General features: G+C 32.8%; 1 protein-coding gene and 7 pseudogenes across 7 annotated transcripts in view; all 8 read right to left on the minus strand.

Moving 5' to 3' along the window:
• Positions 1-1,842: 1,842 nt before the first annotated feature.
• On the minus strand, positions 1,843-3,762 carry LOC144567593 (scarecrow-like protein 9 pseudogene; annotated as a pseudogene).
• Positions 3,763-9,842: 6,080 nt separating this feature from the next.
• On the minus strand, positions 9,843-13,058 carry LOC144561516 (scarecrow-like protein 9 pseudogene; annotated as a pseudogene). The gene is made up of 2 exons (XR_013513875.1): positions 12,940-13,058; positions 9,843-11,794 (listed from the first exon to the last, which is right to left on the minus strand). The product of XR_013513875.1 is annotated as a scarecrow-like protein 9 pseudogene (transcript).
• Positions 13,059-16,567: 3,509 nt separating this feature from the next.
• LOC144561503 (scarecrow-like protein 34 pseudogene) lies at positions 16,568-20,123 on the minus strand (annotated as a pseudogene). 2 transcript variants are annotated; one of them, XR_013513871.1, is made up of 2 exons: positions 20,003-20,103; positions 16,568-18,591 (listed from the first exon to the last, which is right to left on the minus strand). The product of XR_013513871.1 is annotated as a scarecrow-like protein 34 pseudogene, transcript variant X2 (transcript). The 2 variants fall into 2 exon arrangements; XR_013513870.1 differs by having other exon boundaries at positions 16,569-18,602; positions 20,003-20,123.
• Positions 20,124-22,730: 2,607 nt separating this feature from the next.
• LOC144561533 (scarecrow-like protein 9) lies at positions 22,731-42,396 on the minus strand. The gene is made up of 3 exons (XM_078310505.1): positions 42,329-42,396; positions 32,543-33,259; positions 22,731-24,112 (listed from the first exon to the last, which is right to left on the minus strand). The coding sequence occupies exons 2-3, from the start codon at positions 33,240-33,242 to the stop codon at positions 22,908-22,910; spliced, it is 1,905 nt and encodes a 634-aa protein (XP_078166631.1). The 5' UTR covers positions 33,243-33,259; positions 42,329-42,396; the 3' UTR covers positions 22,731-22,907.
• On the minus strand, positions 39,275-41,170 carry LOC144567672 (scarecrow-like protein 9 pseudogene; annotated as a pseudogene).
• Positions 42,397-45,923: 3,527 nt separating the features above from the next.
• Positions 45,924-49,254, minus strand: LOC144561475 (scarecrow-like protein 9 pseudogene; annotated as a pseudogene). Its single transcript, XR_013513861.1, has 2 exons — positions 49,152-49,254; positions 45,924-48,008 (listed from the first exon to the last, which is right to left on the minus strand). The product of XR_013513861.1 is annotated as a scarecrow-like protein 9 pseudogene (transcript).
• A 14,110-nt stretch (positions 49,255-63,364) lies between these two features.
• LOC144561542 (scarecrow-like protein 9 pseudogene) overlaps positions 63,365-72,089 on the minus strand; it is a 9,606-nt pseudogene continuing 881 nt past the window's right edge. The window contains exon 2 of the transcript XR_013513882.1: positions 63,365-65,001. The product of XR_013513882.1 is annotated as a scarecrow-like protein 9 pseudogene (transcript). The remainder of the gene's footprint in view (positions 65,002-72,089) is intronic.
• Positions 71,268-72,089, minus strand: part of LOC144561524 (scarecrow-like protein 9 pseudogene) — a 3,700-nt pseudogene continuing 2,878 nt past the window's right edge. Inside the window, exon 2 of the transcript XR_013513879.1 lies at positions 71,268-72,089. This exon is cut by the window's right edge and continues 1,222 nt beyond it. The product of XR_013513879.1 is annotated as a scarecrow-like protein 9 pseudogene (transcript).

The following is a 72,089-nucleotide window of genomic DNA, read 5'->3' on the forward strand; positions in this document are numbered from 1 at the left end:
AAAAAAATTCAAAATTTTAATAAAAAAATGTAAAATTTGATCTTCAAGCTCAAAAATGATAGTACTACAGCATTTCATGATTTGTGTTGCACATCACTCTTAACTGTGAACTATTTATAAAAAAAAAATTACTAGTTGCCATAGAACAATCCTCTGCCTTTGCTGGTAAATTTGTAAATGACAGTTTTTTTTTGTCTTAAAAATTTAGCTAATAACCCTTGTAATTCAATTTAAGAAAATCCTTTTAAATTTTTCATTCAAAAAATATTTTCTAGTACTCTTTTTTTTTATTAAAGTTACATTAAATTTACTGCTGCAAAGGCCTGATGATGATGGGGACTTGATATCCTTTCTAAGAGTATGGCATTTGTATATGATTGGTGGTCTGTATGAAGCCAAAACTGCTCTGTCAATATCTTTACACCATTGTATATGATTTGTTTTCGAGGGGTATACATGAAATATTCTCTCTCTCTCTCTCTCTATTGTGGTGTGAATGTATCTTTACTAGTGAAAGCCATTTACATTTATATCTGGGCTCTAGAGCACAGCAGGTTGAAGCATGATTAATATACTGAGGTTATACTTCAGAGAGGGTAGAATCCCCATCATTAAAGGGAAGAAACGAGAACGAAGGGGAAGATGAGAGGAACGCGGGATGCCCACACGTTTATCTAGTCCAGAAGAAGATAATTGAAGAGGGAAAGGAGGGAAGGTGCTACTGTAGGGAGAGTAACGCGCTATACAAACTTATCAAATTTGTACCTTCCAAATAGGAGGGTAGATTTCACAAGGGGAACCGTGCGCTGCCTCCTTCCTTTTTCTTCCTTACCGTTACTCTCCGCATGAATTTTGTGGAGTACAACCTGAGGGTCCTAATTAACAACACTATGTTTCTAATTTCTTATCCTTCTTGTGCTTTTTTGTGATGGTTTCTATTGTTTTGGATCTTCTTTATATCTTGAATTGTTTTAATGAAGAGTCTTAAAAGTTTAGATATTATTATTTATTTATTGTTTAGGAAAGGGCCGAAAGGCCCTTAGTCATAACGTTTAGATAATTATCCAGCATTGTGAGTGTGTTTTTTCTTTTTTCAAATTGAAATCATTGGAGTTCTCCTAAAAATGGTTTCGCAATGTTTTGTAGGAATGTTTTGGCATTTACATCTGTTTTTAAACAAAAAATCCATTTTTTTTCTGTTTACTTTTCAGAGGGCTATAGGGTAACAATAAAATAAATTATGAGGGCTATAGAAAAAAAATAATAGTTGATACTGCAGCTGCCAACTAAGATCTGTATGAATATTAAAGCAGACACACATAAATATTAAAACAACATGTACAGATCTTAAAGTGGATTAGACAAAAATAGACACCATCAAGCTCAAATTTTTTTGGTCCATTACACGTGAGACGCATCTGGTTTCCAATATTTATATTTAGTGTAGAACTTGAGTGTTCTTAAGCTCACCAAGGTGTTTGGTGAGCTTAACTCCAAAATCTATTAAATTAGCTTCAAACAATAAATCCAAACCATTGAAACCGATTAGTCTTGAACATTGCGTTGTTTACCATTCATTTAATCTGTTTATTTTGTTTTGTGCGCATAACCTGTTTGATGCAATTTCTCTGTGACCAGACAAAGTTACTGAATAAAATATGGATACCTATTAGAAGGGATAACCAACACAGAAACTTTGCAACAATTCATGTACACTTATACAAGCTCCATTTTACAAATTATTAGTAAAAAAACAAAGAAAATGCTTAAAATGACACATTGAAACCATTCCCAAAATATAGCTTATTTTATCATGCATGCCTTTACTATTTATTATTGCAATCAACACTCATTCTCATTCGGTTTCCATGTGGACAACCCAAATAAGATGGTTCCTTTCCATCCCAATAGAAGCCATTTGTTAGTTTCTTCAACCAGATAATCCTTGTGGTAAAGCTCTTTCACCATTCGCTCTATCTTTTTCTTGATCAGTGAATCCACGGGCAATTGCACAAAACCGGCACGAAGATTCCTGACCTGCCACTGCCTATACGTCTCAGGCCTCTCCACTCTCTCCAAACCCTCACAAGCTATTGCATTAATTGCTTTTGGAATGAGAACAGTCCTCTCAATATGGAGCCTCGCCTCGCTCTCTCGAGGCATAGTTGACTCAAAAATATCAAATGATGATGAGAACTTGGATAAAACTCCCTTAAATCGGGTGGTGTAGAATGGCGTACTGTACGGGCCATTATGAATTGCATGAATAAAGACACGTGGTTTGATCTCCCTTATCAAGTTTAGAACTTTATCACGAGGGCAGATCATGGCATCAGCAATTGTCTCATCAGCAAGTTTTCTAAGTTTAAGTAAGCAATTTACTACTAAAATCTCATCTTTTTCAATCTTAAGATCTTCCATGCTAATGTTCTCCCATTTGGATGCTATACCTTGATACTTGAGATGGATATTAAATCTCTTAGCATATTCTGACAACCGCCTTCCTGTCTCTTCAACAAGTTTGTTTGGACGGAAACCCTTTTCGGGAACTTCTATGCCAGTTATACGGATTTTAGGTGGTGTACTACCTAACCTCGAGAGACGTTCAAAGAAAGATGGCCACAAGAATCCCATGTGGATTCCAAAGTCAATTATATGAACCTTTGTGGCATTTTTTGAGATGTTAAGGATTGTTTGGATAGAGAAGTAGTATAATGCTTTCATAAACGGGCAAATTGCATGATAAAACCGGAATGCTTTCAAAAATTCGGTCACCGTTGCTTGCCTCGACAGTAGTTTATGGTAGATATCACTTCCCGTACCAACCAAGCGTGCCTCGAGTGCATCCACCAAATAATATGCCAAACGTTGGTCGCCATTTCCCATAGGGTACGAGTGTTTCCTTATTTGCTTGATGAGTTCAGATGCCCTGTTGTAATCGTCAGCAGAAACTGCTTCGCAACAACTAATTAGGAGAGAATGAAGATTTACCAAACAATCTCCAGTTTCCTTCTTTCCTAACTCATTCGGTGATTCATTTTTCACATCTTGTTTCATACCTTCACGTACTGAGATAACCTCTTTCGCATATTTGCTACCACGGGAAAGGAGAAATTGATCCAAGTCATTTCTTGCCTGCTCATCTGCGGAAACTGCTCGTTGCTTGAGAGGTCGTCCCTCTGATAGATCTGGTTCTCTATCATTACTTGAACATGTTTTAGTATAGGTCTCGTAACATATTTCTTTGTTCTCACTAACATCATTTTTCTTGGGGTTTTCATGAAACTCAATTCTATTTGGCTCTAACCCCACAAACAAATTTTCAATGGCTGGAAGAAATTTCATTGCTTCTTGAGCACCCTTTTCGACTTGTGTGGTGGCCGGAAGGTTCTCCATTGATAAAGCAGATATAGAGTCATGAGCACTGCCACTAACCAAGAGGGATTCAGATATAGTGTATGATGGCACATCATCTCTTTCAAGGAGATCATAGAAGGATTTCTCAGTTTCTCTAAGAGCTGCCTCTTCTTCATAAATGCTTATCTCATCATCTATATTTTCTTCTAATAGAATTTGGCCTATATAGTTGATTACTGCATTGGACGTGAGATCACACACTTCTTGGCTATTTGTACCATTGCTTATCAAAGAATTAGGTGTAGCATTCTGGTTCTGGTTGTGGTTCTGCTCACATTCAATAACAGCTTGTGGGGCATTGGGTGTATCAAGGTCATTTTTTTGCCAAACATCTTTGGAATCCATTTGAATTTGCCAAGTAACTGCGATTAGCACCAAGTAAAATATATATAAGGGGGTCTAATTTGTAACAAACCAGTTAGTTGCTGCACTGGTACAGTTTAGTGTCTTTTTGTCATTAAAGCTGACTACATTGTGGTAACTAGTAGGCTTTAACCCGGTAAGACTGGTAGTGGTATGTAAGGCTTTTGAGTGGACAAATGAGAGATACTTTACAAAGGACCTCATTAGCTTTCATTACCGTTTTGGTTGATGCATGAGTATGTACTTGTTTAAACTTGTTTCTACAAATGGATGTAGGCATGTAGCCAGTACCTCTCTCAAAAAGAAATGTTAGATATGCTTTGTTGTCCTAATCATGGAAGGAAAAATCAGAATCGGAATCGGAATCGGTCACTTTATTGTGGAATTGAAATCGGATATCAGTATCGCCTACATCAGATTGGAAACTCGGATTTTTTTTGTCGAAACGTTTGTCTTGTTTGAAATAATATAAATAAAATTGTAAAAATATAATTAGGTCAAAAGTAATACTAACTCCACTTGTTAACCCCTAATTAAAAAAAGAAAAATCGAAAAAGAAGAAAGAAGAAAAAGGAAACAGGTAAAGGGAAAAAATGGAAAAGATCAAAATGGAGGTTCCCATTAACACAAGAAATGGAGAGGGAAAAAAGATGGGAATAAAAATTCTATTCGGAAGCTCTCCAGTATCTCATTTAATCAGACAAAAGGAGCCGCCGCCAAAGAGCCCGTCATTTCCGACCGAATGGTCCCATGGTTCAAAAGTATCTGTGCGCCATTTTCATTTTCTGTTAATAATCTTTCATTTTCCTCAGGAAAAAATTTTCAAAATCAGAAAAATAATTGGAGAATTTCCAAAATCAGAAAAATAATTGGAGTTTCGGAGAGTTAAGATCGAAGAATCGGTTTGAAACCAGAAAAACCGGTCTAAATCATAAAACTCAGTCTGAAATCGGTGCAAAATCGGCCGATTCAACGCTGTTCAACCCGGTTTTACCCCTAAAACTCACTCTCCACGTAAATCGGTTCGAAATTGGCTCTGTCTGGTCGGGTTCCGGTCCAAATCGACCGAGTTTGTCTTCTATATGGTCCTAATTAATATGTTCATGGAATAAATTTCTTGATAAATTTTATCTTGAAAGTAATAAGGTTCATGGATAAAGGGTCTTTCAAATATACCAGGAAATTCATTACAAGAACAAAAGTGTAGAGATGAGCTAGATGAGATCCATATAAAAAGCCTGTACCTATCTGTGGTCTCTCTGCAGCTCTGCTTTATATCTGTTGTGAATACAGAGAATATTTCTCTTCTTCTTTATCTCTCTGCTGCTTGTGGTGGAAATGAAGTGTAGAAAAATCAACTCGGATGGAAGGACCTTAACAAAGATTGTCATAGTCAACCTTTATTACTTTGACAATTCGGAGAAAAATTAACCTATAGATTAAATATACCAAAAAAGTCAAAGATTGTATGCGCTTTGATTCTCTACAATTATATGATCTGAGCGCATGATACCCATCTCTTCTGGTCGATGTTGCATGGATACAGGTACGGATACTGCAATAAAGTAGTTTTAAAAGATATGGATACGATACATCTATTATATATATTATTTTTTATTATTTTAATAATATTATTAATTCAAAACTTATATTATATAAATTAAATATCAAAAAGTTTGAATGGGAGATAGGGGTGTAAACGGATATATATATGTTCTCTTTTACCTCCGCCTCTGGTTTTGATGTATCATTTTAAGCATTTTTTTAGTAATAATTTGTAAAATGGAGCTTGTATAAGTCTATGAATTTTTACAAAGCTTCTGTGTTGGTTATCTCTTCTAATTGATATCCATATTTTATTCAGTAACTTTGTCTGATCAAAGAAGCTTTGCATTAAACAGCTTATGCATGTGCACAAAATAAAATAAAAAAATTTACTGATTAAATGAATGGTAAACAACGCAACATTTTTGTTTACCTGATTCACTGTGCCTATTGCCATCATTACCCAAGAAAAAATCGCCGAACTAATTGGCACCGCCATAATTCCTGATTGGTTATAAGAAAATACAGGAGCATCTAATAAAAAAAAAGAAAAAAGTCAAAACACGCAATTTGGATGCGACCGTTGCTGTGAAGCCTGCGATTGATTTCAACTTGGTCAAAATCGAAGTGGGAGAGAATGAACCTCACGGAATGTTCAAGACTAAAGACAACAAACACAGGCTCAACATCAGGGATTCACTGTTTGAACTTTGAAAATGTGAAGTGTACTCTAGTATCATAAAAAAAAATATAAGTGAAAGTGAATCCCTCCTCATATATCAATGATATTATTTAAACTGATTCCTCATGTATGAATAAGGATACGGGTAAAAAAAATATTTTCAATAATCTCGACAAGTCATGTACCAATAAAAATTATTTTGTATTCATTATTTGTATAATTATTGATAAATATAAAATTATATTATATAATATTTTGTTTGTGCATATAACTATATAATTTTTATTATCATGATTAGATTGATTTATACAATATATTATGTAACTTTTCATTTAGAAATTTATGATAAATTTGATTTATCGAGTTTATTAATTCGTACACAAAAATATTTTTTTAAATATCTAGTATATTTTTTTTAAATTGAGATATATAATTATATTTTTTTTATATTTTATGATATATTATGTATAAGATGTATTGTGTGTGTGTGTATAGCGAGAGAGAGAGAGGTTGGCTAATATCAAAACGTTTGCATCACGGCTTCCGTGCAACCAAGTTGTCTTCGAATTTTTATGATAGTACTACAACATTTTAATAAATTCAAAAAAAATGTAAGATTTGATCTCCAAGCTCGAAAATGATAGTACTACATAGGGTTCTAAATAGCTAGCTATAGCTACGCAATAACTGCACTATAGCTTTTTCGGATCTCAAAAGCTATAACGCTATTAACCGCTTTTCTTTTATAATGATTCTAAATAGCTAGCTATAGTTGTCCTATAACTACGCTATAGCTTTTTCAAATCTTAAAAGCTATAGCGCTATAATTGCTATTTAAAACCTTGGTACTAGAACATTTCATGATTTGTATTCTACATCACTCTTAAATGTGAACTATTTATAAAAAAATTACTACTTGCCATAGAACAATCCTTTGCCTTTGCCGGTAAATTTGTAAATGACAGCTTTTTTGTCTTAAAAATTTAGTTAATAACCCTTGTAATTCAATTTAAGAAAATTATTTTAAATTTTTCATTCAAAAAATATTTTCTAGTACTCATTTTTTTTTTAAAGTTACATTAAATTTACCCTCTGATCGGAAAGCTCCTCTGGAGTGGAAAACGCGAATCAGAAAGAGAATTGACATTTCTTCGGCTGATCGGAACAAAGAAGCAAATGAGAGAAGAGAAGATTTGACGCAATTTGGAGGCGTTGATATCGTCCAACGAAATCGCGTGCGGAGCATAGGTATTTGACGAGAATTGATTTGACGCTGGTGAAAGGTCAACTTAACCCTCATTTTCTTCGCTTTAGTTATGAGTTGAAATATAGGGTGAAAAAGTGCGACAATTGTTTCAATTACCTCCGATCAAGTAAGTTATCTACTACTTTTTACTGTTATTGTCAAAATATAATATCAATTTTTGTTCTATTGTCTTCTCCATCACTCCAAAGGAAACCCTAAATTAGAGTTTTGTGGCATATGAAGTAAATAAGGAGAAAATTGAGGGAACTTATTTATTATTTGTGAATGAATTCTTGTGATGTATTTATCCATTTTGATCATAAAAATTCAATTGAAATTTAACTCTATTGAATTCTCTTCTATTGAAATCATTTGAACTCAATTTAGTTCTGATCAGTATTACTGTTGCAAGGCCTGATGATCCGGACTTGATATCATTTCCAAGAGTGTGGCATTGAATATGATTGGTGCTCTGTATGAAGCGAAAACTGCTCTGTCAATATCTTTACACCATTGTATATGATTTGTTTTTTGAGGAATATACATGAAATTCTGATCGACTTCAAATATCTAATTCAAATCATCGAAATCCATGTATTTCATGAGTGATGCATGTACATATAAAATTTTGAAAGTTTCGAATTTATTTGCTACGTACAAGATCAAGCGGTCAAGGAAATAAATTTTTTATAAGTTAATTTATAAATTATTTTATATATTCAATTTTTATCATTTCTTTGACCGCTTGACCTTGTAGCAAATAAACTCGAAACTTTCAAAAAAAAAAATCACATGCATGCACATGCATCACTCATGAATTACATGGATCCCAACGATTTGGATTTAACGTTTGAACTTGATCCGATATACTTTTAAAGTTGTGCTCACCGAACCCTCTTAGTGAGCACATTACACTCTAGTTTTGCTCTAATTAATATATTTCATAGATTTAAAAGAAAAATATATGATATTATAAATTTGGTAAATTTATAACTAAAATGGTTTATTTTTAGAAACATATATTAATTGATCGTTTCATCAAACTTAAATTACAAAGTCAAAATAAATATATATAATTGAAAAGTTAATAATAAAATTTGAAAGAAAAACAAGGAAGAGTCTGTAACCGCCAATAACAACAAAGGATAAAATTTTATTTTATTTTTTCGAATACTGGCGTATTTGATCGACTAGTATAAAAATATTATTCTATAATTCGAACAGATAGTTTATGTCCTAATCATATTAATATCATAACTTAATTATTTGGAGCTAAATATAATTATATAGAATGCATGTTTTCATTAATTTTCTCCGATACCTCACTAATTTTTTTATTAAAATGATAAAATATTATTATTAGATTTTTTTTCTATTATATTTTATATTAAAAAATAAAGTGACATTTACATAATAGATCATACTAAACTTATTTCTCTCTCTCTAACTCTACATGCAAATTTTCTTATAAGATCAATTTCAAATAAAGACCTGTAAAAATTCTAATAAATTTAATTAAAATTTTAACTAGACACGCTAGATCGCCTCACTATTTGACTTGAATCAATAACTTGAAATCATTAAAAAAAACTAAAATCACCCTAACAATGATCAATTTTTGAAGAGCCAAATTTAAAAAAAATGTAATTATTTTAATCAATTTATCTATTTAAGCTAAGTTAAGAACGTTTTACACCACACAAACAACGTGATCTATGTTTTTTTTTTTTTTTTTTTTTTATATATATGATAATCTAATTACTTCAACAATGAATCAATGATGATCGGGACTTGATATCCTTTCCAAGAGTATGGCATTGAATATGATTGACGCACTGTATGAAGCCAAAACTGCTCTGTCATTATCCTTACATCATTGTATATGATTTGTTTTTGGGAGGTATACATGAAATTCTCTCTCTCTCTCTCTCTTTTGTGGTGTGAATGTATCTTTACTAGTGAAAGTCATTTACATTTATATCTGGGCTCCTAACACGTACTATGTTTCTAATTTCTTATCCTTTTTATTTTATTTTTTGTGATGTTTTCTGTTGTTTTGGATCTTCTTTATATCTTCAATTGTTTTACTGAAGAGTCTTAAAAGTTTAGATAATTATCCAGCATTGTGTGTGTGTTTTTTTTCTCAAATTTAAATCATTGGAGTACTCCTTAAAAATGGTTCTGCGATATTTTGTAGGGATGTTTTACATCTGTTTTTAAACAAAAATTCCATTTTTTTTTCTTTTTACTTTTGCAGAGGGCTATAGAGAAACAATAAAATAAATTATAAGAGCTATAGGGAAAAATTACTAGTTGATAGTGCAGCCACCAGCTAAGATCCGTTGAAACCGTCTTGAACGTTGCGTTGTTTATTTTCTTTTGTGCGCATGCATAAGGTGTTCCATGCAATGCCTCAGTGACCAGACAAAGTTACAGAATAAAATATGGATATCAATTATAAGGGATAACTAACACAGAAACTTTAATTGCAACAATTCATGTAGACTTATACAAGCTTCATTTTACAAATTATTAGTAAAATAACAAAGAAAATGCTTGAAATAACACATCAAAACCATTCCCAAAATATACCTCATTTTATCATGCATGCATTTACTATTTATTATTGCAATCAACACTCACTCTCATTCGGTTTCCATGTGGACAACCCAAATAAGATGGTTCCTTTCCATCCCAATAGAAGCCATTTGTTAGTTTCTTCAACAAGATAATCCTTGTGGTAAAGCTCTCTCACCATTCTCTCTATCTTTTTCTTGATCAGTGAATCCACAGGCAGTTGCACAAAACCGGCCCGAAGATTCCTAACCTGCCACTGCCTATATGTCTCAGGCCTCTCCACTCTCTCTGAACCCTCACAAGCTATTGCATTAATTACTTTTCGAATGAGAATAGTCCTCTCAATATGGAGCCTCGCCTCACTCTCTCGAGGCATAGTTGACTCCAAAATATCAAAAGCTGCTGAGAACTTGGATAAAACATCCTTAAATCGGGTTGTGTAGAACGGCGTAATGTACGAGCCATTATAAATTCCATGAATAAAGACAAGTGGTTTGATCTCCCTTATCAAGTTTAGAACTTTATCACGAGGGCATATCATGGCATCAGAAATTGTCTCATCAGCAAGATATCTAAGTCTAATTAAGCAATTTACTACTAAAATCTCATCTTTTTCAATCTTAAGATCTTCTATTCTAATGTTCTCCCATTTGGATGCTATACCTTGATACTTGAGATGGATATTAAATCTCTTAGCATATTCTGACAACCGCCTTCCTGTCTCTTCAACAAGTTTGTTTGGACGGAAACCCTTTTCGGGAAATTCTATGCCAGTTATACGGATTTTAGGTGTACTTCCTAACCTCGAGAGACGCTCAAAGAAAGATGGCCACAAGAATCCCATGTCGATTCCAAAGTCAATTATATGAACCTTTGTGGCATTTTTTGAGATGTTAAGGATTGTTTGGATAGAGAAGTAATATAATGCTTTCATAAACGGGCAAATTGCATGATAAACGCGGAATGCTTTTAAATATTCGGTTACAGTTCCTTGCCTCGACAGTAGATTATGGTAGATATCACTTCCCGTACCAGCCAAACGTGCCTCGAGTGCATCCACCAAATAATATGCCAAACGTTGGTCGCCATTTCCCATAGGGTATGAGTGTTTCCTTATTTGCTTTATGAGTTCAGATGCCCTGTTATAGTCGTCAGCAGAAACTGCTTCACAACAACTAATTAGGAGAGAATGAAGATTTACCAAGCAATCTCCACTTTTCTTATGCCCCAGTGATTCATTTTTCATATCTTGTTTCATACCTTGACGTACTGATATAACCTCTTTCGCATATTTGCTACCACGGAAAAGGAAAAATTGATCCATGTCATTTCTTGCCTGTTCATCTGCGGAAACTGCTCGTTGCTTGAGAGCTCGCCCCTCTGATAGATCTGGTTCTCTATCTTTACTTGAACCCATTTTAGTATAGGTCTCGTAACATATTGCTAATTTGTTCTCACTAACATCGTTTTTCTTGGGTTTTTCATGAAACTCAATTCTATTTGGCTCTAAACCCACGAACAACTTTTCAATGTTTGGAAGAAACTTCATTGCTTCTTGAGCAACCTTTTGGACTGGTGTGGCGGCCGGAAGGTTCTCCATTGATAAAGCAGATATAGGGTCAGCACTGCCACTAATCAAGAGGGGTTCAGATATAGTGTATGGTGGCACATCATCTCTTTCAAGGAGATCATAGAAGGATTTCTCAGTTTCTCGAAGAGCTGCCTCTTCTTCATAAATGCTTATCTCATCATCTATATTTTCTTCTAATAGAATTTGGCCTATATAGTTGATTACTGCATTGGACGTGAGATCACAGACCGCTTGGCTCTTTGTACCATTGCTTATCAAAGGATTAGGAGTAGCATTCTGGTTCTGGTTCTGGTCGTATTCAAAAACAGCTTGTGGTGCTCTCGGTGTATCAAGGGCATGCCAAACATCTTTCGAATCCATTTGAAGCTGCCAACTGCGATTAGCACCAATTACTTTCTGAATTGTAGAAAACATATATATTTAATGGGGTCTGAATTGGAACAAACCAGTTAGTTGCTGCACTGGTACGATTTAGTGTCTTTTTGTCGTTAAAGCTGTCTACATTGTCGTAACTGGTACTGGCTTTTAACCTGGTAAGACTGGTACTGGTATGTAAGGCTTTTGAGTGGACCAATGTGATATACTTTACAAAGGACCTCATTAGCTCCGTTTTGATTGATGCATGAGTATGTACTTGTTTAAACTTGCTTCTACGAATGGATTCAGCCAGTACCTCTCTCAAAAAAAAATGTTAGATATGCTTTGTTGTCCTAATCATAGAAGGAAAAATCAGAATCGGAATCGGTTACTTGATTTTGGAATCGGAATCAGAAACTCGGATTTTTTTGCTGGATGTTTGTTTTGTTTGAAATAATATAAATAAAATTGTAAAAAAATAATTAGGTCAAAATTAATACTAAAACCACTTGTTAACCCCTGAAAAAAAGAAAAGTAGAAAAAGAATAAAGAAGAAAAACCAAAAGAGAAAAAGAAAACAGGTAAAGGAAAAAAATATTGCAAAATAGAAAAGATCAAAATGGAGGTTCCCATTAACACAAGAAATGGAGAGGGAGAAAGATGGGAATAAAAATTCTATTCGGAAGCTCTCCTCTCTCATTTAATCATTTCCGACTGAAGGGTCCCATGGTTCAAAAATATCTGTGCGCCATGTTCATTTTCTGTTAATTATCTTTCTTTTACCTAAGGAAAGATCTCCAAAATCAGAAAAATAATCGGAGTTCGGAGAGTTCAAAATCGAAGAATCGGTTTGAAACCAGAAAAACCGGTCTAAATCATAAAACTCGGCCGATTCAACACTGTTCAACCCGGTTTTACTCCTAAAACTGGCTCTCCAAGTAAATCAGTCCAAAATCGGCTCGGTCTGATCCGATTCCGGTCTGATTCGGGCGAGTTTGCCTTCTATGGTCATAATTAATATGTTCATGGAATAAATTTTTGACAAATTTTATCTTGAAAGTAATATGGTTCATGGATAAAGGGTCTTTCAAATATACGAGGGAATTCATTACAAGAACAAAAGTGTAGAGATGAGATGAGGTCCATATAAAAAGCCCGTACCTATATATCCGTGGTCTCTTTGCAGCTCTGCTTTATCTCTGTTGTGGATACAGAGAATACTTCTCTTCTTCTTTTACCTGTATACCTCTCTGCTTTCTCTCTGAAAATGGTGGAAATGAAGTGTAGAAAAATCAACTCGGATGGAAGGACCTGACAAATATAGTCATAGTCATCATTTAATTACTTTGACAATTCGGAGAAAAAATAACCTACAGATTAGATATACCAAAAAAATCAAAGATTGTGTGCGCTTTGATTCTCTACAATTATATGATCTGAACGCACAGTACCCATCTCTTCTGGGCTATGTTTTGCATGGATACGGATATAGCTATCGTATTGGATACAATACGGATATGGCGATACACTAAATTTCATAAACCATGAATATAATACGTCTATTATATATATTATTTTTATTATTTTAATAATATCACTAATTCAAAACTTATATTATATAAATTAAATATCAAAAAGTTTGAATGGGAGATAGGGGTGTAAACGGATATATATATATGTTCTCTTTTACCTCCGCCTCTGGTTTTGGTGTGTCATTTTAAGCATTTGCTTTGTTTTCTTTAGTAATAATTTGTAAAATGAAGGTTGTATAAGTCTACATGAATTGTTGCAAAGTTTCTGTGTTGGTTATCCCTTATAATTGATATCCATATATTATTCAGTAACTTTGTCTGGTCACAGAGAAATTGCATGGAACACCTCGCACAAAATAAAATAAACAAATTTACGGAGATTAAATCAATGGTAAACAACGCAACATTTTTGTTTACATGATTCACTGTGCCTCTTGCCATCATTACCCAAGAAAAAATCGCCGAGCTAATTGGCACCGCCATAATTCTTGATTGGTTATAAGAAGAATACAGGAGCATCTAATAAAAAAAGAAAGGAAAAGAAATCTCAAAACACACAATTTGGATGCGATCGTTGCTGCGAATCCTGTGATTGATTTCGACTTGGTCAAAATCGAAGTGGGGGAGAATGAACGTTCAAGACTAAAGACAAAAAACATAAGCTATATATCAACATCAGGAATCAACTGTTTGAACTTTGAAAATGTAAAGTATACTCTAGTCTCATAAACAAAAAAATGTAAGTGAAAGTGAATCTCTCCTCACATATATAGAGAGATTAACTAATATTAAAACGTTTGTATCACGACTTCCGTGCAATCAAGTCGTCTTCGGATTTTTAAAGTCGAAATGATCAATCTAAACCGTTAGATGCGATCTCTATATTAAAATGTGCCTGGATTGAACAAATATGTGAGGTTTTACAATTTTCAAAAATAAATATATAATTACTGACTTGAAGGAACAATATTAGAACTTTTGAAGGATATACATGAAATTCCCCTTGATTATATTTTTTATTTTGGGCTTTGTTTTGGGCCTAACGAAGCTTCTGAGCCTTCTACCCCCTGTTCCAATTGATTTTTGTTCACTCTCATCTAATAACATATTAATTTCATTGAATGGAATCGATAAAAATTGTTTATTGAACAATTGTTACTAAAAAAACAGTAGAAAACATGTCAAGTCATCAAATATTTCACGTTCTGGATATTGATCTAGACATATTTACTTATATTAAACTGATTATTTTATATTAAGAGTTGTAATTAATAATACTCTATCCACAAAGATGGATATCTTCCAATACCTCTAAAACATAGATTTTTTTTTAATTCATAGAAATTATTAAATTCAGACGTACAGAAATAGAAAGAGTGTCTCATTTTCAACAAATATAGAAAGATCTAACTAAGTGAGTATGATCCAAAATATATGGATATGACTCAATGAGCCAGATCCAAATATTATGTTTTTTTTTAGATCATTTATACCAGAGTTGGATTTTTCTCTAATCGGACGGTCCAGATCCAAACTAAAAGAAAATTAAAAAATATATATATGGATTTGAATCATTGAGTCTGATACATAATATTTGGATTGGACTCAATAAATTAGATCTTTCTTTATTTGTTAAAAATGAGACATTCTGTATATTTTTGTACGTCTAATTTTAATAATTTCTACAGATAAAAAAGTTCCTCTAAAACATGTTGAATTATAAATGAATTTAATTATGTCATGAAATTAATTTTGCTTTTTATTACCAATAAATGTTCAATGGTGGCGTATACCTTAATTGAGTGCTTGATATTAATTGTTATATTATGTGATCATCTTTTAAAAACATGAAGAGATTCCCATGCAGCATGATTTATTTTAGAGGAGGAATCCACTTATAATATTTTATAACATTATTTTTTTTTTAAATTCAAACTGTTCAACATGATCTCTATATTAAAATGTGCTTGGAGATCAAATTTTACATTTTTTTTATTTTTTATTAAATATTTTAAAAAAAATTATTTACAGACCATTGAATTTTATACCATCTTAATAAATAGTAACAAAATTCAAAATTTTAATCAAAAATAAAAATTCAAAAAAAATGTAAAATTTGATCTCCAAGCTCGAAAATGATATTACTACAACATTTCATGATTTGTGTTCTACATCACTCTTAACTGTGAACTATTTATAAAAAAATTACTACTTGCCATAGAACAATCCTCTGCCTTTATTGGTAAATTTGTAAATGACAGCTTTTTGTCTTAAAAATTTAGCTAATAACCCTTGTAATTCAATTTAAGAAAATTCTTTTTAATTTTTCATTCAAAAAATATTTTCTAGTAGTCATTTTTTTTTTGAAAGTTACATTAAATTTACCCTCTGATCGGAAAGCTCCTCTGGAGTGGAACGCGAATCAGAAAGAGAATTGATGTCTCTTTAGCTGATCGGAACGAAGAAGCAAACAAGAGAAGAGAAGATTTGTCGCGATTTGGAGGCGTTGATATCGTCCAACAAAATCGCGTGCGGAGCATAGGTATTTGACGAGAATTGATTTGACGCTGTTTAGATAATTATCCGGCATTGTGTATGTGTGTATTCTTTTATTCAAATTTAAATCATTGGAGTTCTCCTTAAAAATGATTTTGCAATATTTTGTAGGGATATTTTGGCATTTACGTATGTTTTTAAACAAAAATTCCATTTGTTTTTCTTTTTACTTTTTCAGAGGGCTATAGGAAAATAATAAAATAAATTATAAGGGCTAAGGGAAAAATTAATAGTTGATGGTGCAGCTGCCAGCTAAGATCCGTATGAATATATTAAATCGGACACACATAAATATTGAAACAACATGTACAGAATTTAAAGCGGATCACATGAAAATAGAAACATCAAGCTCAAATTTTTTAAGTCCAATACACGTCGGACTCATCCCGTTCCCAATATTTATATTTAGAGCAGAACTAGAGTGTTCTTAATAAGCTCACCAAGGTGTTTGATGAGCTTAACTCCAAAAGCTATTAAATTAGCTTCAAATAATAAATTCAAATTGTTGAAACCGATTAGTCTTGAACGTTGCATAGTTTACCATTGATTTAATCCATAAATTTTTTTATTTTATTTTGTGTGCATAAGCTGTTTAATGTAATGCCTCTATGACCAGACAAAGTTACTGAATAAAATATGGATATCAATTAGAAGGGATAACCAACAAACGAAGACAGAAACTTTGTAACAATTCATGTAGAGTTATACAAGCTCCATTTTACAAATTATTAGTTAAAAAAACAAAGAAAATGCTTAAAATGACACATCAAAACTATCCCCAAAATTTAGTATTGCAATCAAATCAACACTAATTCACATTCGTTTTCCATGTGGACAACCCCATTAAGATGGTTCCTTTCCATCCCAATAGAAGCCATTTGTTAGTTTCTTCAATAAGATAATCCTTGTGGTACAGTCCTCTCACCATTCGCTCTATCTTTTTCTTGATCAGTGAATTCACAGGCAATTGCACAAAACCGGCCCGAAGATTCCTAACCTGCCACTGCCTATACGTCTCAGGCATCTCCACTCTCTCTGAACCCTCACAAGCTATTGCATTAATTGCTCTTGGAATGAGAAGAGTCCTCTCAATATGGAGCCTTGCCTCGCTCTCTCGAGGCATAGTTGACTCAAAAATATCAAATAACGATGAGAACTTGGATAAAACTCCCTTAAATCGGGTTGTGTAGAACGGCGTACTGTACGGGCCATTATAAATTCCATGAATAAAGACACGTGGTTTGATCTCCCTTATCAAGTTTAGAACTTTATCACGAGGGCAGATCATGACATCAGTAATTGTCTCATCAGCAAGTTTTCTAAGTTTAAGTAAGCAATTTACTACTAAAATCTCATCTTTTTCAATCTTAAGATCTTCTATTCTAATGTTCTCCCATTTGGATGCTATACCTTGATACTTGAGATGGATATTAAATCTCTTAGCATATTCTGACAACCGCCTTCCTGTCTCTTCAACAAGTTTGTTTGGACGGAAACCCTTTTCGGGAAATTCTATGCCAGTTATACGGATTTTAGGTGGTGTACTTCCTAACCTCGAGAGACGTTCAAAGAAAGATGGCCACAGGAATCCCATGTGGATTCCAAAGTCAATTATATGAACCTTTCTGGCATTTTTTGAGATGTGAAGGATTGTTTGGATAGAGAAGTAATATAATGCTTTCATAAACGGGCAAATTGCATGATAAACGCGGAATGCTTTCAAAAATTCGGTCACAGTTCCTTGCCTCGACAGTAGTTTATGGTAGATATCACTTCCCGTACCAGCCAAGCGTGCCTCGAGTGCATCCACCAAATAATATGCCAAACGTTGGTCGCCATTTCCCATAGGGTACGAGTGTTTCCTTATTTGCTTTATGAGTTCAGATGCCCTGTTATAATCGTCAGCAGAAACTGCTTCGGAACACCTAATTAGGAGAGAACGAAGATTTACCAAGCAATCTCCAGCTTCCTTCTTTCCTAATGCCTTCGTTGATTCATTTTTCACATCTTGTTTCATACCTTCACGTACTGAGATTACCTCTTTTGCATATTTGCTACCATGGAAAAGGAAAAATTGATCCAAATCATTTCTTGCCTGCTCATCTGCGGAAACTGCTCGTTGCTTGAGTGCTCGCCCCTCTGATAGATCTGGTTCTCTATCTTTACTTGAACATGTTTTAGTATAGGTCTCGTAACATATTGCTTTGTTCTCATTCTCACTAACATCGTTTTTCTTGGGTTTTTCATGAAACTCAATTCTATTTGGCTCTAAACCCACAAACAACTTTTCAGTGGTTGGAAGAAACTTCATTGCTTCTTGAGCACCTTTTTGGACTCGTGTGGCGGCCAGAAGGTTCTCCTTTGATAAAGCAGATATAGGATCAGCACTGCCACTAATCAAGAGGGGTTCAGATATAGTGTATGGTGACACATCATCTCTTTCAAGGAGATCATAGAAGGATTTCTCTGTTTCTCGAAGAGCTGCCTCTTCTTCATAAATGCTTATCTCATCATCTATATTTTCTTCTAATAGAATTTGGCCTATATAGTTGATTAATGCATTGGAATTGAGATCACAGACCTCTCGGCTATTTGTACCATTGGTTATCAAAGGATTAGGTCTGGCATTCTGGTTCTGGTTCTGGTCACATTCAAAAACAGCTTGTGGTGCACTCGGTGTATCAAGGGCATTTTTTTGCCAAACATCTTTAGAATCCATTTGAAGCTGCCAAGTAACTGCAATTAACACCAAGTACACCGTTTAATTTCTTATTGCACAAAACATATATATATATATATATATATATATAATCGGCCAGAATCATCTGAATCGGATTAGAAACTCGGATTTTTTTTTCAGACGTTTGTTTTGTTTGAAATAATAGAAATAAAATTGTAAAAAAATAATTAGGTGAAAAGTAATACTAAGGCCACTTGTTAACCCCTAAAAAAAAAAATAAATAAATAAAGAAGAAAAAAAAAAGAGAAAAAGGAAACAGTAAAGGAAAAAAATATTACAAAATAGAAAAGATCTAAATGGAGGTTCCCATTAACACAAGAAATGGAGAGGGAGAAAGATTTATTCGGAAGCTCTCCTGTCTCTCATTTAATCAGACAAATGGAGCCCACGCCAAAGAGCCCGTCATTTCCGACTGAAGGGTCCCATGGTTCAAAAGTAGGGGTGCACAAAAAATTCGAGATTCGTGATTTGATTCGAAAAAGTTTGAAAAAAATTCGATTCAAAAGTAGTTCGGTTCAAAATTAATTCAAACTAGTTCGATTCGAAATTAATTCAATTTCGAATTCGAACCAATGCAAGTTCGATTCGACGACTTCGCGAATTATTTTTGGTTCAATTCGTTTGCAGCCAGTTCTGACAATAGTTTGTATTTAGTAACAAAGGTTTGGGGAGATCTTTGCTTCGTTTGCAGCCCAGATTAAAAGAATTCCATCTGAACCTTGATGGGAACCCCAAAGCATACTCCCTAAGCATTAATAGGCATCTGATTGAGTTTGGTCCTGTTAAGATTAATCTGGACCGTCTACTTTTTTAAATTGTACCTCACGTACCGGAGGGGATACAACTCGCTTTTTCAATTTCGAAGTCGGTTCGGTTCGAAATAATTTCGAATTCGAATTCGAACTAGACCCAATTCGATTCGGTTCGGTTCGTTTGCAGCCCTATTCAAAAGTATCTGTGCGCCATGTTCATTTTCCGTTAATAATCTTTCTTTTTCCTCAGGAAAGAATTTCCAAAATCAGAAAAAGAATTGGAATTTCGGAGAGTTAAGATCGAAGAATCGGTTTGAAACCAGAAAAACCGGTCTAAATCATAAGACTGTCTGAAATCGATACAAACTCAGCTGATTCAACACTGTTCAAGCCGGTTTTACCTCTGAAACTCGCTCTCCATGTAAATCTGTCCAAAATCGGCTCGATCTGGCCGATTCCGGTCCAAATCGGCCGAGTTTGCCTTCGATGGTCCTAATTAATATGTTCATGGAATAAATTTCTTGACAAAATTTATCTTGAAAGTAATAAGATTCATGCATAAAGGCTCTTTCAAATATATCAAGAAATTCATTAGAAGAACAAAAGTGTAGAGATGAGATGAGGTCCATATAAAAAGCCCGTACCTATATATCCGTGGTCTCTTTGCAGCTCTGCTTAATATCTGTTGTGAATACAGAGAAAAGTTCTCTTCTTCTTTTACCTGTATACCTCTCTGCTTTCTCTCTGAAAATGGTGGAAATGAAGTGTAGAAAAATCAACTCGGATGGAAGGACCTTAACAAAGATAGTCATAGTTATCATTTAATTACTTTGACAATTCGGAGAAAAAAAGCCTATAGATTAGATATACCAAAAAAGTCAAAGATTGTATATATGCGCTTTGATTCTCTACAATCTCTTCTGGGCTATGTTTTGGTACCCATCTCTTCTGGGCTATGTTTTGCATGGATACGTGTACAAGTATCGTACCGGATACGATACGGATATGATGATACGGTAATTTTCAAAAATCATGAATATAATACGTCTATTATATATTATATTTTATTATTTTAATAATATTATTAATTCAAAACTTATATTATATAAATGAGAGATCCACTTACAACATTTATAAGTTACAACATCTTATAACAATTCAGTTTTGCAATTTTAAAAGTCCATATAGTCGATCCAAACCGTTCAATATGATATCTATATTAAAATAACATAAGTTTTACTATTTATTAAGTATTTTACAAAACTGTTGTTTTTCAGTGGTCTAGAATTATCTAAAAACAACAATTTTGTAAAATACTTAATAAATAGTAAAACAATTCAAAAAAATGTAAAATTTTATCTCCAAGCATATTTTAATATAGATATCATGTTGAACGGTTTGGATCGACTGTTTAAACCTTTAAAATCACAAAACCAAATTGTTGTAAGATATTGTAACTTATAAATGTTGTAAGTGGATCCCTCCTCTATAGAAATTAAATATCAAAAAAATTGAATGGGAGATGATACAATAACCTAATTATGTATTAAATAACATAGCTACTCTATTTTATAACAACAAAAGTGAGTTGGCTTAGAAGGGATTATGTAATGTCTTTAATTCAAAAGGCATTTCCGACTCCTAATTGAAATATTGATAATATTCTCTTAATTATTTTCTTAAACATCAAACCAAGAAGACGTAATTGAAAAAAAAAAGTCACCTCTTTTTTAATTGATCATCTAAAGTTATGAAACTGAGAAATGAGAAAATTAATATAAGTATTTGAATTTTATTAATTAATAAATATACTTTGTATATAGTTTTTAATATTAAATTTTTAATGAATATATAACTAAACTATCTTTTTATACAAATAAATTCATTCATCGTTTCTTCCATCAACTTCCCTTGTTAATCAAAGAAGGTGAAAATTTTCTTATAACATCAATTTCAAATTAAAACTTGTCAAAATTCTCTTGAATTCTAATTTTTACTACACGCATACTGTATCAACTCAATATATAACAAGGTTCTAAATAGCGTGCTATATAGCATTATAGCACCGCTATTGTGTTTTCGGATTATCAAAGCTATGCCGCTATCAACGCTGTAGCGTGCTATTTCACGCTATAGCAGCGCTATATGAGCATAGCACCGTTTTTTTAAGCTTTTTTTTTAAATGCTCATTGATCTTCCCCTTTAATTTAAGGGGGATTCCATGTATATCCTTTAAAAGCTTTAATATTATGTATTTATTCCTCTAAAATCAATAATTACATACTTATATTTAAAAATTGCAAAAATTCACATATTTGCTCAATTTTCAAGATATATAGAAAGTTCATGTTAAATATGATGGATTGAACAAAAATGTGAGTTCTTAAAATTTTCAGAATAAATATATAATTACTGAATTTGGAGGTATAATATTTGAACTTTTGAAGGATATACATGAAATCCCCCTTGATTTAATTTCTTTTGGGCTTTCTTTTGGGCCTGACGAAGCTTCTTAGCCTTCTACCCTCTGTTCCAATTGATTTTTTGTTCATGGTCACATCTGATAACATATTAATTCCAATCGATTAAAATTGTTTATTGAACTGGTTATTTTATATTAAGAGTTGTAATTAATAATACTCTATCCACAAAGATGGTTGTCTTCCAATACCTCTAAAACATGTCGAATTATAAAGTATTTTCAATAAAATTAATAATGAATTATTCTTGAATTTAATTATGTCATGAAATTATTATTTTTTATTACCAATAAATGTTAAATGGTGATTGGTGGCGTATTCCTTAATTGAGTGCATGATATTAATTGTTATATTATGTGATCATCTTATTTTGGATCTTCTTTATATCTTGAATTGTTTTAATGAAGAGCAAAAAAGTTTCAAACCTAACCGCTTCTTTATTAGGCGGTCTGGTATTGAGAGCTGACCGCCTCATATTTGGGCAGTCTGGTGCTAAGAGTGGACCGTCCAAACATGGAGCGGTTAGGGCATTTTTTTAATTTTTTTTTTGTTTTTGAGGACAGATTTGCTATTTTTTTTAAATGATAATAGACACCATCAAATTCAAATTTTATTAGTCCAATACACATGGGACGCATCCGGTTCCCAATATTTATATCTTGAGTAGAACTAGAGTGTTCTTATGCTCACTAGGGTGTTTGGTGTGTAACTCCAAAATTTATTAAATTAGCTTGAAACAATAAATCCAAACCGTTGAAACCGATTAGTCTTGAACATTGAAACCATTGATTTAATCCGTAAATTTGTTTATTTTATTTTGTGTGCATAAGCTGTTTGATACAATGCCTCTGTGACCAGACAAAGTTACTGAATAAAATATGGATATCAATTATGAGGGATAATCAACACAGAAACTTGGCAACAATTCATGTAGACTTATACAAGCTCCATTTTACAAATTATTAGTAAAAAACAAAAAAACAAAGAAAATACATAAAATGACACATCAAAACCATTCCCAAAATATAGCTCATTTTATCATGCATGCCTTTACTATTTATCATTTCAATCAACGCTCATTCTCATTCGGTTTCCATGTGGACAACCCAATTAAGATGGTTCCTTTCCATCCCAATAGAAGCCATTTGTTAGTTTCTTCAACAAGATAATCCTTGTGGTAAAGCTCTCTCACCATTCGCTCTATCTTTGTCTTGATCAGTGAATCCACAGGCAATTGCACAAAACCGGCCCGAAGATTCCTAACCTGCCACTGCCTATACGTCTCAGGCCTCTCCACTCTCTCTGAACCCTCACAAGCTATTGCATTAATTGCTCTTGGAATGAGAACATACCTCTCAATATGGAGCCTCGCCTCACTCTCTCGAGGCATAGTTGAGTCGAAAATATCAAAAAATGATGAGAACTTCGATAAAACTCCCTTAAATCGGGTTGTGTAGAACGGCGTATTGTACGAGCCATTATAAATTCCATGAATAAAGACACGTGGTTTGATCTCCCTTATCAAGTTTAGAACTTTATCACGAGGGCATATCATGGCATCAGAAATTGTCTCATCAGCAAGTTTTCTAAGTCTAATTAAGCAATTTACTACTAAAATCTCATCTTTTTCGATCTTAAGATCTTCTATTCTAATGTTCTCCCATTTGGATGCTATACCTTGATACTTGAGATGGATATTAAATCTCTTAGCATATTCTGACAACCGCCTTCCTGTCTCTTCAACAAGTTTGTTTGGACGGAAACCCTTTTCGGGAAATTCTATACCAGTTATACGGATTTTAGGTGTACTTCCTAACCTCGAGAGACGTTCAAAGAAAGATGGCCACAAGAATCCCATGTTGATTCCAAAGTCAATTATATGAACCTTTGTGGCATTTTTTGAGATGTTAAGGATTGTTTGGATAGAGAAGTAATATAATGCTTTCATAAACGGGCAAATTGCATGATAAAACCGGAATGCTTTCAAAACTTCGGTCACAGTTCCTTGCCTGGACAGTAGTTTATGGTAGATATCACTTCCCGTACCAGCCAAGCGTGCCTCGAGTGCATCCACCAAATAATATGCCAAACGTTGGTCACCATTTCCCATAGGGTATGAGTGTTTCCTTATTTGCTTGATAAGTTCAGAGGCCCTGTTGTAATCGTCAGCAGAAATTGCTTCACAACAACTAATTAGGAGAGAATGAAGATTTACCAAGCAATCTCCAGTTTCCTTATGCCCCAGTGATTCATTTTTCATATCTTGTTTCATACCTTCACGTGCTGACATAACCTCTTTGGCATATTTGCTACCACGGAAAAGGAAAAATTGATCCAAATCATTTCTTGCCTGTTCATCTGCAGAAACTGCTCGTTGCTTGAGAGCTCGCCCCTCTGATATATCTGGTTCTCTATCTTTACTTGAACCCGTTTTAGTGTTCTCACTAACATCGTTTTTCTTGGGTTTTTCATGAGACTCAATTTTATTTGGCTCTAAACCCACAAACAACTTTTCAATGGTTGGAAGAAACTTCATTGCTTCTTGAGCACCCTTTTCGACTCGTGTGGCCGGAAGCTGGTTCTCCATTGATAAAGCAGATATAGGGTCAGCACTGCCACTAATCAAGAGGGGTTGAGATATAGTGTATGGTGGCACATCATCTCTTTCAATGAGATCATAGAAGGATTTCTCAGTTTCTCGAAGAGCCGTCTCTTCTTCATAAATGCTTATCTCGTCATCTATATTTTCTTCTAATAGAATTTGGCCTATATAGTTGATTATTGCATTGGAATTGAGATCACAGACCTCTTGGCTATTTGTACCATTGGTTATCAAAGCATTAGGTGTGGCATTCTGGTTCTGGTCACATTCAAAAACAGCTTGTGGTGCACTCGGTGTATCAAGGGCATTTTTTTGCCAAACATCTTTAGAATCCATTTGAAGCTGCCAAGTAACTGCAATCAACACCAAGTACACCGTTTAATTTCTTATTGCACAAAATATATATATATTTAAGGGGGACTGAATTGTAACAAACCAGTTAGTTGCTGCAGTACTGGTACGGTTTAGTGTCTTTTTGTTGTCAAAGCTGAGTAGATTGTGGTAACTGGTAACTAGTACCGGCTTTTAACCTGGTAAGAGTGGTACTGGTATGTAAGGCTTTTGAGTGGACAAATGAGAGATACTTTACAAAGGACCTCGTTAGCTTTCATTACCGTTTTGGTTGATGCATGAGTATGTACTTGTTTAAACTTGTTTCTACGAATGGATGTAGCCAGTACCTCTCTCAAAAAAAAAATGTTAGATATGCTTTGTTGTCCTAATCATAGAAGGACAAGTCGGAATCGGATAAATCTGTCAGAATCGGCTAAATCGGATCGGAAACTCACATTGTTTTTGCCGGATGTTTGTTTTGTTTGAAATAATAGAAATAAAATTGTAAAAAAATAATTAGGTCAAAATTAATACTAAGACCACTTGTTAACCCCTGAAAAAAAGAAAAATAGAAAAAGAATAAAGAAGAAAAACCAAAAGAGAAAAAAAAAAAAAAAATGGTAAAGGAAAAAAATATTGCAAAACAGAAAAGATCAAAATGGAGGTTCCCATTAACACAAGAAATGGAGAGGGAGAAAGATGGGAATAAAAATTCTATTTTTTTGGATGAAGCTAAAAATTCAATTCGGAAGCTCCTGTCTCTCATAATCATTTCCGACTGAAGGGTCCCATGGTGCAAAAATATCTGTGCGCCATGTTCATTTTCTGTTAATGATCTTTCATTTTACTCAGAAAAAATCTCCAAATCAGAAAAATAATCAGAGTTTCAGAGAGTTAAGATGGAAGAATTGGTTTGAAACCAGAAGAACCGGTCTAAATCATAAAACTCGGTCTGAAATCGGTGCAAACTCGGCCGATTCAACACTGTTCAACCCGGTTTTACCCCTAAAACTCGCTCTCCACATAAATCGGTTAAAATTCAGCTCGGTCTGGTCCGATTCCTGTTCAAATCAACCGATTTCGGTCTGACTCAGCCGAATTTGCCTTCTGTGGTCCTAATTAGTATGTTCATGGAATAAATTTCTTGACAAAATTTATCTTAGTAATGAATTTCATGGATAGAGAGTCTTTCAAATATACCAGGAAATTCATTACAAGAACAAGAGTGTAGAGATGAGATGAGATCCATATAATTAAAAAGGCCGTACCTATATATCCGTGGTCTCTTTGCAGCTCTGCTTTATCTCTGTTGTGAATACAGAGAATACTTCTCTTCTTCTTTATCTCTCAGCTGCTTGTGGTGGAAATGAAGTGTAGAAAAATCAACTCGGATGGAAGGACCTATAGTCTTTTTTGAAGGACTGGAAGGTCCTATAGTCAGTCAAAAAAGTCAAAGATTGTATGCGCTTTGATTCTCTACAACTATATGATCTGAACGCACGGTAAGTGTAACCATATCTTCTGAGCTATGTTCACGGCCATACGCTAATTTTCAAAAATTATGAATATAATATGTTTATTATATATATGATATTTTTATTATTTTAATAATATTATTAATTCAAAACTTATATTATATAAATTAAATATCAAAAAAATTGAATAGGAGATGATACAATAACCTAAGTATGTATTAAATAACATAGCTACTATTTTATATAACAACAAAAGTGAGTTGGCATAGTTGTCAGGGGTTATATATGTTAACCATTGATATAATAATGTCTTTAATTCAAAAGACATTTCCGACTCCTAATTAAAATATTGATAATATTCTCTTAATTAGTTTCTTAAAACATCAAACCAAGAAAGCGTAATTGAAAAAAAAAATCACCTCTTTTTTAATTGATCATCTAAATTTATGAAACTAAGAAATGAGAAAATTCATATAAGTATTTGAATTTTATTAATTAATAAATATAATTTGTATAGAGTTTTTAATATTAAATTTTTAATGAATTATATAACTAAACTAGCTTTTTATACAAATAAATTCATTCATCGTTTCTTCCATTAACTTTCCTTGTTAATAAAAGAAGGTGAAAATTTTCTTATAACGTCAATTTCAAATTAAAACTTGTAAAAAGTCTCTTGAATTCAAAGTTTTACTACACGTATATTGTATCGCCTCAATATATAACAAGGTTCTAAATAGCATGCTATATAGCATTATAGCACCGCTATTGCGTTTTCATACTATAAAAGCTATGCAGCTATCAACTCTGTAGCGTGCTATTTTACGCTATAGCAACGCTATATGAGCATAACACCATTTTTTTAATTATTTGATTATGACGCGATAAACACTATTTAGATCTTTAATATATAACATAATTCATAACTTGAAATCAATAAAAAAAAAAAACTAAAAATCACTTTAACATATAATCAATTTGTGAAGAGCCAAATTTAAACTTTTCTAGGGAAGAGCATTTAGCCTGTTTACAAATCGAAACACAAAGGTTACATAATTTAATTGCTAGAGAGAATAACACATGTCCGCCAAATGGAGCAGATTTAATAATGCCCTTTTTTTTTAAAAGGGAGAATTTCACGTATACCCCTCAAAAACTTCAAAATTACATATTTTCCTTTCTAAAATTTTAAATTACATATTTTCCTCTCTAAACTTCAAAAACTCACAAATTTATCAATTTTATTGTCTTTTATATTAAAACTCATTCTAAATTTATAAAATATTCATTTTATCCTTTCTTAAAAGCATAAAATGTCCATGGACTCGAATTTTGAATCTGAAGAGTTCATCTACCGTCTGATCCGTGTGTATCGCATTGAGTTATGTCTATATTACTTCAATTTGCGTGCGTATTCGCTTCAAGATTTGTGTTGATCTAGCACGCACATATCTTAAAGCAATTCTAATCCGCGCGCACCACATTAAGATACGTGCGCATAGCTTCAAGATATGTGTTTGTTCGCCTCAAGATTTGTGTTGATCTAGCGTATAAAGCAGTTCGGATGGTAGATGAACCCTTTGTGATTCAAATTTAAATTTGATGGGTGTTTTATGTTTTTAATTAAGGGTAAAAAAAAGAAATTATAAATTTAGAATGAGTTTTAATATAAAAGACAATAAAATAGGTAAATTTGTGAGTTTTTAAAGTTTAGAGGGGAAAATACGTAATTTCAAAATTTAGAGGGAGAAATATGTACTTTCGAAGGTTTCGAGGGGTAAACATGAAATTCCCCCTTTTTGAAATATATTTTGAGGTGGTCTTGGATTTTATTAAATATGTTAAGAAAAATAGATGAATTAGCTAAATGATTATGTGACTTATTTAAATTAAGAGAAATATTTTTGGAAATTATTTAATAATTACAAATATTGGGAGAATTATTCAATGCAAAGTAAATAATTATGAGAAATATCAATGTTTTTTTATGAAAATATGCTCGTTGATCTTCCACTTTAATTTAAGGGGGATTCCATGTATATCCCTTAAAAGTTTTAATATTACGTATTTATTTCTCTAAAATCAATAATTACATACTTATATTTTTATTTTTTTGAAAAGTAGTGGTATTACCACCGATTTCATTGAAATCAATCATACTTGATCTGGTATCCAAAATAGATACCAAAATCAAATACAATAATCATTTACAATAGTTTGTATCAACATCAAAAGACTAAAAATATGCAAGAAATAGCTAACTAAGAAATAACCGCTACAAGTCAAAAACAATAACCATGAAGCAAATATATCAACTACAAAATCACCAAAACATATAAAATATTAATCATTCAATAAGTCATCATCCGTTAACTATTCTCCAGACATTTGATCTGAGAGGCTGCCAGTCCCAGAAGCTTGGATTTGCTCCTCTTCCTCCTCTAATACTATTGGATCTGGGAGGTCCTTAACATCATATGGAAGCATTAGATTTAATTTTAAAAAAAATTTATAGATTTAGATTTACACCAAAATATTGCTAAAGAAATAATCTTAAAATCTATTTTCTTAATAGGCAGGGGTTGAGAATCACTAAATATTACTATATTTTTTTCTAACCAAATTGTCCATAAAGTAGTTCCTCTTAACAATTCAACCAACAATTTATCTTTTAAAGGTATAGATGCATTAAGCATCCAAAGATTCCTCAAAGATTCAAACTCAAAGATAAAATTATTATGAGTTACAATCCAATCCCAAATCATTCTACTATAAGAACAATGAATAAATAAATGTTCCATACTTTCATACTAGTAAAGCACAAGTAAAGTCAAATTGCCATCCTTTCTTGGACAAGTTATCTTTTGTTAAGATTTTATCTCTTTTTACCAACCAGAGAAAGATCTTAATTTTCAAGGGTAGATGTGATTTCCATGTAGTATCATACTCAGAATTGAGCTTTCCATCAAATTCTAACTATTTGTAAAAAGAGTGAACCGTAAAGTAGTCATCTTGTGACCATCTTCAAATTAATCGATCATCCCACTGTTCAAACAAAGAGAAGTGTTCAAATTTTTGTAAAAGGGTCAACCATTATATTATATATATACCTGTTAACTGTTTTTGAAATGTTATATGCAAGCGTGACGATGCAAATGCATCCACCACTGAGAGAAATCTATCACTAACAATAGAAAACAAGTTAGAAAATTGATGTTGCAATCAGTGTTTTAATATTTGGTCTATTCGGCCGAATATTTCCGAATAGAGAATAAGAATCCGAATAAGAACTGAATATTTTCGAATATGAACTGAATATGAACCAAATATTTCTGAATAAAGAATAAGAATCCGAATAAGAACCGAATATGAACCGAATATTTCCGAATAAAGAATAGGAATCTGAATAAGAACCAAATAAGAACCGAATAAATTATAATTTCATTTATTTAAGTTTGAACTTATTGTTTATTTATGCTTATTTGTAGTTTTGTAATTTGTACTGTGAGTTGTTAACTTGTTCTAACTTGTGTTATGTTTTATTTATATTTATTTGTAATATTTATCTATGTTTATCTATGTTTATTAGAGTTAATGTCTATGAATTTTCATTTGAAAATCTAAATATATAAATCCGAATAAAAATCCCAATATTCGGCCGCATACTATATATTCCGTATTCGGTCGCTTTCCGAATACCGAATAAGAACCGAATATTAAAACACTGGTTGCAATGCATATTCATTATATCATCTATCTAACCAGAAGGAAGTGGACTTACCATTGCCAATTTCTTTATTGAGACCAAGATTAATTACTTTATGATTCTTAAGTATTGATTTCCAAAAAGGAGAACAGATAGCAGGAGCTGTCCTATTACCATATTTACTTATAATGATATTACATACTTATATTTAAAAATTGTAAAAATTCACATATTTGTTCAATTTTCAACGATAAATAGAAAGTTAATGTTAAATACGATGGATTGACAAATATGTGAGTTTTTATAATTTTCAAAAATAACTATATAATTACTAAATTTATAGGGATGATATTGGAACTTTTGAAGGATTTACATGAAATCCCCTTGATTTAATTTATTTAGGCTTTGTTTTGGGCCTGACGAAGCTTCTGAGCCTTCTACCCTCTGTTCCAATTGATTTTTATTCATGCTCTCATCTGATAACATATTAATTTCATTGAATGGAATCTATTAAAAATGTTTATTGAACAATTGTTATTAACTAATAATACTCTATCCACAAAGATGGTTGTCTTCCAATACCTCTAAAACATGTCGAATTATAAAGTATTTTCAATAAAATAAAAAATAAATTATTCTTGAATTTAATTATGTCACTGGATTAATTTTGCCTTTTATTACCAATAAATATTCAACGGTGGCGTATACCTTAACTGAGGGGAGTGCACGATATTAATTGTTATATTATGTTATCATCTTTTAAAAACATGAAGAGATTCCCATGCAGCATGATTTATTCTAGAGCAGCAAGATATGTATGAATATTAAAGCGGACACACATAAATATTAAAACAACATGTACGGATCTTAAAACGGATCAGACGAAAATAGACACCATCAAGCTCAAATTTTATTGGTCCAATATATGTGGGACGCATCCAGTTTCCAATATTTATATTTAGAGTAGAACTAGAGTGTTCTTAAGCATATCAAAGTGTTTGGTGAGTTTAACTCTAAAAATCTATTAAATTAATTTCAAACAATAAATCCAAATCGTTGAAACCGATTAGTCTTGAACGTTGCGTTGTTTACCATTGATTTAATCTGTAAATTTGTTTATTTTATTTTGTGTGCATAAGCTATTTGATGTAATGCCTCTGTGACCAGACAAAGTTACTGAATAAAATATGGATATCAATTATGAGGGATAACCAACACAGAAACTTTGCAACAATTCATGTAGACTTATACAAGCTCTATTTTACAAATTATTAGTAAATAAACAAAGAAAATGCTTAAAATAACACATCAAACCCATTCCCAATACATATCTCATTTTATCATGCATGCCTTTACTATTTATTATTTCAATCAACACTCATTCTCATTCGGTTTCCATGTGGACAACCCAATTAAGATGGTTCCTTTCCATCCCAATAGAAGCCATTTGTTAGTTTCTTCAACAAGATAATCCTTGTGGTAAAGCTCTCTCACCATTCTCTCTATCTTTTTCTTGATCAGTGAATCCACAGGCAATTGCACAAAACCGGCTCGAAGACTCCTCACCTGCCACTGCCTATACGTCTCAGGCCTCTCCACTCTCTCTGAACCCTCACAAGCTATTGCATTAGTTGCTCTTGGAATGAGAACAGTCCTCTCAATATGGAGCCTTGCCTCACTCTCTCGAGGCATAGTTGACTCAAACATATCAAATAATGATGAGAACTTGGATAAAACTCCCTTAAATCGGGTTGTGTAGAATGGCGTACCGTACGGGCCATCAAAAATTCCATGAATAAAGACACGTGGTTTGATCTCCCTTATCAAGTTTAGAACTTTATCACGAGGGCAGATCATGGCATCCGAAATTGTCTCATCAGCAAGTTTTCTAAGTCCAACTAAGCAATTTACTACTAAAATCTCATCTTTTTCGATCTTAAGATCTTCTATTCTAATGTTCTCCCATTTGGATGCTATACCTTGATACTTGAGATGGATATTAAATCTCTTAGCAAATTCTAACAACCGCCTTCCTGTCTCTTCAACAAGTTTGTTTGGACGGAAACCCTTTTCGGGAAGTTCTATGCCAGTAATACGGATTTTAGGTGGTTTACTTCCTAACCTCGAGAGACGTTCAAAGAAAGATGGCCACAAGAATCCCATGTGGATTCCAAAGTCAATTATATGAACCTTTGTGGCATTTTTTGAGATGTTAAGGATTGTTTGGATAGAGAAGAAAAATAATGCTTTCAAAAACGGGCAAATTGCATGATAAACGCGGAATGCTTTCAAATATTCGGTCACAGTTCCTTGCCTCGACAGGAGTTTATTGTAGATATCACTTCCCGTACCAGCCAAGCGTGCCTCGAGTGCATCCACCAAATAATATGCCAAACGTTGATCGCCATTTCCCATAGGGTACGAGTGTTTCCTTATTTGCTTGATGAGTTCAGATGCCCTGTTGTAATTGTCAGCAGAAACTGCTTCGCAACAACTAATTAGGAGAGAATGAAGATTTACCAAACAATCTCCAGTTTCCTTCTTTCCTAACTCATTCGGTGATTCATTTTTCACATCTTGTTCCATACCTTCACGTACCGAGATAACCTCTTTCGCATATTTGCTACCACGGAAAAGGAGAAATTGATCCAAGTCATTTCTTGCCTGCTCATCTGCGGAAACTGCTCGTTGCTTGAGAGGTCGTCCCTCTGATAGATCTGGTTCTCTATCATTACTTGAACATGTTTTAGTATAGGTCTCGTAACATATTTCTTTGTTCTCACTAACATCGTTTTTCTTGGGTTTTTCATGAAACTCAATTCTATTTGGCTCTAACCCCACAAACAAATTTTCAATGGCTGGAAGAAACTTCATTGCTTCTTGAGCACCCTTCTGGACTCGTGTGGCCGGAAGGTTCTCCATTGAAGAAGCAGATATAGGGTCATGAGCACTGCCACTAATCAAGAGGGATTCAGATATAGTGTATGATGGCACATCATCTCTTTCAAGGAGATCATAGTAGGATTTCTCAGTTTCTCTAAGAGCTGCCTCTTCTTCATAAATGCTTATCTCATCATCTATATTTTCTTCTAAAAGAATTTGGCCTATATAGTTGATTACTGCATTGGACGTGAGATCACACACCTCTTGGCTATTTGTACCATTGCTTATCAAAGGATTAGGTGTAGCATTCTGGTTCTGGTTGTGGTTCTGCTCACATTCAATAACAGCTTGTGGGGCATTCGGTGTATCAAGGTCATTTTTTTGCCAAACATCTTTGGAATCCATTTGAATTTGCCAAGTAACTGCGATTAGAACCAAGTAAAATATATATAAGGGGGTCTAATTTGTAACAAACCAGTTAGTTGCTGCACTGGTACAGTTTAGTGTCTTTTTGTCGTTAAAGCTGACTACATTGTGGTAACTAGTAGGCTTGAACCCGGTAAGACTGGTAGTGGTATGTAAGGCTTTTGAGTGGACAAATGAGAGATACTATACAAAGGACCTCATTATCTTTCATTACCGTTTTGGTTGATGCATGAGTATGTACTTGTTTAAACTTGTTTCTACAAATGGATGTAGGCATGTAGCCAGTACCTCTCTCAAAAAGAAATGTTAGATATGCTTTGTTGTCCTAATCATGGAAGGAAAAATCGGAATCAGAATCGGAATCGGTCACTTTATTGTGGAATTGAAATCGGATATCAGTATCGACTACATCAGATTGGAAACTCGGATTTTTTTTGTCGAAACGTTTGTTTTGTTTGAAATAATATAAATAAAATTGTAAAAATATAATTAGGTCAAAAGTAATACTAAGTCCACTTGTTAACCCCTAATTAAAAAAAGAAAAAGAAGAAAAAGAAGAAAGAAGAAAAAGGAAACAGGTAAAGGAAAAAACTAGAAAAGATCAAAATGGAGGTTCCCATTAACACAAGAAATGGAGAGGGAAAAAAGATGGGAATAAAAATTCTATTCGGAAGCTCTCCAGTCTCTCATTTAATGGGTCCCATGGTTCAAAAGTATCTGTGCGCCATTTTCATTTTCTGTTAATAATCTTTCATTTTCCCCAGGAAAGAATTTTCAAAATCAGAAAAATAATTGGAGTTTCGGAGAGTTAAGATCGAAGAATCGGTTTGAAACCAGAAAAACCGGTCTAAATCATAAAACTCAGTCTGAAATCGGTGCAAACTCGGCCAATTCAATGCTGTTCAACCCGGTTTTACCTCTAAAACTCACTCTCCACGTAAATCGGTTCAAAATCGGCTCGGTCTGGTCCGGTTCCGGTCCAAATCGACCGATTTCGGTCTGACTCGACCGAGTTTGTCTTCTATGGTCCTAATTAATATGTTCATGGAATAAATTTCTTGACAAATTTTATCGTGAAAGTAATAAGGTTCATGGATAAAGGGTCTTTCAAATATACCAGGAAATTCATTACAAGAACAAAAGTGTAGAGATGAGCTAGATGAGATCCATATAAAAAACCTGTACCTATCTGTGGTCTCTCTGCAGCTCTGCTTTATATCTGTTGTGAATACAGAGAATATTTCTCTTCTTCTTTATCTCTCTGCTGCTTGTGGTGGAAATGAAGTGTAGAAAAATCAACTCGGATGGAAGGACCTTAACAAAGATTGTCATAGTCAACCTTTATTACTTTGACAATTCAGAGAAAAATTAACCTATAGATTAAATATACCAAAAAAGTCAAAGATTGTATGCGCTTTGATTCTCTACAATTATATGATCTGAGCGCATGATACCCATCTCTTCTGGTCGATGTTGCATGGATACAGGTACGGATACTGCAATAAAGTAGTTTTAAAAGATATGGATACGATACATCTATTATATATATTATTTTTTATTATTTTAATAATATTATTAATTCAAAACTTATATTATATAAATTAAATATCAAAAAGTTTGAATGGGAGATAGGGGTGTAAACGGATATATATATGTTCTCTTTTACCTCCGCCTCTGGTTTTGATGTATCATTTTAAGCATTTTTTTAGTAATAATTTGTAAAATGGAGCTTGTATAAGTCTATGAATTTTTACAAAGCTTCTGTGTTGGTTATCTCTTCTAATTGATATCCATATTTTATTCAGTAACTTTGTCTGATCAAAGAAGCTTTGCATTAAACAGCTTATGCATGTGCACAAAATAAAATAAAAAAATTTACTGATTAAATGAATGGTAAACAACGCAACATTTTTGTTTACCTGATTCACTGTGCCTATTGCCATCATTACCCAAGAAAAAATCGCCGAACTAATTGGCACCGCCATAATTCCTGATTGGTTATAAGAAAATACAGGAGCATCTAATAAAAAAAAAGAAAAAAGTCAAAACACGCAATTTGGATGCGACCGTTGCTGTGAAGCCTGCGATTGATTTCAACTTGGTCAAAATCGAAGTGGGAGAGAATGAACCTCACGGAATGTTCAAGACTAAAGACAACAAACACAGGCTCAACATCAGGGATTCACTGTTTGAACTTTGAAAATGTGAAGTGTACTCTAGTATCATAAAAAAAAATATAAGTGAAAGTGAATCCCTCCTCATATATCAATGATATTATTTAAACTGATTCCTCATGTATGAATAAGGATACGGGTAAAAAAAATATTTTCAATAATCTCGACAAGTCATGTACCAATAAAAATTATTTTGTATTCATTATTTGTATAATTATTGATAAATATAAAATTATATTATATAATATTTTGTTTGTGCATATAACTATATAATTTTTATTATCATGATTAGATTGATTTATACAATATATTATGTAACTTTTCATTTAGTAATTTATGATAAATTTGATTTATCGAGTTTATTAATTCGTACACAAAAATATTTTTTTAAATATCTAGTATATTTTTTTTAAATTGAGATATATAATTATATTTTTTTTATATTTTATGATATATTATGTATAAGATGTATTGTGTTGTGTGTGTATAGCGAGAGAGAGAGAGGTTGGCTAATATCAAAACGTTTGCATCACGGCTTCCGTGCAACCAAGTTGTCTTCGAATTTTTATGATAGTACTACAACATTTTAATAAATTCAAAAAAAATGTAAGATTTGATCTCCAAGCTCGAAAATGATAGTACTACATAGGGTTCTAAATAGCTAGCTATAGCTACGCAATAACTGAACTATAGCTTTTTCGGATCTCAAAAGCTATAACGCTATTAACCGCTTTTCTTTTATAATGATTCTAAATAGCTAGCTATAGTTGTCCTATAACTACGCTATAGCTTTTTCAAATCTTAAAAGCTATAGCGCTATAATTGCTATTTAAAACCTTGGTACTAGAACATTTCATGATTTGTATTCTACATCACTCTTAAATGTGAACTATTTATAAAAAAATTACTACTTGCCATAGAACAATCCTTTGCCTTTGCCGGTAAATTTGTAAATGACAGCTTTTTTGTCTTAAAAATTTAGTTAATAACCCTTGTAATTCAATTTAAGAAAATTATTTTAAATTTTTCATTCAAAAAATATTTTCTAGTACTCATTTTTTTTTTAAAGTTACATTAAATTTACCCTCTGATCGGAAAGCTCCTCTGGAGTGGAAAACGCGAATCAGAAAGAGAATTGACATTTCTTCGGCTGATCGGAACAAAGAAGCAAATGAGAGAAGAGAAGATTTGACGCAATTTGGAGGCGTTGATATCGTCCAACGAAATCGCGTGCGGAGCATAGGTATTTGACGAGAATTGATTTGACGCTGGTGAAAGGTCAACTTAACCCTCATTTTCTTCGCTTTAGTTATGAGTTGAAATATAGGGTGAAAAAGTGCGACAATTGTTTCAATTACCTCCGATCAAGTAAGTTATCTACTACTTTTTACTGTTATTGTCAAAATATAATATCAATTTTTGTTCTATTGTCTTCTCCATCACTCCGAAGGAAACCCTAAATTAGAGTTTTGTGGCATATGAAGTAAATAAGGAGAAAATTGAGGGAACTTATTTATTATTTGTGAATGAATTCTTGTGATGTATTTATCCATTTTGATCATAAAAATTCAATTGAAATTTAACTCTATTGAATTCTCTTCTATTGAAATCATTTGAACTCAATTTAGTTCCGATCAGTATTACTGTTGCAAGGCCTGATGATCGGGACTTGATATCATTTCCAAGAGTGTGGCATTGAATATGATTGGTGCTCTGTATGAAGCCAAAACTGCTCTGTCAATATCTTTACACCATTGTATATGATTTGTTTTTTGAGGAATATACATGAAATTCTGATCGACTTCAAATATCTAATTCAAATCATCGAAATCCATGTATTTCATGAGTGATGCATGTACATATAAAATTTTGAAAGTTTCGAATTTATTTGCTACGTACAAGATCAAGCGGTCAAGGAAATAAATTTTTTATAAGTTAATTTATAAATTATTTTATATATTCAATTTTTATCATTTCTTTGACCGCTTGACCTTGTAGCAAATAAACTCGAAACTTTCAAAAAAAAAAATCACATGCATGCACATGCATCACTCATGAATTACATGGATCCCAACGATTTGGATTTAACGTTTGAACTTGATCCGATATACTTTTAAAGTTGTGCTCACCGAACCCTCTTAGTGAGCACATTACACTCTAGTTTTGCTCTAATTAATATATTTCATAGATTTAAAAGAAAAATATATGATATTATAAATTTGGTAAATTTATAACTAAAATGGTTTATTTTTAGAAACATATATTAATTGATCGTTTCATCAAACTTAAATTACAAAGTCAAAATAAATATATATAATTGAAAAGTTAATAATAAAATTTGAAAGAAAAACAAGGAAGAGTCTGTAACCGCCAATAACAACAAAGGATAAAATTTTATTTTATTTTTCGAATACTGGCGTATTTGATCGACTAGTATAAAAATATTATTCTATAATTCGAACAGATAGTTTATGTCCTAATCATATTAATATCATAACTTAATTATTTGGAGCTAAATATAATTATATAGAATGCATGTTTTCATTAATTTTCTCCGATATCTCACTAATTTTTTTATTAAAATGATAAAATATTATTATTAGATTTTTTTTCTATTATATTTTATATTAAAAAATAAAGTGACATTTACATAATAGATCATACTAAACTTATTTCTCTCTCTCTAACTCTACATGCAAATTTTCTTATAAGATCAATTTCAAATAAAGACCTGTAAAAATTCTAATAAATTTAATTAAAATTTTAACTAGACACGCTAGATCGCCTCACTATTTGACTTGAATCAATAACTTGAAATCATTAAAAAAAACTAAAATCACCCTAACAATGATCAATTTTTGAAGAGCCAAATTTAAAAAAAATGTAATTATTTTAATCAATTTATCTATTTAAGCTAAGTTAAGAACGTTTTACACCACACAAACAACGTGATCTAAGTTTTTTTTTTTTTGTTTTATATATATGATAATCTAATTACTTCAGCAATGAATCAATGATGATCGGGACTTGATATCCTTTCCAAGAGTATGGCATTGAATATGATTGACGCACTGTATGAAGCCAAAACTGCTCTGTCATTATCCTTACATCATTGTATCTTTACTAGTGAAAGTCATTTACATTTATATCTGGGCTCTGGAGAACAGCAGGTTGAAGCATGATTAATTTACTGAGGGTCCTAACACGTACTATGTTTCTAATTTCTTATCTTTTTTTTTTTGTGATGTTTTCTGTTGTTTTGGATCTTCTTTATATCTTCAATTGTTTTACTGAAGAGTCTGAAAAGTTTAGATAATTATTCAGCATTGTGTGTGTGTGTTTTTTTCTCAAATTTAAATCATTGGATTACTCCTTAAAAATGGTTCTGTGATATTTTGTAGGGATGTTTTACATCTGTTTTTAAACAAAAATTCCATTTTTCTTTTCTTTTTACTTTTGCAGAGGGCTATAGAGAAACAATAAATTAAATTATAAGAGCTATAGGGAAAAATTACTAGTTGATAGTGCAGCCGCCAGCTAAGATCCGTTGAAACCGTCTTGAACGTTGCGTTGTTTATTTTATTTTGTGCGCATGCATAAGGTGTTCCATGCAATGCCTCAGTGGCCAGACAAAGTTACAGAATAAAATATGGATATCAATTATAAGGGATAACTAACACAGAAACTTTAATTGCAACAATTCATGTAGACTTATACAAGCTTCATTTTACAAATTATTAGTAAAATAACAAAGAAAATGCTTAAAATAACACATCAAAACCATTCCCAAAATATACCTCATTTTATCATGCATGCATTTACTATTTATTATTGCAATCAACACTCACTCTCATTCGGTTTCCATGTGGACAACCCAAATAAGATGGTTCCTTTCCATCCCAATAGAAGCCATTTGTTAGTTTCTTCAACAAGATAATCCTTGTGGTAAAGCTCTCTCACCATTCTCTCTATCTTTTTCTTGATCAGTGAATCCACAGGCAGTTGCACAAAACCGGCCCGAAGATTCCTAACCTGCCACTGCCTATATGTCTCAGGCCTCTCCACTCTCTCTGAACCCTCACAAGCTATTGCATTAATTACTTTTCGAATGAGAATAGTCCTCTCAATATGGAGCCTCGCCTCACTCTCTCGAGGCATAGTTGACTCCAAAATATCAAAAGCTGCTGAGAACTTGGATAAAACATCCTTAAATCGGGTTGTGTAGAACGGCGTAATGTACGAGCCATTATAAATTCCATGAATAAAGACAAGTGGTTTGATCTCCCTTATCAAGTTTAGAACTTTATCACGAGGGCATATCATGGCATCAGAAATTGTCTCATCAGCAAGATATCTAAGTCTAATTAAGCAATTTACTACTAAAATCTCATCTTTTTCAATCTTAAGATCTTCTATTCTAATGTTCTCCCATTTGGATGCTATACCTTGATACTTGAGATGGATATTAAATCTCTTAGCATATTCTGACAACCGCCTTCCTGTCTCTTCAACAAGTTTGTTTGGACGGAAACCCTTTTCGGGAAATTCTATGCCAGTTATACGGATTTTAGGTGTACTTCCTAACCTCGAGAGACGCTCAAAGAAAGATGGCCACAAGAATCCCATGTCGATTCCAAAGTCAATTATATGAACCTTTGTGGCATTTTTTGAGATGTTAAGGATTGTTTGGATAGAGAAGTAATATAATGCTTTCATAAACGGGCAAATTGCATGATAAACGCGGAATGCTTTTAAATATTCGGTTACAGTTCCTTGCCTCGACAGTAGATTATGGTAGATATCACTTCCCGTACCAGCCAAACGTGCCTCGAGTGCATCCACCAAATAATATGCCAAACGTTGGTCACCATTTCCCATAGGGTATGAGTGTTTCCCTATTTGCTTTATGAGTTCAGATGCCCTGTTATAGTCGTCAGCAGAAACTGCTTCACAACAACTAATTAGGAGAGAATGAAGATTTACCAAGCAATCTCCACTTTTCTTATGCCCCAGTGATTCATTTTTCATATCTTGTTTCATACCTTGACGTACTGATATAACCTCTTTCGCATATTTGCTACCACGGAAAAGGAAAAATTGATCCATGTCATTTCTTGCCTGTTCATCTGCGGAAACTGCTCGTTGCTTGAGAGCTCGCCCCTCTGATAGATCTGGTTCTCTATCTTTACTTGAACCCATTTTAGTATAGGTCTCGTAACATATTGCTAATTTGTTCTCACTAACATCGTTTTTCTTGGGTTTTTCATGAAACTCAATTCTATTTGGCTCTAAACCCACGAACAACTTTTCAATGTTTGGAAGAAACTTCATTGCTTCTTGAGCAACCTTTTGGACTGGTGTGGCGGCCGGAAGGTTCTCCATTGATAAAGCAGATATAGGGTCAGCACTGCCACTAATCAAGAGGGGTTCAGATATAGTGTATGGTGGCACATCATCTCTTTCAAGGAGATCATAGAAGGATTTCTCAGTTTCTCGAAGAGCTGCCTCTTCTTCATAAATGCTTATCTCATCATCTATATTTTCTTCTAATAGAATTTGGCCTATATAGTTGATTACTGCATTGGACGTGAGATCATAGACCGCTTGGCTCTTTGTACCATTGCTTATCAAAGGATTAGGAGTAGCATTCTGGTTCTGGTTCTGGTCGTATTCAAAAACAGCTTGTGGTGCTCTCGGTGTATCAAGGGCATGCCAAACATCTTTCGAATCCATTTGAAGCTGCCAACTGCGATTAGCACCAATTACTTTCTGAATTGTAGAAAACATATATATTTAATGGGGTCTGAATTGGAACAAACCAGTTAGTTGCTGCACTGGTACGATTTAGTGTCTTTTTGTCGTTAAAGCTGTCTACATTGTCGTAACTGGTACTGGCTTTTAACCTGGTAAGACTGGTACTGGTATGTAAGGCTTTTGAGTGGACCAATGTGATATACTTTACAAAGGACCTCATTAGCTCCGTTTTGATTGATGCATGAGTATGTACTTGTTTAAACTTGCTTCTACGAATGGATTCAGCCAGTACCTCTCTCAAACAAAAATGTTAGATATGCTTTGTTGTCCTAATCATAGAAGGAAAAATCAGAATCGGAATCGGTTACTTGATTTTGGAATCGGAATCAGAAACTCGGATTTTTTTGCTGGATGTTTGTTTTGTTTGAAATAATATAAATAAAATTGTAAAAAAATAATTAGGTCAAAATTAATACTAAAACCACTTGTTAACCCCTGAAAAAAAGAAAAGTAGAAAAAGAATAAAGAAGAAAAACCAAAAGAGAAAAAGAAAACAGGTAAAGGAAAAAAATATTGCAAAATAGAAAAGATCAAAATGGAGGTTCCCATTAACACAAGAAATGGAGAGGGAGAAAGATGGGAATAAAAATTCTATTCGGAAGCTCTCCTCTCTCATTTAATCATTTCCGACTGAAGGGTCCCATGGTTCAAAAATATCTGTGCGCCATGTTCATTTTCTGTTAATTATCTTTCTTTTACCTAAGGAAAGATCTCCAAAATCAGAAAAATAATCGGAGTTCGGAGAGTTCAAAATCGAAGAATCGGTTTGAAACCAGAAAAACCGGTCTAAATCATAAAACTCGGCCGATTCAACACTGTTCAACCCGGTTTTACTCCTAAAACTGGCTCTCCAAGTAAATCAGTCCAAAATCGGCTCGGTCTGATCCGATTCCGGTCTGATTCGGGCGAGTTTGCCTTCTATGGTCATAATTAATATGTTCATGGAATAAATTTTTGACAAATTTTATCTTGAAAGTAATATGGTTCATGGATAAAGGGTCTTTCAAATATACGAGGGAATTCATTACAAGAACAAAAGTGTAGAGATGAGATGAGGTCCATATAAAAAGCCCGTACCTATATATCCGTGGTCTCTTTGCAGCTCTGCTTTATCTCTGTTGTGGATACAGAGAATACTTCTCTTCTTCTTTTACCTGTATACCTCTCTGCTTTCTCTCTGAAAATGGTGGAAATGAAGTGTAGAAAAATCAACTCGGATGGAAGGACCTGACAAATATAGTCATAGTCATCATTTAATTACTTTGACAATTCGGAGAAAAAATAACCTACAGATTAGATATACCAAAAAAATCAAAGATTGTGTGCGCTTTGATTCTCTACAATTATATGATCTGAACGCACGGTACCCATCTCTTCTGGGCTATGTTTTGCATGGATACAGATATAGCTATCGTATTGGATACAATACGGATATGGCGATACACTAAATTTCATAAACCATGAATATAATACGTCTATTATATATATTATTTTTATTATTTTAATAATATCACTAATTCAAAACTTATATTATATAAATTAAATATCAAAAAGTTTGAATGGGAGATAGGGGTGTAAACGGATATATATATATGTTCTCTTTTACCTCCGCCTCTGGTTTTGGTGTGTCATTTTAAGCATTTGCTTTGTTTTCTTTAGTAATAATTTGTAAAATGAAGGTTGTATAAGTCTACATGAATTGTTGCAAAGTTTATGTGTTGGTTATCCCTTATAATTGATATCCATATATTATTCAGTAACTTTGTCTGGTCACAGAGAAATTGCATGGAACACCTCGCACAAAATAAAATAAACAAATTTACGGAGATTAAATCAATGGTAAACAACGCAACATTTTTGTTTACATGATTCACTGTGCCTCTTGCCATCATTACCCAAGAAAAAATCGCCGAGCTAATTGGCACCGCCATAATTCTTGATTGGTTATAAGAAGAATACAGGAGCATCTAATAAAAAAAGAAAGGAAAAGAAATGTCAAAACACACAATTTGGATGCGACCGTTGCTGCGAATCCTGTGATTGATTTCGACTTGGTCAAAATCGAAGTGGGGGAGAATGAACGTTCAAGACTAAAGACAAAAAACATAAGCTATGTATCAACATCAGGAATCAACTGTTTGAACTTTGAAAATGTAAAGTATACTCTAGTCTCATAAACAAAAAAATGTAAGTGAAAGTGAATCTCTCCTCACATATATAGAGAGATTAACTAATATTAAAACGTTTGTATCACGACTTCCGTGCAATCAAGTCGTCTTCGGATTTTTAAAGTCGAAATGATCGATTTAAACCGTTAGATGCGATCTCTATATTAAAATGTGCCTGGATTGAACAAATATGTGAGGTTTTACAATTTTCAAAAATAAATATATAATTACTGACTTGAAGGAACAATATTAGAACTTTTGGAGGATATACATGAAATTCCCCTTGATTATATTTTTTATTTTGGGCTTTGTTTTGGGCCTAACGAAGCTTCTGAGCCTTCTACCCCCTGTTCCAATTGATTTTTGTTCACTCTCATCTACAAACATATTAATTTCATTGAATGGAATCGATAAAAATTGTTTATTGAACAATTGTTACTAAAAAACAGTAGAAAACATGTCAAGTCATCAAATATTTCACGTTCTGGATATTGATCTAGACATATTTACTTATATTAAACTGATTATTTTATATTAAGAGTTGTAATTAATAATACTCTATCCACAAAGATGGATATCTTCCAATACCTCTAAAACATAGATTTTTTTTAATTCATAGAAATTATTAAATTCAGACGTACAGAAATAGAAAGAGTGTCTCATTTTCAAAAAATATAGAAAGATCTGACTAAGTGAGTATGATCCAAAATATATGGATCTGACTCAATGAGCTAGATCCAAATATTATGTTTTTTTTTTAGATCATCTATACCAGAGATGGATTTTTCTCTAATCGGACGGTCCAGATCCAAACTAAAAGAAAATTAAAAAATATATATATGAATTTGAATCATTGAGTCTGATACATAATATTTGGATTGGACTCAATAAATTAGATCTTTCTTTATTTGTTAGAAATGAGACATTCTGTATATTTTTGTACGTCTAATTTTAATAATTTCTACAGATAAAAAAGTTCCTCTAAAACATGTTGAATTATAAATGAATTTAATTATGTCATGAAATTAATTTTGCTATTTATTACCAATAAATGTTCAATGGTGGCGTATACCTTAATTGAGTGCTTGATATTAATTGTTATATTATGTGATCATCTTTTAAAAACATGAAGAGATTCCCATGCAACATGATTTATTTTAGAGGAGGAATCCACTTATATTATTTTATAGTTATAATATTTTATAACAGGATTTTTTTTTTTAATTCAAATTGTTCAACATGATCTCTATATTAAAATATGCTTGGAGATCAAATTTTACATTTTTTTTATTTTTTATTAAATATTTTTAAAAACATTATTTACAGACCATTGAATTTTATACCATCTTAATAAATAGTAACAAAATTCAAAATTTTAATCAAAAATAAAAATTCAAAAAAAAATGTAAGATTTGATCTCCAAGCTCGAAAATGATATTACTACAACATTTCATGATTTGTGTTCTACATCACTCTTAACTGTGAACTATTTATAAAAAAATTACTACTTGCCATAGAACAATCCTCTGCCTTTACTGGTAAATTTGTAAATGACAGCTTTTTGTCTTAAAAATTTAGCTAATAACCCTTGTAATTCAATTTAAGAAAATTCTTTTTAATTTTTCATTCAAAAAATATTTTCTAGTAGTCATTTTTTTTTTTTGAAAGTTACATTAAATTTACCCTCTGATCGGAAAGCTCCTCTGGAGTGGAAAACGCGAATCAGAAAGAGAATTGATGTCTCTTTAGCTGATCGGAACGAAGAAGCAAACAAGAGAAGAGAAGATTTGTCGCGATTTGGAGGCGTTGATATCGTCCGACAAAATCGCATGCGGACCATAGGTATTTCACGAGAATTGATTTGCCGCTGTTTAGATAATTATCCGGCATTGTGTATGTGTGTATTCTTTTATTCAAATTTAAATCATTGGAGTTCTCCTTAAAAATGATTTTGCAAAATTTTGTAGAGATGTTTTGGCATTTACGTATGTTTTTAAACAAAAATTCCATTTGTTTTTCTTTTTACTTTTGCAGAGGGCTATAGGAAAATAATAAAATAAATTATAAGGGCTAAGGGAAAAATTAATAGTTGATAGTGCAGCTGCCAGCTATGATCTGTATGAATATTAAAGCGGACACACATAAATATTGAAACAACATGTACGAAATTTAAAGCGGATCACATGAAAATAGAAACATCAAGCTCAAATTTTTTAAGTCCAATACACGTTGGACTCATCTGGTTCCCAATATTTATATTTAGAGTAGAACTAGAGTGTTCTTAATAAGCTCAAGGTGTTTGATGAGTTTAACTCTAAAACCTATTAAATTAGCTTCAAACAATAAATTCAAACTGTTGAAACCGATTAGTCTTGAACATTGCATTGTTTACCATTGATTTAATACGTAAATTTGTTTATTTTATTTTGTGTGCATAAGCTGTTTGATGTAATGCCTCTGTGACCAAAGTTACTGAATAAAATATGGATATCAATTAGAAGGGATAACCAACGCACAAAGTCAGAAACTTTGTAACAATTCATGTAGACTTATACAAGCTCCATTTTACAAGTTATTAGTAAAAAAAACAAATAAAACGGTAAAATGACACATCAAAACCATTCCCAAATTTTAGTATTAATTGTAATCAAATCAACACTCATTATCATTCGGTTTCCATGTGGACAACCCAAATAAGATGGTTCCTTTCCATCCCAATAGAAGCCATTTGTTAGTTTCTTCAACAAGATAATCCTTGTGGTAAAGCTCTCTCACCATTCTCTCTATCTTTTTCTTGATCAGTGAATCCACTGGCAATTGCACAAAACCGGCCCGAAGACTCCTAACCTGCCACTGCCTATACGTCTCAGGTCTCTCATCTCTCTCTGAACCCTCACAAGCTATTGCATTAATTGCTCTTGGAATGAAAACTGTCCTCTCAATATGGAGCCTCGCCTCACTCTCTCGAGGCATAGTTGACTCAAAAATATCAAAAAATGATGAGAACTTGGATAAAACCCCCTTAAATCGGGTTGTGTAGAATGGCGTACTGTACGGGCCATTATAAATTCCATGAATAAAGACACGTGGTTTGATCTCCCTTATCAAATTTAGAACTTTATCACGAGGGCAGATCATGGCATCAGCAATTGTCTCATCAGCAAGTTTTCTAAATCTAAGTAAGCAATTTACTACTAAAATCTCATCTTTTTCAATCTTAAGATCTTCTATTCTAATGTTCTCATATTTGGATGCTATACCTTGATACTTGAGATGGATATTATATCTCTTAGCATATTCTGACAACCGGCTTCCTGTCTCTTCAACAAGTTTGTTTGGACGGAAACCTTTGTCGGGAAATTCTATGCCTGTTATACGGATTTTAGGTGGTGTACTTCCTAACTTCGAGAGACGTTCAAAGAAAGATGGCCACAAGAATCCCATGTGGATTCCAAAGTCAATTATATGAACCTTTGTGGCATTTTTTGAGATGTTAAGGATTGTTTGGATAGAGAAGTAATATAATGCTTTCATAAATGGGCAAATTGCATGATAAAAGCGGAATGCTTTCAAAAATTCAGTCACAGTTCCTTGCCTCGACAGTAGTTTATGGTAGATATCACTTCCCGTACCAGCCAAGCGTGCCTCGAGTGCATCCACGAAATAATATGCCAAACGTTGGTCGCCATTTCCCATAGGGTACGAGTGTTTCCTTATTTGCTTGATGAGTTCAGAGGCACTGTTGGAATCGTCAGCAGAAACTGCTTCGCAACAACTAATTAGGAGAGAATGAAGATTTACCAAGCAATCTCCAGTTTCCTTCTTTCCTAACACCTTCGGTAATTCATTTTTGACATCTTGTTTCATACCTTCACGTACTGAGATAACCTCTTTCGCATATTTGCTACCACGGAAAAGGAGAAATTGATCCAAATCATTTCTTGCCTGCTCATCTGCAGAAACTGCTCGTTGCTTGAGAGCTCGCCCCTCTGATAGATCTGGTTCTCTATCATTACTTGGGCCCGTTTTAGTATAGGTCTCGTAACATATTGCTTTGTTCTCATTCTCACTAACATCGTTTTTCTTGGGTTTTTCATGAAACTCAATTCTATTTGGCACTAAACCCACAAACAACTTTTCAATGGCTGGAAGAAACTTCATTGCTTCTTGAGCACCCTTTTCGACTCGTGTGGCCAGAAGGTTCTCCTTCTCCATTGATAAAGCAGATATAGGGTCAGCACTGCCACTAACCAAGAGGGGTTCAGATATAGTGTATGGTGGCACATCATCTCTTTCAAGGAGATCATAGAAGGATTTCTCAGTTTCTGTAAGAGCTGCCTCTTCTTCATAAATGCTTATATCATCATCTATATTTTCTTCTAACAGAATTTGGCCTATATAGTTGATTACTGCATTGGACGTGAGATCACACACCTCTTGGCTATTTGTACCATTGCTTGTCAAAGGATTAGGTGTGGCATTCTGGTTCTGGTTCTGATTCTGCTCACATTCAAAAACAGCTTGTGGTGCACTCGGAGTACCAAGGGCATGCCAAACATCTTGAGAATCCATTTGAAGCTGCCAAGTAACTGCAATTAGCATCAAGATGAATGGTTTAATTTCTTATTGCAAAAAGCATATATATTTAAGGGGGTCTGAATTGTAACAAACCAGTTAGTTGCTGGCTGCACTGGTACGATTTAGTGTCTTTTTGTCATTGAAGCTGATTATATTGTGGTAACTGGTAACTAGTACCGGCTTTTAACCTGGTAAGACTGGTACTGGTATGTAAGGCTTTTGAGTGGACCAATGAGAGATACTGTACAAAGGACCTCATTAGCTTTCATTACCGTTTTGGTTGATGCATGAGTATGTATTTGTTTAAACTTGTTTCTACGAATGGATGTAGCCGGTACCTCTCTCGAAAAAAAAAATGTTAGGTATGCTTTGTTGTCTTAATCATAGAAGAAAATCGGAATAAGAATCGGAATCGATCACTTTATTGTGAAATCGAAATCGGATAAATCAGTCAGAAATGTCTGAATCGGATTGGAAACTCAGATTTTTTTGCGGGATGTTTGTTTTGCTTGAAATAATAGAAATAAAATTGTAAAAAAACAATTAGGTCGAAAGTAATACTAAGACCACTTGTTAACCCCTAAAAAAAGAAAAATAGAAAAAGAATATTGCGAAATAGAAAAGACCAAAATGGAGGTTCCCATTAACACAAGAAATGGAGAGGGAGAAAGATGGGAATACAAATTCTATTCGGAAGCTCTCCTGTCTCTCAATTAATCATTTCCGACTGAAGGGTCCCCTGGTTCAAAAATATCTGTGCGCCATGTTCATTTTCTGTTAATAATCTTTCTTTTTCCTCAGGAAAGAATTTTCAAACTCAGAAAAATAATCCGAGTTTCAGAGAGTTAAGATCGAAGAATCGGTTTGAAACCAGAAAAACCGGTCTAAATCATAAAACTCGGTCTGAAATCGGTGCAAACTCGGTCTGAAATCAGTTTGGTCCGATTCCGATCCAAATAGACAGATTTCAGTCTGACTCGGCCGAATTTGCCTACTATGATTCTAATTAATATGTTCATGGAATAAATTTCTTGACAAATTTTATCTTGAAAGTAATAAGGTTCATGGATAAAGGGTCTTTCAAATATACCAGAATATTCATTACAAGAACAAAAGTGTAGAGATGAGATGAGGTCCATATAGAAAACCCGTACCTATATATCCGTGGTCTCTTTGCAGCTCCGCTTTATCTCTGTTGTGAATACAGAGAATACTTCTCTTCTTCTTTCTCTCTGAAAATGGTGGAAATGAAGTGTATAAAAATCAACTCGGATAGAAGGACCTCTGGCTCTAGTCATACTCATCATTTATTCACTTTGACAATTCGGAGAAAAAGTAACCTATAGATTAGATACACCAAAAAAAAAGTTATAGATTGTGTGCGCTTTGATTCTCTACAACTATATGATCTGAACGCACGATAGGTAACCATAGCACGGCGGTAATTTTCAAAAATCATAAATATAATACGTCTATTATATATATTATTTTTTATGATACATGCTAGCCTCCGAGCTGGCTAGACGTAGTTCTCAAGTTGGACTCGAATTCGTGTGTAAAGTATTCGGACTCTAACCCCTGATACCTTGTTTTTATGGAAAAATGTGAACCCCTTTTTAGGTCCAGCTTTGGGCCTTATACAGATTTGTCATTTGTTGTCGCGTAGTGCACCGATCTAAGGGCCTGACAGTAGTACGAAGACTGTTGCAAAGATCACTCTATATGAGTGATCTCGAGCTGAGCTAAGTCTTCTCGAGATATCTCTATGTCAAAGACCTCTGTAGGCCTTTGGGAATTGGGCTTTGGCAGCCCAACACTTTATGTTTGCTTTCCAAAGTTCTTGACTGGTCTGACGGACCGGTTCAGAGTCCAACTTCATGAGCCCGTGACTTATGGGCCTATCATTTTATTTTTTTTATAATATTATTAATTCAAAACTTGTATTATATAAATTAAATATAAAAAAATTGGATGGGAGATGATAGAATAACCTAAGTATGTATTAAATAACATAGCTACTCTATTTATAACAACAAAAGTGAGTAGGCGTAGTAGCAAGGGGTTATGTTAACCTTGATATAACAATGTCTTTAATTCAAAAGGCATTTCCGACTCCTAATTAAAATATTGGTAATATTCTCTTAATTAGTTTCTTAACACATCAAACCAAGAAAACGTAATTAAAAAAAAAAACGTCACCTCTTTTTTAATTGATCATCTAAATTTATGGAACTGAGAAATGAGAAAATTAATATAATAAGTATTTGAATTTTATTAATTAATAAATATACTTTGTATATAGTTTTTAATATTAGTATATTAATTAATATATCACTAAACTATCTTTTTATACAAATAAATTCATTTATCGTTTCTTCCATAAACTTCCCTTGTTATAATAAAAGAAGGTGAAAATTATATATGTTATAGTCTGTTATGATGAACTTGGTTAACACCAAGAAGGCCACAGCCAATCACCGTCTAATTAAACCTTAAACTAGTTAATTTTAATTGTTCGTTTTTCCCGTACTTAATTTCGTCTCTTTTATTTTCATTCACCAACAACGAAGAAAAGAAAACCGCACTGCTGAAAATTAAATTCCAGTACTACTGAGTCCATATTCTCTGAGGCAACATAGTATTTTTGTTTAGATTCAGACCGTTCAATCAAAATCCGTAAAGATACAGAGCTAGATTTTCGAACTATGAAATTCAAATACACATTGTGAGTCAATCTTGTAAAATTTTCCTAAAAATAATAGGATAAATTTTCTAATACTATCATATTTTACTCTAAATTATATAAAAAATCATACATAAATATTAAAAAATAGAGATCAATTGAGCCCTTTAAGTCCATCTCTGAATATTAACTAGCAATATGAGGTATTTAATTGAAATTAAGAATGAATTATTATCTAAATTAGTTGTATGGCTCAAAATAATTTTTATTTTTACCGATGAATGTTCAATGGTGGCGTATACTTTAATTCAGTGCATTAATTGTTATATTATGTGATCATCTTTCAAAAAATATTTTTCAATGATATGTTTCAGAAGTTTTGAAGTTTAAGCTTCTTACGAAATATTAACAAGCACATATATTTATATATTTTATAATCAAATGATGATGGCAACACTTTCAAGTGCTTATGATAAGAGTTTTTAATAAAAGCAGAGCAGTGTCTATTTGAATTATAAAAAGATCCAATCTAAAATTTTACAAGATTAAAAACAGATCGATCTCATTCTACACGGTATGATCGAAACCGCACTGGATCGGAACTCGTACCTTTTATCTATATCATATTTGAACATTTGTATCTATCTTTGTATGCGCATATATATATATATATAGAGAGAAAGATATATAGCACGGGAGGCCACTATGCTATCCATAGCACCCCAGCCTAACTCTATATATATATATATATCCCCCATACTCCATTGTTTCGTTCCCCATACTCTCATCCTCTTTGATCTCCTGTACCACAGTTTGTACCAGCTCAAGGAGATGAACAATTTGGATATCTCTTTCTTTCTTGAGCCTTTTTATCAATTTTTTTTTTTTAATTACATGATGTTTGAGGCGGTAACCTGCTGATACCAAAGCGAATTTTGAATATGTGGATTACATGATAATATCGGATCCGATTCAAACCTTCATTCAACAAACCCTGTCATGTGTTTCAAGTTGCGTTTGATTACACGCTAGTTAATAACTGAGCAATGCCTATAATTAGTGCTAATTACAGCCTCCACATCTCCCATCCATTCAACTGCCACGCTCACATATCATGGTTCACACAGCTTACCGCCTCAAACATCCAACTTCCACATCCTTCCATCTCTCTCTATATCAACTATTGTGTTCTCTTTTGTGTAGCGAGTAATCAACCTTAATTCAGATGAACCCAACCTCAATGATGAGTGAAATGAATTTGAAGATGAGGTTCTTAAAATTGAAATTGTATGATTCTAAATGATCATCTGTGGAATTTGTCGTGAAACTTGCAAAATTGCAGGGACTACATAAAAAATACAAACCAACAAAAAAATATATACTGATGAGAACTAGTCAGGCACCATTGCCACTGGATAAATACTAACTAGTAATATATATGTGGTCAGTATCACAGTATCAGTTACATATACGTACATGGATGAATGTATGAACTTATGCTGTTGACTGCGCCCTTGACCCAGACATATATTTCCATTTTTCTCCCCTTGATTAGCCCACAAAAATTCAGATTCCAACTCTCTGTGAAGTGCAATAGAACTTATTGTCAACAAAAACTTACTTATTTTGTAACTTTGGAAAGTGGGTCTGAAATTTTGAGCAGAAATCAAGGACACAAATACTTCCAATCTGTCATCTCCTACTCAAACATCTAATCTCCGTCTACACAAAACTTCCAAGCTAGATAGATATATCTTTCTCTTGCGGAGGAGGAGGCGGCGGCGGCAGGTCAATAGAATTGTAGTGCTTAATTATAAGGAGTTCGGTTTTATTAGCGCCGGCGGACTAAGACTCTTAAGAATATTAGGGTTCAGTTTTATTTCACTTATAATTTATTTGATTAGATTTGGTCTATAAATAAAAACTTGACAATGTGTGTTTCACATGCGTTATATAAGTTATTCATGTCAGATGGTTCACAAAGGCCAGCAGCAAGTTTTAAAATATTCCCTAATGCGTGATGTTTGGTTGAAGCTTAAACCGTAGAATATTCTCAATTAAGTCACCAAATGTGAAATGGTTAGACTGGTCTAACTAGTTGTAAGTCCAAAGTTAAGCCTAAATACGGACTAAACTAAACTGGTCTAACTAGTCTGGTATATATTGAGAGCTGACCGCCTCATGTTTGGGCGGTCTGGTGCTAAGAGTGGACCGAGTGGTCAGGGTATTTTTTTAATTTTTTTGTTTTTGACAGCAGATTTGCTTTTTTTTTTTATTAGAGTATTAATAAAAATCACGGGCCAAAAGGCCCTTAGTGGAATAACGTTTAGATATTTATCCTGCATTGTGTGTGTGTGTTTTTTTCAAATTGAAATCATTGGAGTTCTCCTTAAAAATGGTTTTGCAATATTTTTGTAGGAATGTTTTGGCATTTACATCTGTTTTTAAACAAAAATTCCATTTTTTTTTTCTTTTTACTTTTGCAGATGGCTATAGAGAAACAATAAAATAAATTATAAGGGCAATAGGGAAAAATTACTAGTTGATAGTGCAGCTGCCAGCTAAGATCCACATGAATATTAAAACGGACACACATAAATATTGAAACAACATGTGCATCCACGAATCTTAAAGCAAATCAGACTAAAATAGACACCATAAAGCTCAAATCTTTTTAGTCCAATACACATGGGACGCATCCAGTTCCCAATATTTATATTTAGAGTAGAACTGGAGCGTTCTTAAGCGCATCAAAGTGCTTGATGAGCTTAACTTCAAAATCTATTAAATTAGCTTCAAACAATAAATTCAAACAGCTGAAACCGATTAGTCTTGAACTTTGCGTTGTTTACCATTCATTTAATCTGTGTGCATAAGGTGTTTGATGCAATGCCACTGTGACCAGAAAAAGTTACTGAATAAAATATGGAAATCAATTAGAAGGGATAACCAACACAGAAAATTTGTAACAATTCATGTAGACTTATACAAGCTCCATTTTACAAATTATTACTAAAAAAACAAAGAAAATGCTTAAAATGACACATGAAAACCATTCCCAAAATATAGCTCATTTTATCATGCATGCCTTTATTGCAATCAACACTCATTCTCATTCGGTTTCCATGTGGACAACCCAAATAAGATGGTTCCTTTCCATCCCAATAGAAGCCATTTGTTAGTTTCTTCAACAAGATAATCCTTGTGGTAAAGCACTCTCACCATTCGCTCTATCTTTTTCTTGATCAGTGAATCCACAGGCAATTGCACAAAACCGAGAAACAGGTAAAGGAAAAAAGTATTGCAAAATAGGAAAGATCAAAATGGAGGTTCACATTAACAGAAGAAATGGAGAGGGAGAAAGTTGGGAATCTATTCGGAAGCTCTCTTGTCTCCCATTTAATCAGACAAATGGAGCCCACGCCAAAGATCCCGTCATTTCCGACTGAAGGGTCCCATGGTTCAAAAGTACCTGTGCGCCATGTTCATTTTCTGTTAATAATCTTTCTTTTTCCTCAGGAAAGATCTCCAAAATCAGAAAAATAATCGGAGTTTCGGAGAGTTAAGATCGAAGAATCGGTTCTAAATCATAAGACTCGGTCTGTAATCGGTACAAACTAGGCCGATTCAACACTGTTCAACCAGGTTTTACCCGTAAAACTCGCTCTCCACATGAATCAGTTCAAAATCGGCTCGGTCTGGTCCGATTCCTGTCCAAATCGACCAATTTCGGTCCTACTCGGCCGAGTTTGCCTTCTATGGTCAATAAATTTCTTGACAAATTTTATCTTGAAAGCAATAAGGTTCATAGATAAAGGGTCTTTCAAATATACCAGGAAATTCATTACAAGAACAAAAGTGTAGAGATGAGATGAGGTCCATATATATATAAAGCCCGTACTTATATATCCGTGGTCTCTTGGAACCTCTGCTTTATCTCTGTTGTGAATACAGAGAATACTCTTCTTCTTCTTTTATCTGTATACCTCTCTGCTTTCTGAAAATGGTGGAAATGAAGTGTAGAAAAATCAACTCGGATGGAAGGACCTTGACAAAGATAGTCATAGTCACCATTTAGTTACTTTCACAATTCGGAGAAAGAGTAGCCTATAGATTAGATACCGAAATTTTTATAAATATCCAAATCAACTAACAAATTACGGAATCTAACCTGTTTTGCAATGAAATTCGAAAAATACCCAATCCGGTTATCCAATAACCGGATTTAATACAAGTGTCCGGTTACCCACTCCCCGAACTCAAAAAAAAAAGTCCGGTTAATGGTTAACCGGATTTGTGCATTGTTTTTTTTTTTTTTTGAAAACAGAAATTTTTTATTATTTTTTATTTTTTCTATTAAAATATTAGAAATGTTGAATATATTTCTTTAAAAATAGATGAAATACAATATAATTTAATTTATTAGAAAGACTGCAACAAATAACCTGGATCAATATTTTTCAGATCGGATTTTTCGCGGCTGTAAGAAAAATTAATATATTTCTTTATGTGTTATTGGAAAAAAATAAAAATAATTAGATTCTGAGTTATTCATCCCGGTTCAAAAGTCATTTCCAGATAATCCAGAAAATATTGTGACTTTTCTAGTACATTTAATTTATAAAAAGTTGTATCTATTTTGAGAATTCTTTTTGAAAAACAATCATTAAATAAATTAAAGTTTTTGTTTTTTTTCAAAAACAGATATAACTTTTTATAAATTAAATGTACTAGAAGGATCACAATATTTTCTGGATTACATAGAAGTGACTTTTGAACCGGGATCAATAACTCAGAATCTAATTATTTTTATTTTTTTCCAATAACACATAAAGAAATATATTAATTTTTCTTACAGCCGCGAAAAATCCGATCTGAAAAATATTGATCCGGTTTATTTGTTGCAGTCTTTCTAATAAATTAAATTATATTGTATTTCATCTATTTTCAAAGAAATATATTCAACATTTCTAATATTTTAATACAAAAAATAATAAATAATAAAAAATTTCTGTTTTCAAAAAAAAAAAAAAAAAAAAAAAACAATGCACAAATCCGGTTAACCATTAACCGGACTTGTTTTTTTGAGTTCGGGGAGTGGGTAACTGGACACTTGTATTAAATCCGGTTATTGGATAACCGGATTGGGTATTTTTCGAATTTCATTGCAAAACAGGGTAGATTCCGTAATTTGTTAGTTGATTTGGATATTTATAAAAATTTCGGGATTAGATATACCAAAAATTTCAAAGATTGTAGGCGCTTTGATTCTCTACAATTATATGATCTGAACGCACGGTACCATCTCTTCTGAGCTATATTTTGCATGAATACGGGTAAAGATATTGTATTGGATACGGTGGTACGATAATTTTTAAAAATTATGAATACGATACGTGTATTATATATATTATTTTTTATTATTTTAATAATATTATTAATTCAAAACTTATATTATATAAATTAAATATCAAAAAAATTGAATGAGAGATGATACAATAACCTAAGTATGTATTAAATAATATAGCTACTCTATTTTATAACAACAAAAGTGAGTTGGCGTAGTGGTAAGGGATTATGTTAACCATTGATATAATAATGTCTTTAATTCAAAAGGCATTTCCGACTCCTAATTAAAATATTGATAATATTCTCTTAATTAGTTTCTTAAAGCATCAAACCAAGAAAACGTAATTGAAAAAAGAAAAAACATCAGCTCTTTTTTAAGAATAATTATATGAAATCCCTCACTCCCATCCCCCCATTTTTCCCGCACTCTCTCTCTCTTCCTTAACTGCTATATATCCCCTCACTAATTTCGCTAAAAGTTTTCTTTTATCCCCGCATTAAATTAGACTGTCATTAAATACCAATCCCCGCATTAATTATGCCTTCCTCTAATAACAATTCCAGCATTAATTATTCCTTTAAAAACAATCTCCGCATTAATTATACTGTTATCTAATAACAATCCCCGTTAATAAATTATCTGTTAATTGATGTTCAAAAAAGTATTTATCATTATTTCTGAGAAGTATTTACCCTTGTAACATAGAGTATTTATCCATGTAACATAGAGTATTTATCATTATGTCTGAGAGTATTTATCATTGATATTTTACTGTAAGTTGCAATTATATCTGAGAAGTATTTATCTATGTAATACAAAGTATTTATCCATGTAACATAAAATATTTATCATTATGTATGAGAGTATTTTTATCATTGATGTTTTACTGAAAGTTGCAAATATGCCTGAGAAATATTTATCCATGTAACATAAAATATTTATCCATATAATGTAAAGTATTTACTCATGTAACATAAAGTATTTATCATTATGTCTCACAGTATTTATCATTGGGTGAGGGTATTGTTTATTTAATGGTCTCCAGTTGTGCGGGGACGATTAAAAAAAAAAGGAAATTTTGTGCGAGGACAATTAATGGATTGATTTATTCTTTCATAAATAGATATCATTGCATAGGGTTTAATACCTAACAAATTCAAGTTAAATACTAACAGTTTTTTAAACGCTCATTAATGATTGAGCGGTCCCCCCATGTTTAATGGTCCCCAGTTGTGCGAGGACGATTCAAAAAAAAAGGAAATTTTGTGTGGGAACAATTAATGGATTGATTTATTCTTTCATAAATAGAGATCATTGCAGAGAGTTTAATACCTGACAAATTCAAGGTAAATACTTTGATGCTTCAAGTTAAATACCCGCAGTTTTTTAAACGTTCATTAATGATTGAGCGGTCCCCCCATGTTTTTTTTGGCAGTATCTACGGGGATAAATGCGGGGTGGAGGCTGCGAGGATTGTTATCATCATCCCTTTTTTAATTGATCATCTAAATTTATGAAACCGAGAAACTGAAAAAATTAATATAAGTATTTGAATTTTATTAATTAATAAATTTACTTTGTATATAGTTTTTAATATTAAATTTTTAATGAATATATAACTAAACTATCTTTTTATACAAATAAATTCATTCATCGTTTCTTCCATCAACTTCCCTTGTTAATGAAAATTTTCTTATAATGTCAATTTCAAATTAAAACTTGTAAAAATTCTCTTGAATTCAAATTTTTACTACACGCATATTGTATCGCCTCAATATATAACAAGGTTCTAAATAGTGTGCTATATAGCATTATAGCACCGCTATTCGAACTATAAAAGCTATGCAGCTATAAACGCTGTAGAGTGTTATTTCACGCTATAGTAGCGCTATATGAGCATAGCACCGTTTTTTTAATCATTCCGCTATGACGCAATAAACGCTATTTAAACCTTTAATATATAACATCCATCAATAACTTAAAATCATTAAAAAAATAAAAAACTAAAAATTACTTTAACATATAATCAATTTGTGAAGAGCCAAATTTAAACTTTTCTAGGGAAGAGCATTTAGCCTGTTTACGGATCGAAACACCAAAGGTTACATAATTTAATTACTAGAGAAAATAACCTATGTGGGTCCGCCAAATGGAGCAGATTTAATAATTCCCTTTTTTTAAAGGGGGAATTTCACGTATACCCCTCAAAAACTTCAAATTTACGTATTTCCACCTCTAAAATTTAAAATTACATATTCCCCCTCTAAACTTCAAAAACTCACAAATTTATCCATTTCATTGTCTTTTATATTAAAACTCATTCTAAATTTATAAAATACTCATTTTACCCTTTCTTAAAAGCATAAAATGCCTATTGGACTCAAATTTGAATATGAAGAGTTCATCTACTGTCTGATCTATGCATATCTCATTAAGTTCTGTCTATGTTACTTCAATTTACGTGCGTATTCGCTTCAAGATTCGTGTTGATCTAGCACGCACATTTCTTAAAGCAATTTTGATCCGCGCGCAACACATTAAGATACGTGCGCATCGCTTCAAGATATGTGTTTGTTCGCCTCAAGATTTGTGTTGATCTAGCATACACATATCTTAAAGTAGTTCGGATGCTAGAGAAACCCATCGTGATTCGAATTTAAGTCTGATGGGTGTTTTATGCTTTTAATTAATGATAAAATATATATTTTATAAATTTAGAATGAGTTTTAATATAAAAGACAATAAAATGGGTAAATTTGTGAGTTTTTAAAGTTTAGAGGGGAAAATACGTAATTTCAAAATTTAGAGGGACAAATATGTACTTTTGAAGGTTTTGAGGGGTATACATGAAATTCCCCCTTTTTGAAATATAGTTGAGAAGGTCTTGGATTTAATTAAATATGTCAAAAAATAGATGAATTAGCTAAATGATGATGTGTCTTATTTAAATTATGAGAAATATTTTTGGAAATTATTAAATAATGAAAAATATTGTGCGAATTATTCAATGCAAAGTAACTAAATTATGAGAAATATCAATGTTTTTATGAAATATGCTCGTTGATCTTCCCCTTTAATTTAAGGAGGATTTCATGTATATCCCTTAAAAGTTTTAATATTACGTATTTATTTCTCTAAAATCAATAATTACATACTTATATTTAAAAATTATAAAAATTCACATATTTGTTCAATTTTCAAGGATAAATAGAAAGTAAATGTTAAATATGATGGATTGAACAAATCTGTGAGTTTTTACAATTTTCAGAATAAATATATAATTATTGAATTTGAAGGGATAATATTGGAACTTTTGAAGCATATACATGAAGTCCCCCTTGATTTAATTTATTTTGGACTTTCTTTTGGGTCTGACGAAGCTTCTTAGCCTTCTAGCCTCTGTTCCAATTGATTTTTTGTTCATGCTCTCATCTAATAACATATTAATTCCAATTGATTAAAATTGTTTATTGAACTCATTATTTTATATTAAGAGTTGTAATTAATAATACTATATCCACAAAGATGGTTGTCTTCCAATACCTCTAAAACATGTCGAATTATAAAGTATTTTCAATAAAATTAATAATGAATTCTTCTTGAATTTAATTATGTCATGAAATTAAATTTTTTTTATTACCAATAGATGTTGAATGGTGATTGGTGGCGTATTCCTTAATTGAGTGCATGATATTAATTGTTATATTATGTGATCATATTTTAAAAACATGAAGTGATTTCCATCCAGCATGATTTATTTTAGTGGAATCCACTAGGGGTGTCAACGGGTATGGTAAGGGTCCGGTGGAAGCATTTTCATACCCGTACCCATCACAAATTATTCTTATTCGTACCCTACCCTTACCCGTTACAAATTGCCTTACCCGTACCCTACCCTTACCCGTTATAGTTGTCGGATAACGAAACGGTAGCGGGTAAATAACGGTTAATACTTGTATAATAATTATTTTATTATTTATTAAATAAAATACTAAGACACATTTATTTGTCACATATATAATCACACTACTAATATGAAAATTAATTCTAACTATATTGATTTTTATCAAAAACACATTTAAAAAAAAAATATCTCTGTTCTTTAATTAAAAAAATCAGGTATGCAAATAAAAGCAAGATGGTCAATTGTTCAAGTACTTTAACGGTGATTATGTTTAACACAGTTACATAAATGGTCAATTGTTCAAGTTAGAAAATTTAATAAATTTTATTTTCTAAGATTAAGAGTAGTTGCCAGTTGGACTGTTGGAGAGGGATAGTAATTCAATGCTCATTAAGATATATAATATATACAATTTTTTTATATAATTACCCGATCGGTTAACGGGTACGAAATAGGCTCTACCCGTACCTTTACCCGTTTTGATAACGAAAAAAAATCTTTACCCGTACCCGATAAGTTTACGAAAAAAAAATCTTACCTATACCCGTCTTATCAAATACGGTACGGGTCGGGTAAACGGATAAAAGGGTGCCATTGACACCCCTAGAATCCACTTACAACATTTTATAGTTATAATATCTTACAACATGATTTTTTAAAGTCCGAACAGTTGATGCAAACTGTTCAACATAATCTCCATATTAAAATGTGCTTGGATATCAAATTTTCAATTTTTATTTATTTATCTCCATTCCATTATTAAGCACGTTGGGTGTCCAATCCGCCAACGGCTACGATTGAAAGATGAAATTTCGAATTTAATCTCAGCCTCCAAGTACATAATCTTTCTTCTTTTGATTAAATGAATCTGAATAATGTGTAGAAGTCTAAATTTAACTAAAAATATAATACAATTAAAATTAAATAAATTCTGAAATTTAGCGATATAATATGTTTCATTCTTTCATTTATTCCTTATTTCTCCCTCTCCAATTTAGAGATATAATTATGTTTCCTTATTTCTTTCATTTCTTATTTCCCGAGTTTTTTAAAAATACCCAAATTTATTAATATTTTATTATAAATAACCAGATGTTTGGCAAAATTATATTTTTACCCAAACTGTAAGGAAATCTTACGGTTTGAATTAAAAATTCAAACCGTAAGATTTCCTTACGGTTTGGAATTTTTTTTTTTTTTGGTTTTTTTTTAGCCCAACTTTGCACCTCTGGTTAACATATCAAAACACCTTCAAAAATCATGAAAATTTACCGACATGCATTTTTGACTTCATAGAATAAGACTGTGAAGTTTCATACAAAATCTCAAAATAGATCGTGAAATATCGGCTCTCAAAAATTGCCCGAACTGCTGAAAGAGTGCTTCTCTATGTTTTTTCAGGTCATACATTTTTGATGCATTGAATGGTAACTTTGTCAATCGTAGCCTCCAATTACTATTTGAATGTGGATCGTCAAAACAGAATTCGCACGTCTATTAAAGCGGCCCATGCAATTAGATTCGATAGATGTATAATATAGATACTACTATGATATCTTGCACTTGCACTAAGTCAATGCTATTTCTCATTGGACTAAATTATACTAATTAACTATTTATATATAATTTGGATTTATAATCAATTTATTTTAATATATTCAAAAATATTATTGTGTAATTATTCTTTTCATTTGTCTATATTTTTATGAAAATATATTATTTTTTATGAGATTTTTTTTCCTCTTATATTATGCCCCGTTGCAACGCACGGGCGCGATACTAGTTATTTATTAAGTATTTTACAAAACTTTTATTTTCGGACAATTGAATTTTGTACCCATCTTAATAAATAATAAATTAAAATTCAAAATTTTAATCAAAAATAAAAATTCAAAAAAATGTAAAATTTGATCTTCAAGATTGAAAATAATAGTACTACAGCATTTCATGATTTGTGTTCTACATCACTCTTAACTGTGAACAATTTATAAAAAAAATTACAATTTGCCATAGAACAATCCTCTGCCTTTGCTGGTAAATTTGTAAATGGCAGTTTTTTTTTTGTCTTAAATATTTAGCTAATAACCCTTGTAATTCAATTTAAGAAAATCCTTTTAGTTTTTTCATTCAAAAAATATTTTCTAGTACTCATGATCGGGACTTGAATATCCTTTCCAAGAGTATAGCATTTGTATATGCTTGGTGCTCTGTATGAAGCCAAAACTGCTCTGTCAATATCTTTACACCATTGTATGTGATTTGTTTTTTAGGGGTATACATGAAATTCTCTCTCTCTATCTCTCTCTCTCTCTTGTGGTGTGAATGTATCTTTACTAGTGAAAGCCATTTACATTTGTTTTTGAGCTCCAGAGAACAACAGGTTGAAGCATGATTAATTTATTGAGGGTCCTGACAACACTATGTTTCTATTTTCTTATCCTTTTTGTGTTTTTTTGTGATGGTTTATGTTGTTTTGGATCTTCTTTATATCTTGAATTGTTTTACTGAAGAGTGAAAAAAGTTTCAAACCTAATCGCCTCTTCATTGGATGGTCTGGCATTGAGAGTTGACCGCCTCATGTTTGGACGGTTTGGTGCTGAGAATGGACCGTCCAAACATGGAGCGGTTGGGGCATTTTTTAATTTTTTTTTGTTTCTAAGGGCAGATTTGCTATTTTCGTTTTTAAAATGATAATCAGTGTTATAAAATGCGGTTCCTATGCGGTATGCGAAAGGCCACCGCATACCGCATATACAGTATGCGGCCGCATATACAGATTTCTATGTGGATTTATATATGCGGATTTTAAAATAATAATTCATATATATTTGGAATACATAGTAGTACAAACAGGAATAATAATTTATGAGTAATACAAACAACATAATACAAACACAAATTAGAGCTATTAACACAAACAACAAGAGACGGAGGACGGAGGCGGCTCTGGAGAGAGGAGACGGGATGAGTGAGGGACAGAGAGAAATTAGGGACTGCGGATCAATCGGGTTAGGTTTTTGCAGATTGCGGATCCTATGCGGGTTATATGCATTATACAGATTTTATGCGCCCTTTTAGAAAATATGCGGTCAAAATTATGCGGCCGCATATGTGGAACCGCATATTAAACCGCATATTGATTTTTTATGTAGTTCGGGACCTTATACGCATCTACGGCCGCATATGCGCCGCATATAACCTTATTTAATTACACTGATGATAATAGACACCATCAAACTCAAATTTTTTAGTCCAATACACATGGGACGCATCCAGTTCCCAATATTTATATTTAGAGTAGAACTAGAGTGTTCTTAAGCTCATCAAGGTGTATGGTGAACTTAACTCTAAAATCTATGAAATTAGCTTCAAATAATAAATTCAAACCGTTGAAACTGATTAGTCTTGAACGTTGCATTGTTTACCATTGATTTAACCCGTAAATTTGTTTATTTTATTTTGTGTGCATAAGCAGTTTGATGCAATCCCTCTGTGACCAGACAAAGTTACTGAATAAAATATAGATATCAATTAGAAAGGATAACCAACACAGAAACTTTGTAACAATTCATGTGGACTTATACAAGCTCTATTTTACAAATTATTAGTAAAAAAACAAAGAAAATGCTTAAAATAACACATCAAAACCATTCCCAAAATATAGCTCATTTTATCATGCATGTCTTTACTATTTATTATTGCAATCAACACTCATTGTCATTCGGTTTCCATGTGGACAACCCAAATAAGATGGTTCCTTTCCATCCCAATAGAAGCCATTTGTTAGTTTCTTCAACAAGATAATCCTTGTGGTAAAGCTCTCTCACCATTCTCTCTATCTTTTTCTTGATCAGTGAATCCACAGGCAAATGCACAAAACCGGCCCGAAGACTCCTAACCTGCCACTGCCTATACATCTCAGGCCTCTCCACTCTCTCTGAACCCTCACAAGCTATTGCATTAATGGCTTTTGGAATGAGACCAGTCCTCTCAATACGGAGCCTTGCCTCACTCTCTCGAGGCATAGTTGACTCAAAAATATCAAAAAATGATGAGAACTTGGATAAAACTTCCTTAAACCGGGTTGTGTAGAACGGCGTAATGTACGAGCCATTATTAATTCCATGAATAAGGACCCGTGGTTTGATCTCCCTTATCAGGTTTAGAACTTTATCACGAGGGCAGATCATGGCATCAGAAATTGTCTCATCAGCAAGTGTTCTAAGTTTAAGTAAGCAATTTACTACTAAAATCTCATCTTTTTCAATCTTAAGATCTTCTATTCTAATGTTCTCCCATTTGCATGCTATACCTTGATACTTGAGATGGATATTATATCTCTTAGCATATTCTGACAACCGCCTTCCTGTCTCCTCAACAAGTTTGTTTGGACGGAAACCCTTTTCGGGAAATTCTATGCCAGTTATACGGATTTTAGGTGGTGTACTTCCTAACCTCGAGAGACGTTCAAAGAAAGATGGCCACAAGAATCCCATGTCGATTCCAAAGTCAATTATATGAACCTTCGTGGCATTTTTTGAGATGTTAAGGATTGTTTGGATAGAGAAGTAAAATAATGCTTTCAGAAACGGGCAAATTGCATGATAAATGCGGATTGCTTTCAAATATTCGGTCACAGTTCCTTGCCTCGATAGTAGTTTATGGTAGATATCACTTCCCGTACCAGCCAAGCGTGCCTCGAGTGCATCCACCAAATAATATGCCAAACGTTGGTCGCCATTTCCCATAGGGTATGAGTGTTTCCTTATTTCCTTTATGAGTTCAGATGCTCTGTTGTAGTCATCAGCAGAAACTGCTTCACAACAACTAATTAGGAGAGAATGAAGATTTACCAAGCAATCTCCACTTTCCATATGCCCCAGTGATTAATTTTTCATATCTTGTTTCATACCTTCACGTACTGATATAACCTCTTTCGCATATTTGCTACCAAGGAATAGGAAAAGTTGATCCATGTCATTTCTTGCCAGTTCATCTGCGGAAACTGCTCGTTGCTTGAGAGCTCGTCCCTCTGATAGATCTGGTTCTTTATCTTTACTTGAACCCCTTTTAGTATAGGTCTCGTAACATATTGCTAATTTGTTCTCACTAACATCATTTCTCTTGGGGTTTTCATGAAACTCAATTCTATTTGGCTCTAAACCCACAGACAAATTTTCAATGGCCGGAAGGAAGTTCATTGCTTCTTGAGCACCCTTTTGGACTCGTGTGGTGGCCGGAAGGTTCTCCATTGATAAAGCAGATATAGGGTCAGCATTGCCACTAATCAAGAGGGGTTAAGACACAGTGTATGGTGGCACACTATCTCTTTCAAGGAGATCATAGAAGGATTTCTCAGTTTCTCGAAGAGCTGCTTCTTCTTCATAAATGCTTATCTCATCATCTATATTTTCTTCTAATAGAATTTGGCCTATATAGTTGATTAATGCATTGGAATTGAGATCACAGACCTCTTGGCTATTTGTACCATTGCTTAACAAAGGATTAATTAGGTGTGGCGCCATTCTGGTTTTGGTTCTCACATTCAAAAACAGCTCGTGGTGCACTCGGTATATCAAGGGCATTTTTTTGCCAAATATCTTTAGAATCCATTTGAAGCTGCGAAGTAACTGCAATTAGCACCAAGTACACCGTTTAATTTCTTATTGCACAAAACATATATATATATATAATCGTCCAGAATCATCTAAATCGGATCGGAAACTCAGATTTTTTTGTCAGACGTGTGTTTTGTTTGAAATAATAGAAATAAAATTGTAAAAAAATAATTAGGTCAAAAGTAATACTAAGGCCACTTGTTAACCCCTAAAAAAAGAAAAAAAAAAAAAAGAATAAAGAAGAAAAAACAAAAGAGAAAAAGGAAACAGTTAAAGGAAAAAAATATTACAAAATAGAAAAGATGTAAATGGAGGTTCCCATTAACACAAGAAATGGAGAGGGAGAAAGATTTATTCGGAAGCTCTCCTGTCTCTCATTTAATCAGACAAATGGAGCCCACGCCAGAGAACAACAATGGCGAAAAGGTCGGCCGACGAGATCAAAATTGAGATCTATGAAAAAGGAAAGAAAGCTTTGGAAAAATCGGCTAAATCAGTTCGAATTGCCTTCTATGGTCCTAATTAATATGTTCATGGAATAAATTTCTTGACAAATTTTATCTTGAAAGTAATAAGGTTCATGCATAAAGGCTCTTTCAAATATATCAGGAAATTCATTAGAAGAACAAAAGTGTAGAGATGAGATGAGGTCCATATAAAAAGCCCGTACCTATATATCCGTGGTTTCTTTGCAGCTCTGCTTTATATCTGTTGTGAATACAGAGAAAAGTTCTGTTCTTCTTTTACCTGTATACCTCTCTGCTTTCTCTCTGAAAATGGTGGAAATGAAGTGTAGAAAAATCAACTCGGATGGAAGGACCTTAACAAAGATAGTTATAGTTATCATTTAATTACTTTGACAATTCGGAGAAAAAAAACCTATAGATTACATATACCAAAAAAAGTCAAAGATTGTATGCGCTTTGATTCTCTACAATCTCTTCTGGGATATGTTTTGCATGGATACGTGTACAAGTATCGTATCGGATACGATACGTATATGATGATACGGTAATTTTTAAAAATCATAAATATAATACGTCTATTATATAGAGTTAGGCTGGGGTGCTATGGATAGCATAGTGGCCTCTATGCTACGGCTCAATATTCGAGTTTTCAAAATCCAAACGGTCCATCCGAACTATTCATCTTATTCTCCATATTAATATCTGCTTAGAGACCAAATTTTATATTTTTCTGAATTTTTTTACTATTTATTAAGTATTTTACAAAATTGTTGATCCAACGGTGGCTGCACAAAACAGTAAAACCGTTGGATTAGCGATTTTCAAAGTGGCTTAATAAATAGTAAAAAAATTCAGAAAATTATAAAATTTGGTCTCCAAGCAGATATTAATATGGAGAATAAGATGAACGGTTCGGATCGACCGTTTGGATTTTGAAAATTCAAATATTGAGCCGTAGCATAGAGGCCACTATGCTATCCATAGCACCCCAGCCTAACTCTATTATATATTATATTTTATTATTTTAATAATATTATTAATTCAAAACTTATATTATATAAATGAGGGATCCACTTACAACATTTATAAGTTACAACATCTTATAACAATTTGGTTTTGCAATTTTAAAAGTCCATATAGTCGATCCAAACCGTTCAACATGATATCTATATTAAAATATGTTTGGACATAGAAATTTTACATTTTTTTGATTTTTTTTACTATTTATTAAGTATTTTACAAAACTGCTATTTTTCAGTGGTCCAAAATTATCTAAAAACAGCAGTTTGGATATCATGTTGAACGGTTTGGATCGACTGTTTGAACTTTTAAAATTACAAAACCAAATTGTTGTAAGATATTGTAACTTATAAAAGTTGTAAGTGAATCCCTCCTCTATATAAATTAAATATCAAAAAAATTGAATGGGAGATGATACAATAACCTAAGTATGTATTAAATAACATAGCTATTCTATTTTATAACAACAAAAGTGAGTTGGCTTAGTGGTAAGGGATTATGTTAACCATTGATATGTAATAATGTCTTTAATTCAAAAGGCATTTCCGACTCCTAATTGAAATATTGATAATATTCTCTTAATTATTTTCTTAAACATCAAACCAAGAAGACGTAATTGAAAAAAAATAAGTCACCTCTTTTTTAATTGATCATCTAAATTTATGAAACTGAGAAATGAGAAAATTAATATAAGTATTCGAATTTTATTAATTAATAAATATACTTTGTATATAGTTTTTAATATTAAATTTTTAATGAATATATAACTAAACTATCTTTTTATACAAATAAATTCATTCATCGTTTCTTCCATCAACTTCCCTTGTTAATCAAAGAAGGTGAAAATATTCTTATAACGTCAATTTCAAATTAAAACTTGTAAAAATTCTCTTGAATTCTAATTTTTACTACACGCATACTGTATCGACTCAATATATAATAAGGTTCTAAATAGCGTGCTATATAGCATTATAGCACCGCTATTGCGTTTTCGGACTATCAAAGCTATGCAGCTATCAACGCTGTAGCGTGCTATTTCACGCTATAGCAGCGCTATATGAGCATAGCACCATTTTTTAAGCATTTTTTTTTAAAATGCTCGTTGATCTTCCCCTTTAATTTAAGGGGGATTCCATGTATATCCTTTAAAAGCTTTAATATTATGTATTTATTCCTCTAAAATTAATAATTACATACTTATATTTAAAAATTGTAAAAATTCACATATTTGCTCAATTTTCAAGGATATATAGAAAGTTAATGTTAAATATGATGGATTGAACAAATATGTGAGTTTTTATAATTTTCAGAATAAATATATAATTACAGAATTTGGAGGTAAAATATTGGAACTTTTGAAGGATATACATGAAATCCCCCTTGATTTAATTTCTTTTGGGCTTTCTTTTGGGCCTGACGAAGCTTCTTAGCCTTCTACCCTCTGTTCCAATTGATTTTTTGTTCATGGTCTCATCTGATAACATATTAATTCCAATCGACTAAAATTGTTTATTGAACTGATTATTTTATATTAAGAGTTGTAATTAATAATACTCTATCCACAAAGATGGTTGTCTTCCAATACCTCTAAAACATGTCGAATTATAAAGTATTTTCAATAAAATTAATAATGAATTATTCTTGAATTTAATTATGTCATGAAATTAATTTTTTTTATTACCAATAAATGTTCAATGGTGATTGGTGGCCTATTCCTTAATTGAGTGCATGATATTAATTGTTATATTATGTGATCACCTTATTTTTTAGGGGAGTGCTATTTTAAGGGCACAAATTAAAATATTGAGAGCTAAGAGAAAACTTTCTCAATAAGTACCTATTTTGCCCTTGCGTTCTTTCTTATTAACTAATTAAGAAACATAACTAATAAAGAAAGTGAGAGAAAACTTCCAAGTGATTAATAACAACAAAGGCCAAGAAGTATACCAGCCACTGAAAGTCTGAAACAGAGAAATATTGCAGTTATGTCCGATAAGGTGACTTAATTAGCAACCTAAAAAACAGAAAATCATTTTCTTCATCAAATGAAGGGCAATATTCTCACTGATTTTAATACTCTTTTGACTTTGAACGAAACACAAGTACGAAATACTTTGACAATTGAGAAAAGAGTATCAGAGGGAACGAGACAATGAGTGCAGTATGAAAAATATAGTTTTTTTTTTTTTGCAATTTAACACCCGTAGCAATTACATCAGTGCAATACCAATACATCATAGGATAATGTAGAAAGATTAAATATATTTTTACCAGTAGAACTAAGTTCTAAAAGTTGGAAACGTGTACCCCATATAGTCCTATCTTTGCTCTCTGCCCTTGTTTGCAATATTATCGGCCAATTCGTTTTGGCTTCTCGGTATATGCCTGCAGCAGATATTTCTATTTACCTTCATTAGTTTCCACACCTCATGACATATTGACAGTCCTTGTATGGTCTCCAGTCTGACTTTATAGGTGGCTGTGTTGCATTCGATATTTTCTCTAGTTCTTTGTTATCAGTGTAGAAATAGCAATCTGACAAGCCTCGGCTTAGTGCACTTGTTATGGCCATCCTGAGCGTTTTTGCATCAGCATGCAAGGCGCAACATGTATGTACCTTCACCGATATATACATGGTTAGGCATTCCTCTGTAAAGAATGCATACCCCACCCTACCCTGCTAATCTAGTGCCCAAGATCCATTTACATAACACTCAGCTCTTTATACCGAAAGCTGTTCATCCTACCTAGTAGTCCGCTGATTCCTTTGTACCAGTGAAGCTGGAATCATGGCCTCATTTGCGATTTGGGACAGAGATACTCATTGAAAGCCTCAAAGGTCGGTTGAACCCCAGCATAGGCTCTAGCATTTCTACATCTTCAAAGGGCCAATATGACATTTGCTACAGTTGTAAATTTTCTGGCAATGCAACAAACATGAGTGGCAGTGGACCTCCAAACCAGCACATCATATGCTTTTTTTTTTCAGTCAGGGCATAATACCTTTGCAAATGCCACTATCTACTGTAACACTTCAAGAGACCCAAAAGATCTTCAAAAGGCCTCAAAGCAAGAAGAAAATTATATAATTGAAAAAAATAAGAAATTGAAAAAGAAGAATTAGTATTTGACCATAGTCTAGTGCCTTCGAGACTGCCCATTCTCTAAATCAATCTGCTTTAGCTTGTTAACCAGTTTAAAGGATTAGATAAGAATTTGTGTAATTTGTATTCTGGTTTTTATATTTGAAAATGTTCTTTTACGAATACATATATAGATGAGCTTATCTTAAATAAAACAAGGCATCTATATTAACTTGAGTTAGACTCTAGAGTTAATTGTTACTGATATGAGCCTTGGTCTGTCAATTTGGATAATACTCATGTAATTATGCAATCAATGAAAGAAATATATGCATCCCTTCTATGTTACAGCAACCCTCATTTTGTGCAATTAGTCGACATGGGACTTGGTTAGGGAGAGGGGTCTGTTGGGCACGCTGACAGATTCCTTTTATCTCACGGAAGGAACATAAGGGATTTAAGTTATTTCCTTTATTAATTTGTTTTATTAAATGAGTGAGAGAGAAGATGGAAGGGTAAAATGGGTATTTAGAAAAAAAATATTTGTTAGCTCTCAAAATTGAAAAAATTGCCCTCAGTATAGCACTCCCCTATTTTTTATCTTCTTTATATCTTGAATTGTTTTAATGAAGAGCAAAAAAGTTTCAAACCTAACCGCTTCTTTATTAGGTAGTCTGGTATTGAGAGCTAACCGCCTCATATTTGGGCAGTCTGGTGCTAAGAGTGGACCATCCAAACATGGAACGGTTAGGGCATTTTAAATTTTTGTTTTTTTGTTTTTGAGGGCAGATTTGCTATTTTTTTTTTAAATTGAAAATAGACACCATCAAATTCAAATTTTATTAGTCCAATACACATGGGACGCATCCGGTTCCCAATATTTATATCTTGAGTAGAACTAGAGTGTTCTTATGCTCACTAGGGTGTTTGGTGAGTAACTCCAAAATTTATTAAATTAGCTTCAAACAATAAATCCAAACTGTTGAAACTTATTAGTCTTGAACGTTGCATTGTTTACCATTGATTTAATCCGTACATTTGTTTATTTTATTTTGTGTGCATAAGCTGTTTGATGCAATGCCTCTGTGACCAGACAAAGTTACTGAATAAAATATGAATATCAATTATGAGGGATAACCAACACAGAAACTTTGCAACAATTCATGTAGACTTATACAAGTTCCATTTTACAAATTATTAGTAAAAAAAAAAAAAAAAAAAAAATACTTAAAATGACACATCAAAACCATTCCCAAAATATAGCTCATTTTATCATGCATGCCTTTACTATTTATTATTGCAATCAACACTAATTCTCATTCGGTTTCCATGTGGACAACCCAATTAAGATGGTTCCTTTCCATCCCAATAGAAGCCATTTGTTAGTTTCTTCAACAAGATAATCCTTGTGGTAAAGCTCTCTCACCATTCTCTCTATCTTTTTCTTGATCAGTGAATCCACAGGCAATTGCACAAAACCGGCCCGAAGATTTCTAACCTGCCACTGCCTATACGTCTCAGGCCTCTCCACTCTCTCTGAACCCTCACAAGCTATTGCATTAATTGCTCTTGGAATGAGAACATACCTCTCAATATGGAGCCTCGCCTCACTCTCTCGAGGCATAGTTGACTCAAAAATATCAAATAATGATGAGAACTTGGATAAAACTCCCTTAAATCGGGTTGTGTAGAACGGTGTACCGTACGGGCCATTATAAATTCCATGAATAAAGACACGTGGTTTGATCTCCCTTATCAAGTTTAGAACTTTATCACGAGGGCAGATCATGGCATCAGAAATTGTCTCATCAGCAAGTTTTCTAAGTCTAATTAAGCAATTTACTACTAAAATCTCATCTTTTTTGATCTTAAGATCTTCTATTCTAATGTTCTCCCATTTGGATGCTATACCTTGATACTTGAGATGGATATTAAATCTCTTAGCATATTCTGACAACCGCCTTCCT

The sequence above is a fragment of the Carex rostrata genome, chromosome 1, assembly GCF_964058835.1.
Source record: "Carex rostrata chromosome 1, lpCarRost1.2, whole genome shotgun sequence".
Lineage (NCBI taxonomy): Eukaryota > Viridiplantae > Streptophyta > Magnoliopsida > Poales > Cyperaceae > Carex > Carex rostrata.

What these genes read in the sequence shown, in the direction of transcription:
- LOC144561533 (XM_078310505.1), bottom strand. Translation starts at nt 33,242, where the DNA reads ATGGATTCCAAAGATGTTTGGCAAAAAAATGACCTTGATACACCGAAT. An exon ending in GGTTATCTCGGTACGTGAAG is followed by an intron (nt 24,113 to 32,542) that starts GTATGGAACAAG and finishes CAGCACGTGAAG; the next exon opens with GTATGAAACAAGATATGAAA.